Below are 72,089 nucleotides of genomic sequence, written 5' to 3'. Positions count from 1 at the left end.
ATGTATGTTTGTTTTGATCTGAATTCATGTTTGAAAAAATGTTTGAAAGTTTAATAATACTTTAATAATTCCATCGGGTTGTCCGGGGCCACAGACATGTATCAGCTATCTTACCTATTCTTACAGTAACAGGGTTATTCACAAAGGGTGAAGAGTTTGGAGAAGGCCAGAGAAGTGAACAATCTAGGACAACATAGCTGAACTGGAAAGTGAGCTGAATTGGAGAATGTTTCCAAATCAGCTAAGTTGTCCTAAATTGTTCACCTCTGCTGCCTTCTCAAACTCTTCACCCATTTGTGAATAACCCCGTAAATGTTTCTAAATGCAGTAATATACCTGTAAGCAATTATAGATCAATAAGCTGCTAATTTATCAAACAGTGAATTTCAGGTAAAAACTGTGAATCCCCTCTGTTTTTGTTATCACTGAGTTACAGAACATAATTACCGGGATCAGTAACACCAATACTTTAAAGTCATTTTCTAACGGTATAATATTTACTTTACATACTTAATTTAAAGATGAGACTTGAAAATGCAGTAAGCCGTGGTGAGTAGTCAAGATTAGCTTTCACTAACCTGACTGTACAAAACTGAAATCTGATTGGCTGCTAAGACTTCCGAGCTTTGAAATTAAACACTGCGCTTTCCACTACCTTACCGAAAGAGGTGGCATAAAATTATAGTCAACGTTCCATATTCCCATCCATGCCCACTCAATCCTCAATGGATGCAATTGTTTTATAGCAGCCCAAACGCAGAGTGGAATTTTGAGGCTTGGCAGATGTACTAATGAAAATGAAGCATTGTAGCAATAAATCATAAATATATGTACAGTTAAAAAGTCAAATCACTCAAGTGTACATTAATACAGCCATCTCTCTTTTATTAGCTATACAATCAAAATGCAGGCTCTTTAAAATGCAAATACGTTGTTTTATTTGTAGATAGTAATAGAGAAATGAATGTCCATAGTAAATGCCCAGTAGATAGTCAGTACCAGCAGAATGTAAAGAAATGATACATATATAGCCATGAGAAAACGGACTAGTCCTGTCTTATTGTTTTTGTTTATGTATTTTTGATATGCCTCCAAACTGCATCCTAAAGCTAAAAATGGCTCCATTCATAAGTATATCTTTATACTAAAAAAAAAAAAAAAATGAAACAATAATATATATAAGTGAGCCCTGATGAAGTGACGTGTTTTGACGTAACGTACGTAGGGCAGAGCTTCTGATGTCACTGCACTGAGCTGAGCTGGACGAACAGTTTTTTTCATCGCTTTGCTGCCATTTGCCTTGCTGGTTTGTTCCAGCAATACCCAATGCCTGTACTGTTTACACCATTGTGAGTACTCATCTTTTATTTAATAGATTGCATTTTATTGAACGTTACGCACTATGTCCTTGTCCTTTTTCTCTTTCCTCCTGGATTTATGTTGGTACCTGTGATCTGAGGTGACCTTATCGCCATTTCTGTGCATGGGCTTCTCTCCCCCATTAAGAAGGGAAAAAGCGCTTTTGACCTAGCTCTGTGGGTCTACCTCCCCAGGTGAGCACTCACTTCTTGTCATCACTCACTGGGTGGAGGTGAAGGTCTGCCTGCAATGTGTGATTATCCTTACCTGAGAGTTACATGCAGATTGGCTGCAAATCATCTGAGGAATTTTTTTGCACAATCACCATTATTTGCTTTTGTTTTTTCCTGGGACTCTTTTTGTCTATATTGCTTTTTTTGTCTGTGTGTAGATATTTTCTATGCCTCATTTGTTTGAAGGCTCATATATGTGACTCATTTATATATGTTTCAATTTATTTAGGTGCGTATGATTATTAGCTTGGCACAATATTGTTTTTCACATTTTCCAGATATTTAGTTATATCCTTAGTGCTTGATAGCTCTTATTTTCACATTACACTTACTGGCGCTGATCACCTTATTGTTTATTTTTAATAATATATATAAACAGTACACACACATAATATATACTGTATATTAGTATGTACATCGATTTTTTATTTATGGATAAAGTAAGGGAAATTTTACTGCTATCAAAAGCTCTCTTATGGAGATTGTTCCTCATTTACTGTCATGGTGACAATAATTCCACCAAGTAGGAAGTGAGACAAAAATCTGCAACAGGGACAAAAATAATAAAAGCTGACAGTGGTTTTAGTCTATATTTCTAAATAAAAGCATTTTTAAAAAGGATTCTGAGCTTGTAAAATAATTGATGACACCATGAGCAAGAGAAAAAGTTTGTAAATTTGCTTAATTTAGATATATTATTGGCTAATCTTTCATATTGTTAAGCTTAGTTTACTTCTTATATGATACTAGTAGACATATTTAGATATTCACTGAAAAGGTATATCAAATCACAAATGTCCCCAAAAAATCAGCATGATTATGCATGCTTGTCAAAGCTTACAGGAAAATAATGTCAGCTGATTTTCTCCACAGCAGGAGGGGCAAAAAAGTGAACAGGGGATGTAACATCAAATTGCACAGCCATTGTAGTTTGAGTTTATTTTAACAAAGCACAATAAGCACCAATAGCTCATTTATACATATTATATATGTGTGTTTGTGTGTGTTATATTGTATATTGCTTCTGTGTAATAAGATCTGCACAAATTGCTGCTTACTCATGAAACAATATTTTTTTGCATTTAATGTGCCCGCGCATATTACTCCAACACATATTTAATATAGATAATATTTTTTTATGGTGCAGGACATGAGTTGTTGATGGCTAAATCAACCAAGCATGGTTAAAGGGGCCCCAACTGCCAGCTGGTGCCAGTCCATTAAATCATACCCTCTGACCTCAAATTATGAGTGGCGGCGTGTAAATGGAACTATATCACAGTGATGTAAAATCACATTATGCTTATGTGTTCTGTTTATGAAATACATATTGGTACAAGCATTATGAAAATTGTATCCAATTATTTTGGGATTTCTGACAGCATATTTCAAGCATTCTCTAGGGATTTGGTGATTTAAACATAAAAACTGAGTGGCTTCAGGTTTTGTGCCTGCTATGGAGGAAACAAACTTTGTTCTTTTGTCAGATCCTAATAAGTCCTGTTCTGAGCCCTGGAGCTCGGGAGCTTTGTAGGGCTCTATTCCTAGGTCCATAGCTTACCTGGTGGCCAGAACTCATTGTTAGTCTCAACTTTGCACAGGCCTTGTTATATAAGAACTGACTGTTGCTCAGGGCTCTCGGAACACTAAAAGGGAGCTGCCTGTTTGTTTGGCGAATCCATTAGGGAGCAACCTGTTAGTCAGGAACTGTCCTGAGTTTAGTAGTGTGGACGAGCAGATAATTTGTTTTATGCCAAGGATGCAGTGATGCCCAAAGTAGCATTATGAAATCTATATAATATCGTACCTGTAACATGGTTGAGCAAAATATTTTTTTTAGCACTTAAAAAAAAAAAGATCGTAATCCTGAAGATTGTGAATCTTGTGTACTTAGGGATAGGCTTTGGGTGGTATATGCAAGCTTAAATCAAGCAGTTTAGTTTAGTGTATACTGGGGAACATAGAATTATACATGCAACATGGAACATCTATAGCCACATACTCCATAGTTGTAAATTAGTTGTAAATTAAATTGCTAACTAATAATCAGTAGATTTTATTTTGAATGAGCTAGAGTTCTTTTTAAAGTTATCTGGGGAGGTTATTAGTAATTAGTACTTTTTAATTTTTGTATATGGTCCCCTAAGAAAGCCCAGTTTGTACCCTCAAATTCAGATGGATGACTTACAGGATGCACAGTTATTAAAGTAAATGTAACTCAAACAATAAACTTCTACTACTTGCTCCCCTTTGGTCCCTTAGGGGGTCTATTTAAAACCAATTTGCAAAACCATTGGCCCTGAATGTTTGTTCTGTGCAAATAGACCCAAAAACAAGCATTCTTATATATATTTTATTTTCAGGTCAAATGTCTGTAACGTAATACTGCATAGTTATTGGAAATACTTATATCCTATGCTCCACCTGGTGACCAAAATGCATTATTACATTGCATACATTCAACCTGAAAAGACAAAAATCCTCAATTCCATCTAGTAGCCAAAATGCAGTTTTTACATACATTTGACCTGAAAAGTGAATATATCTAAGATTGGTTTGTTTTCACATCTATTCAAAAAGATCAAACATTCAGAACGATTAACAAGGTGAATGGCTCTGCCAATTGGTTATAAGAAGACCTCTCAAATAAACCATTAAACACATTTTGTTATATCTGTGTGATAAGTGCAAAAATATACCTATTGACTGTATCAGAAATTCAGAGCTGTCCTGTTTCCTGTCCATACAACCTGTGGTATCCTCCATCTTGCACTATAGAACAATAAGTCCCCATGCTGTGAAGATCATGAGAATGGGGGGACCCAGTAGTTTAACAACTGGACAGGACTGATATCAAGTCTTGCAATGTATAAGCTTTGAAGAAGGGGGAGGTCTTTGAGCCCTCGAAATGCATTGGCTGTTTTGTGTTGTTGGTTTTATACCAATACTATTAAAAGTTTTTGGACTGTCTGTTTGGTGCTCTCATTAGACTTTATACACATGTATAATAGACATGTCATGGAATATTCTTGCAGTCTTTTAGAAATGGTTCTTACTAAAAATGATTTCAAACTAATATTTTGCAACCTTACAGGACATTGTTAAAAGTGCCACACCCTGAAAAACCCGGCACATTTAGTGCATCTTTAAAAACAAAACAAAGACAATTTTTCTAGTAAGTTAAAAAAATTGTGTAAACTAAAATAATTATATGTATTTCAGTAAAAAAAAATAACACAATAAATATTATGCAAAATGTAAATGTTGCCAAATTTTCTTCCTGCATGGGACTTTAGAAACGTCTTGTAGAAAACATTGTCTGACAAGACACAAGCAAACAGGACCACCTCTAAAAACATTCTCAAAGTGCAACTCCGATAACAAGGGTGAACTTATTCAGTAACCCTGATCTACAAATCAATTGTGATACCCAAGTACAAGATTATTTTGCAGCTTCTAGCCTACTAAAAAAAGATCAGCTATGTACCAAATGTAATAAATACATCCCCCATTGTATATATAAAGGCTGGAAGAATTAACTCTTCAGTTTAGGAATTAATAAATGAGCAGGTTAAGAGAGCCCGTGGAACACAATTTAATCAGCTTGTTCCACTGCGCTCTTTCCCTCAGGCATCATACGGGATTACTCCCTTGCTGAATGAATTTAAAAATGTAAATGGCAGTGATACATACATGAATCACTAATAAAGATGTGATGTCCAGGGATGACACCTGCCACCGACTGCATTGCTGTCTAGATCACAGTTTAAAAATATAAGTATGAAAAAAAACCACGTGGAATTAAATATTAAAATGTTGATTCCCTCTTTTTCTGGGTAAAATATTGCAGCTGGTCATGTTAATGAGTCTCCTCCCTGGCAGAATGAATGACATAATTAGTAATGAATCTCTTCATTCATACTTATTAACTGCCTCCATTTATACCATTCAGTGTTAACTTTCTGATTAAGCAGCAATTAATTACCCATACTAATTCAATACTTAGCAACACTAATATAATTTCATGCAAAATGAAAAGTAATGTCTGCATAACTTATTCAGCAGATTGCTCTTCGATACCCAACTAATAGCAGAGAATAAAACTTGCTTCAGAAATGCTTCTGAGGTTGTTGGATTAAAATGCAATATTGTGATGGATAGATGGATACATTGATTTATTAATAGACTGATAGATAGATAGATAGATAGATAGATAGATAGATAGATAGATAGATAGATAGATAGATAGATAGATAGATATAGGAAAAGATTTAGGGCTAGAAAGAGTAAAAAGACAAATATAAGAACTAAATATAGACAAAGATATTGAGAAGGAAATACAAGAGATGGGTTGATGTAGAGATGGTGAGATATAGAAATAAGAAAATAGAACAGATAGATAGATAGATAGATAGATAGATAGATAGATAGATAGATAGATAGATAGATATGCCAGTTTTGCAGACTGCAGCTGCACAAAGGCTCTCTAAGACTTAAGGGTCGTTTTACACTGGAAGTAGGTTGCTGAAACCTACACCTTTTGTTACCTGAACCTGGGCACTACTCACTTACAGGGCAGCCATCAGAAATGTTTCTATAGTGGGCTCTGAAGGGGTTCTAAGGTGGGCTGGTCAGGGCTGCATCCCCTCCCTCCCTCCTTCCTAGCTCCTCTTACCTGCACACCAGGCCTCCTCTGCCGCCGGACTGGCCGGAAGTGACATCACGAGCAGCGTCGCTGATGGGGCCCCAGCTTGTCTCGAAGCCGCTGGAGCGGCAATGCTGGGGCCCTGCGCTGCTAGGGCCAGGCTTCCGCTGCAGGGGACCGTCCGCCTCCTCGTTCTTCACCGTCTGCCGATACTCATGTAAGGGTCCTGGGTGGGCCTCCAGGCTGCCCGGGCCCCTTACATGAGTATCGGCCGTACCCCCCCTGATGGCTGCCCTGCTCACTTATAGCACTGGTGCAAAATGGGTAGTATTACTCTGGTGCCCTAACTTTCCAGCGCTAAGGCATGCAGTAAGTTCTACTCTTAAGAACTCTTGACATTCTTGGAGTGTATGCTGTCTCAGCTGCATATTATGAAACAAGAGAGAGTTCAGGGTATTACAAAGACTAATCTATCTATCTATCTATCTATATGTCAAAGGAGCCGAATATTTTTGAATGATATTTAGCTATTAGGAGAGCTATTGAGATAGAGAGAGATTCTAGAAGAAAAGATAGCTGGGTGGATAGACAGACACACATAGCTTTTTACTTCTTACAACTTATACTGGCCATAAACAAAACTAGTTTTGATTGATGTTGATCAAAAAATCATTAAACTAAACACATTTTGCAGCATTGTTGGTACAAATACTGACCACCAATACAAATGGGGGTATAAGTTGGTTTTGTAATTTGACGGAAGAGCATTTTCAACAATTAGTGTATTTTTTTTTCTTCTTTTAATTTACCAACTTGCTCGTAATCTTCCTTTACTCCAAGGCAACACCCTCACAACGAAAATGTATCCAACAGGTTTCACTAATTATAAAGCTAAAACATGTACATAATATGGCAAACACACCTTAAACAAGCACTGCCCTTTAAATGTAATTTTGATTGATCATACATTGACCTCATAGTTCTATATTCTAGATTTAAAGATCAAATAAGAAAAGAGCATGGACTGATCTCTCAGCCACTTACGGGTCTCTGTCAGTTAACAAAATGACAATGGACATAGATGTACTTTGCCAAGGATTCTGGGGGTATGGGTCAAGCAACCTAGTCAGTTAATAAGGTGTCCTTTTACTTTCTGTTAGCCTGGACCCACTCCTTGATTAGTTCAGCAATTGTGGAAGATTTGCAGTCACAACAATCAAGTCTACATGAGACATTAACGACCACATAATTGGCAGGATCTGTTCATGGGTTTTCAGTGTTATGTGGAGTCAAGGGTTGAGCTTTCTGTAAAATGGCTGCTAATACTGAGGCCTAGAGCGCGTCATAGTTAATGTTAAACTGTTTATCTCCACTTATCAAACGTTTAGTAAAATGTGAGGACTGTGTACTTTGCTATTTAAAATAACCTATGAAACTTCAGACTCCAATCCTTTTGATCACCCAACAAAGTATTACTTTCTGTTACTCATATACCCTTTATCTTTCTTCAGTAAAGTTTGCAGATAACCTACAAACCGAAGCTGTGTTGGAAAAAAGAATATACTACAAAGAAAGTAGACAGAGAAAATGGGCAAGTAGTTTTTTTGTAATTACTATAATAAAAGGATATTTTCAAAGGGTGGTGTTAGACCTATGCCAGTGAAACACCACCACTGTATCACTAAAGTAAACATCTGCTTCCTCTCAGTCTCTATTGATACTTACTTTCACTTTGCTTCCCGCCACCCAAATTACCCACTAAAGTTAAGAATACCATCCAACATATCTCCTTTACTCTGGTTGGAGTTTACACAAGGCTTAGGACTCTCAAAATGCCCCTTTGTGGCAGCGCGGAGGCCTGCTGCATAGGCACCCAGCACTGTATTGGAGAGAGTCATATGCTTCCCCATATGTGAAAGCATTTGGTATATGTCTTTGCCTTGGTGAAGATAAAGCAAAATGAAAGTGAGTATGAACAAGCACAGTCTGCCTTTTAAGTAGTAGTAAAGCCTTGCTATTTTCTACCTAAGACACTTTCCTGTAGATTAATGTAGCACAGGCCAATCAACCAAATGGCAAGAAAGTCTCACATTATCACTTTAATCACTTATCACTTATACGTATTTATTCTTGCTGCTTACATAGACTTATGGCCAGAGAGCACTCTCTCTACATGTAACCTGATCCATTATCCGGGACTGCCAGTCCCATCAGTTAGTGTGCTGCTGAGCATGTGTCCCCCATCATTAACTAAATTTGCCCACATGCGGACGCTGTCAATCACTCGTAAGGCGTTTTTGGCTTTCATGGACTTATGGCTCTCTACATGTAACCTGAACACAGTATCTGGGGCTACCAGTCCCATCAGCTATTGTGCTGCTGAGCATAAGTCCCCCATCATTAATGACATTTTCCAGACGTGAGGACGCTGTCAGCCACTCGGGGGGCGTGTCTTCTGTTTTTATCTCCAACTGTCTGTGCATGTGGGCGCAGGCAGCATGCACACATCAGCATGTAGCCAAGTAAGGATGGCTCCATAGAATCCTACAAGGGAAAGGAGCCACCCTAAAACCAGAAAGGGAGGGCAGTGATGGGATGACCACATAAAACTGGAGGAAAGGTAAAGAATGAAACATCAAGAAGAGGCACACTAGGGAAATAGTTACATGAAAACAGCTGGAATTGTGAAAAAAATTTCAGGGTTTATTACCACTTGAGGTCTTTACTCCTTTCCCATATGGCCATGGTAAAGTGGTTAGGTGATATAAGAGTCTTGTAGTGTAGTGATGTACTAGAATGCTAAATAGCAATGGTTCCAAATCACTTTCCTCTCAATTTCCACAACCTGTCTTTACTAGTAATAATAAAACAGTATAGAGGCGCACAGAAAAGTAAAGCATCTGGCTCCTTGACCCTCCTCCATTATATGATCATGTCCATTATTAAGGCATAGGTGCTCTTTATTAGGTATGCGCTGCTGTTTGAACTACTCTATACATACATCTAGCAGATTTTGCTGATCGGTGGTGGGTGCTATCAGGGCTGAATTGCTTAAAATTGAGTCTGTAAGAACTCACTGGCACCCAAGTTAACACTCTTAAGTTAGGATCATCTCCTTTGCACAGAACAAGTTGTTGTTTTTTTGCACCTACATTTCCTTAAAATACCACAACAGTATATACAGTATATAAATAGCTTTATGTAACTAATGTACTTCCACTGAAATTGGGTAAAATTTGTGGTAGGAAAAAGTCACCCCTTTGTCTCTGCTTCAGGTAATATTAGGTAGAACTGTTAACCTGTCAACCTGGACATCTAGTGGTGGACTGGAATTACTTTGAGAGACATTATGTTAAAGGAAACATGTCATAGCAAAAACATGGAGCCTGCCATTGACCTCTTGAAAATGCTAGTTGCCAGTTGTCTTGCTGATCTTCTTGCCTCATTAACCAGGAATAAGAATGCCAATAAGGAATTATGACTTTGACTTTGGGAGCAATACAGACAGAGCAATGTGTGAGTACTTTAGGGGAATTCATAATTAAAAGGAAAGTATACTCGTTTTGAATAAAGGTTCATTATTTATTATGTTCAGGACTAAAAATATTTTTTCAATCAATTTTTTTAGCTAAAAATTTTTTTTACATATTAAATTTAGACTCCATTTTTCACTTTCCAAGCTAACCTCATCTGCTTCGCTGAACTATTTCAAATCACAGATTTTCCTTGGACGTTATTGAGTATTCTTTCCAAAGTGATATTTCAGGCTAAGGGAAACTTTCCCTGCAAAGTCCAAAAAGTGAACAGCCTATTTCCCTTTAGTAAATCAACTCCAGAGAGTCTGAATGTAAGCAGCCTCTTTGTGCTCTTTATAGAAAATTTCCTGTGGCATGGGTACAAAATGAAAGATTTTATATAAATAATAAAAAAAGGAAAAAATGCATATTAAAAGTTTAAAAGTATATAAACGTACACAATTCTAATTAATTTGCCCCAAAACCATTCAAAAATTTCAAATGAAATTGACTCAGAATCGTTATATTTTCACTTTAGGGAATCGCCAATACTTAAGGGTTGCAGGGGGTCAGAGAATGGATCCGTGGCACTCAGTGGGGGCACAGGCATCTGATCACTCCCATAAGGTATTTTATTGCAGGGACCTTTCATCTGTTTGGTTTTTTTTGGTAACCTGACAAGGTTGTTTTATGTATTTACTAAACATTATAAATGACTTCTATAAAACCTTTTTACAAAATATTATATAATATGCATTAATTATTGTATTAATTAAATAAATATCAAATTGTGCACTAGGAAAGTACAGACATGGTCTGTTTTTTTGTTTGCCCCCACTTGTTTTATAATAGTTCTTATTATATATTTTACTCACTTACACAGCCCTGATATACAGCCATACAGTGAACAATGAACTGAGCTAAACTCTGTTGGAGTTATAGCCCAATGTCTTGGGCATGGTTATACCGACGTGCACATATTAGGGTCATTTTTGAATGGAAGTCAATTAACCAACCCATTCACTTTTGCAGGAAGAAACCAGAGCACCTGGAGGAAACTTTTGTGTTATTTCATTGGAAATTCCAAATACTTAAACATTTTACATCAAAACTGGAAATTCTGAATTAATCCTGCAGGAAAAATTTTAACCAAAATTATCTTTTATTTTTTTGCTTCTCTGTGAAATGTATTCTATTACTTTTCATATATTTGCCAGTTTATTTCATTACTTTTCTAGTATCTTTTTTTGTGAGAAATACTTTAATTTTAGGCGATAAAAAGCCGGCACTCTTGCTTACTACAGTTACCTTCACATCTGGTCGCCAAAGAGTCACTCCGTCATCTTGCAGCCTGCTAATGAGGTCCCTCATTTAATTAATACCATAAGAATTTTAATTCTGACTGAATCAATTTAATGTGATGTGATTTTGTCAGCTCTATTCCCCAAGTAAAAAGTGAGCCTGATGCTTATTACATACATCATTTCATGGGCTCTGCATTCCCTGCTGACTTAAACAAATTCTAATTAAGACTAATTAAAGCATCATTTATGAAAGCGCTTGTGATAGCTATGCAAACATTCTGGTTGGGTGTGCTGTGCATAGTAATTACCCTAGTTAATATTAAGGCTGGGTCCTTAGCAATTAGGTCTTCCAAAAGGAGGGTTATGCAGAATTTAGCCTTTTTCAGGGATAATAATTAATACAAAAAGAATGTTTTAAATACATATTAGCGCCCTGAATAATGAAACTCATATAGGAAATTTAGGAATGTTTGAATATTTGAAAAAAAAAGTCCAGTTGCTTAATTTATGACAAATGATTAAGATACAGCTTTGGGAGCATTTACCATCCCAAACAATATTTTTAAGGCAATATGATAAATGATATACATAGTATATATATTTATTTATGGTAGTGTTTACTACAAGCATGTGTTTTATTTTCCTACCTAGCCCCTGTTCATCCTTTACACATTTTCTGTTACATATTTGCTTTTCATTCTTTAGCTTTTTAATTATTTAAAAATAGTTTTAATTTAATCATTTAATGCATCTTCAATTTCTGGTGTCATTCATGCTCCTCCCATTTTGTTTTTAACTCTTTGCAATGGTAAATCTGCATAGAGGAGCTCACAGTAGTCTTAAGATTTTACAGTGCATGCGGGCAATCTGAAAACTTAGTCCAGTCACAGAATTGATGAAAACTGTATATTTAGAACATGTTTGATATTTACCTTTCAGGAGGGCAACTACTGATATATTTGCATGTCTTGCAAGCTCCAGGTGCCACTTCTATCTGTTACATTCAGTTGTGTTCTCATGCCATCTAGCTCACTACAGGATACATTAATGATGTTAGTGACTAGCGTGAGCAAGTAACAAAACTGAGTGACAGGGTTACTTTGAGGAACACATAAAACTGTGAGGTCACTTAAATAAAGAGTACAGTCCCCGGGTTACGAACAAGATAGGGACTGTAGGTTTGTTCTTAAGTTGAATTTGTATGTAAGTTGGAACAGGTACACTTGTTAAGTGTAATTTCAGCGAAAACAATGTTTTTGTTTGTTTTGGATAGCATATGGAAGGGTTTACCCCCTGTAAAGTTTGTTTTGCTGTGTGTGCCCCTCTTCAGAAGATTTGACAACACTTTCTGTCCCTGTGACAATTCGAGTTTGAAAATTTTGGGTTGTGGAAACAAGGATTGGTGATAAAGCTACAATGGAGACATCTTTTTCCCATGATCACTCTTGGGGTGGGGGGTTCACACAGGAGTGAATTTCCCTTCCTAGGGGTGGATTTCCTTTCACTTCCTGTTGTCTCAAGGAGAGGAAGTGAGATTAAATCTTTCTAATGAGGATACAGAAAGCAGTAAAAAACCTCACAGTGACCCGGAAGAAGAGGCGGGCACCCCTCACCTGCTCGCCCAACAAGAGCCAACTTCCTGTAATGTATGTTCTACAAACCAGGCCTAAAAAGGTGGGCACTCCTTGTTGGCACGAGCGCGGTAGCATTACAACTACCCCTGCTGTACAGTAATAGCCTTCGCTTGTAAGTAGGAGTCGTATGTAAGTTGGCTGTATGTAACTCGGGGACTGCTTGTATAGGCTTGATTCACTAACTGTAATGCCGTTTTCATAAAATGAAGACGTTACCACACAATAACCTAATAAGGAAATACCCAAAAAGACATCCTCTTTTTTTTTCTCTTTCCTTCTTCTTTGTTTTGGAAGGGTCTTCTGTCTATTTTAGTTTAATGGACGACTGGATATGGGCTTCCCAAGCATTAACATCCCAATAAATACTTCTATTATATTGATCGCTGTCGTTTTGCTATAGTTAAGATTCACATATCACTAGTGTTTTTTGGGGGGTTGGAAATAAAGAGAATATGTCAGTTTTCCATTTCTCTTATCTTTGCCAAATTGTAATCCATGTTTTTCATCCAATGAGCATTTCTTGTATTAAAACAGGTTACCTTTATGCACAAATGAACTTTAAAGACCAATTCCATCCACCCTCCCCCACCCCTCAATTCTCTTCCCCAGATACCCTCCACCACCACCAGCATTTTCTTTTTTTTTTTTATATATCTACCTTTTTTCAGATGTCTTCTGACAGGTCAAGCTATGTGTAGTTCCTCTTCCATATTGCCCCTTTTTTGGTGTTGCGCAGTCTTCAACCAACATGACAAATCAATGTACTGTGAGTGCAGTGAGACATGGGGATACCCATCCCTGCAAAGGCCAAGCCAATGACACTCAATGTGCAGCAACTGGGATGAATGACACTAGATGCCATTCAAACTGCAAGAGGAGCGGTGATGGACTTTGTAAGGCAGCCATAGAGAGTATTGCAGCGGGAGATGCATTTTATAATTATAATTGCTGAACTACCTTAAAAAAAACTAAAGTTTTAAATAAAAACTATTAGTAGCTCTAACCCATCTCCACTGTATGCAAAACTAAAGCTGGACCATAAAGTAGTATTAATCACTCAAATGTTTTTTTCAATATTGAATCTAGATCACACATATATACATTGCCCAGCAAAGCATTTCTTTTAATTTTTGACCAAGCGTGCAGTCATCATGTTTCCAAACAGCTCTAACTCTCTCAGCTCATCTACAGTCTTGGGGAAGAAGGAAAGAGGACAGTGCTTGGGAGTGTCATGCCTTCCTGTGTCTGTGTGTTTGTTGGGATACACACAGCATTCTAGCACACACAAGGGGGGCTCCATAGGACTCTGCAAAGGAAAGGAGCCACCATAAAACAGGATATCGTGGCCAATGCTCAGTAGACCAGATGATTCTGCAGAAAACTAAAATTGTTAAACATCAAGGAACAGCATGCGTTAAAAGTGGTTTAGTCAGCATTCAAAATAGATTAATTTTGATCATCATCATTGAATACACCTATGTTCCTTATTCTTCCTGCGATCCTTACCCTCTGAATGGGCCTAAATCTGAGACCAGGTTTTCCTAGCCCACTATGGCCTCATGTACATATAGTCATAGCCAGGTTGCACTGCACAGTACCATGTGACAAGATACTGCTGTTCATATATATTTTCTTTTTTTGTGTGAACTTAAAGAATACTTTTAAAAAGTAATCCTATTTTGTACTGCTTACAGTTGAACTCCGGTTTCTTCTTTTCACCATTATTACATTTTTCAATTTTTGAAATTGTGCCGCTGACAATAAAAAAAAGGAGAGTTAGATTTCAACTAACAGTTATTATGGTGAGAGCCAAAAGAAAGCACCTCAATTAAACAGAAAAAAATTCGAGCAGCTGAGTGATATGGAAATTAAGAGTACTAGTTTAAATTACTACGAATTACCCGGCTTGCCGGTGGGTCAGCGCTTCAAGACCAAAGTGGACCACGGCACCTGCTGAGTTTAATGACATGAAAATGTTGAGCACATTCATGCTTTGAGTGTTCTTTTGATCTGTATAGTAGTCAATGTAAGTAAAAGTTACATTCTTTTATAAATAATATAGCAGTGGTACATGGTGATATAGAAGAAATGGGTCTCTGACTGGGGAAAAAGAGCTAAATCACAGACCAAAACACATTTATCTAAAAAAATACATTTATCCAAGGCTAGAGATCAGAAAAATTACAGCAGTGAGCCCCTGTAATTGTTACTTACTGAAATGCACAATGAAAATTTCTAGATGCGCTCCCACATTGTTGTCAATGGTTTTCAAATATAATGGAACAGTGCTAAAGATAAAGATATCAGCACAGATCAGATACATTTTTATATGTGTGTATATATATCTATCTATATATATATATATGTGTAGGATATATATCTATCTATATATATATATATGTGTAGGATATATATCTATCTATATATATATATATGTGTAGGATATATATCTATCTATATATATATATATGTGTAGGATATATATCTATCTATATATATATATATGTGTAGGATATATATCTATCTATATATATATATATGTGTAGGATATATATCTATCTATATATATATATATGTGTAGGATATATATCTATCTATATATATATATATGTGTAGGATATATATCTATCTATATATATATATATGTGTAGGATATATATCTATCTATATATATATATATGTGTAGGATATATATCTATCTATATATATATATATGTGTAGGATATATATCTATCTATATATATATATATGTGTAGGATATATATCTATCTATATATATATATATGTGTAGGATATATATCTATCTATATATATATATATGTGTGTGTGTATTTAAAACAAATGCTAAACATTTTTACTTTTATATAGTGTTTTTCAAAGATTTTAGTGAGCGAAGTGATTATATTATCAGTTTTAGGCCTTCTGTACAATGTGTCAGAATCTAAGTCAAACAAAATATACCTACATTTATCTACAAGAATTTGTTTATTTAGGTGCATTCAGCAAAGGTTGCTTAATGTTTAAAGGGAACTATAGTCTTTTATTGTTTTCTTTAGATCTACACATGAAAGAGATCAACTTAAACAGAATACTGGTTTGATTGTATTTATTTACCTGTCTACATTTCTGCATCTTCTGTGCTGAGGAGCTCCTTCTCAATCATTTAGGATTTCACAGACGTCTTCTCTCTGCGAATGGCTTCTTCCAGACATCTGCCTGCATGGTATCCAATGTCATGCAACAACTTCTTGTCCAGACTGGCTATCACAAACACACCATTGACTGTAGATGTCATTAGGCAGTAGCAGAGAACATAACTCAGCCACTGGTAACATCCACTGTTGTAAGTCCTGATACGGGCACCTCTTGCGGTAGTCTACCGCAACAACATACATCATTTCATGGGCTCTGCATTCCCTGCTGACTTAAAAAAGTTCTAATTAAGAGGTGCCCATATCAGGACTTACAACAGTGGATGTTACCAGTGGCTGAGTTATGTTCTCTGCTACTGCCTAATGACATCTACAGTCAATGACAGACATCATTAGGAATATTATTATTTTTATTATTATACATTGGATATAGCGCCAACAGTTTGCAAAGCGCTTTACAATATAAGAAAGGCATTATAATCACAGTACAAATCAAGGCAAGATGGTAAGGAGGGCCCTGCCCGTGAGAGCTTACAATCTAAAAGGGAGGGGCAAGTGAAACAAAAGGTAGCTGTGTGGGAATTAATTTGGGTCTCTTCAGTGGCGTAGGAATGGTACACAGCAACTATGGCCTGATAAGGGGAAGATGTGTCAATCATTAGACCTGTACACTCCACCCATGGCCTGATCGGGGAAGTTGGATCACTTGCATCAGCAAAGCTTCAGAGTAATATTTCTGTTATTGTTTAGGGTTTACAAAAATAAAAATGTGGCATTGACCTGGTGCAGGAGGGTATCATGGGCATATTATGCATTTTGAACTGAAGTTCCTCTTTAATGTAAACAATCTTATCAGTGAATGTCGATGTGTTAAAAAAGGTGTCATCAAACTGTGTTTTGCTTCAAGTGGGTGTTGCATCCTATGGTAATGCAAACCCTTCTTGAAGCAGGTAAGCTGTATGTCAGAAGATGTTCAAATGAACGTTAAATGCACCAGTCCTTAAATTCTGAATGATCTCAGAAGTATCTTAAACTGATATCAGACTTTATGATGGCCCAAAGGCCATTAAAACAGGCCTTTATTCAGTGTATAGTTTGTATATGTACATAAGAGGAAGCCCTTTTTGATCCTTGAATCTCACTGCTAATTGAAAACAATACATTTCCGGCAATAATGATTGTACACAAATGATATATAAAAAAGAAAAGTGCAGAAGTATGCACCTATATACAACTTCCAGAAATGTGGCCATTACATATACAGTACAGTACATGCTAATCTGTGTTTTGTCTTCCTACTACTGCAGCACAGTGTATAGCCACCCTTACTGTAACACAAGTAGGTGCAGTTATATGGGAAGAGCCCTTCATTGAAAAAGAGAATGTGGAAATCACATAAAAATCTTTTTGGGTTAACTGTGAGTTCACTCAGAATGTCTGTGACCATGAAATGTGTAATCGTTTCTCCATTATACCTTTATATATTCACGTAGTGTATAAGTCATATAGCACCTTCACCTTGTGTTATATGCCAATGTTAACAATCAATTTTATTTTCAATTCACTCAAAGTTTTATTGCATTGATCTGTTATTAATGTTAGTGTTTTTATCAAGTTTTTGGCTAACATCATCAAGTTCTATCAGGTCATATAAAGTGTAATTTGAATGGGAGCATATCCAATGTGCTTTCTGTGAATTGAAAACAACTAATCAAACCAGTGAAACTGTACAAAAACAAAGTCATATATATTATGCTGAAACTTAAAGTGACACTCAGGAGTTAAACCTTAAAAATGCATTCAACTACCTTCACTATTAAGACGTGTTTTCGTGTTTTCCAATCTGTCAGCGCTTAGCATAGGTCTCACAGATTGACATGGAGGGAATAACCATAAAGCACTTCAATACAATTACACCATAGTGGCTACTGTTCCGTAACCGGTTGGGAAGCCTCAGGACACATGCAAGAGAAAAACAAAAGAACAGCGCCTTCTCTTCGTGAAATACCATTTTATTCATCCATATAAAACTGAGATAAAAATATACTCACAAACATCGTCTGTATCATCAGCTTTCAGAACAACCATATAGTATGGTAAATAACAGTCAGCACCACAATGTCCTTTCTGATGTCAAGACAGTGAGTAGAAGCTATTATCAGAGCCGTGCTAACGCGTTTCAAGGGTTATGCCCTCTTCCTCAGAGCATAAGACACTTATGCTTATGTGCCTTATGCTCTGAGGAAGAGGGCATTTTTGCTAATGTAACGAAAAAAATATATACAATAAAACTTGATAACAAAAGCTAGGTTACAGAAATACAATCCCTATAATTTGGTATAATTTGTGGCCATGAAAAATATATTTAAATGTGCCCGGAGTTCAGCTTTAAATAAATAAATGACCTAAGCATAAGGAACTGCTTGGAATGTACTGATAAGTTACACACTTTTTGGGTTTTGAAATGAATGCATACACACCAGAGAGTACTTGAAAAATATTTGTAATAAAGGGGTACATGATATATTAAATTTGAAAATCATCAACTGACTAATGTAATATTGCGTTGATAGAGGGAAATGACAACGTAGCTGCTACTCTAAGTCCCCCCTTTCTGCTGCCCTGGAACACAGTTTCACTGAGACAACTCCAAATAAAGATCCATTTATTGAATAAAAGTAGATGCATCCTCTAGCATAAAAGAAGATAGTGAAATGTGATGAGACATTGCATATACCTCTACATGGGGCTTACATGCCCTATAAGTAAAAAACAAAACAAATGTGAAACTTTTTAATTATTTTTAACATTACCAAGGCTGGTTGGCTCTGTCTTATCAGTTAAACAGTAACTTAGCCTAGATACTTCTTGCATGGTGAAAGCACTCTTATGACCTGGCCAGGCATAGGCCTAATGGCATGCAGCTGGACTGGTCTTGGAGACTTTGGTAGCTAAGTCTATGAAAATCTTTAAGAGCATATTAGGTGTAAGGATAGTGGTGGGTTGGGGGCTTAAAATAACATGGGCATGTCCCCAGGCTTTAGATCTGCCTTTAAAGAGGCATGCTGAGTATTTAAACCTGGGAATTTGTGACAAGATCTGGACAAAATGCACTGTTTGTGGTCCATGAGGACCAGTTTGGAAAACATTGGTGATAGGATATTTTATACCTTGAAGCCACCATGGCTATGTTTGAAGAATGGAAGTTTAATTAGTGGATCTAATTTTAAACAAGGCATCTGTGGTCAGGCAGTCCAAGTGGCTGCAAGAAATTTCTGACCTAGCACTAATGAGGCGCTATAACTTGACAGCATGCGCCTTACTGAATCCATATATCTGAAATAAAGATCAGCGCTAACTGGTTTATAAGTGAGTTTAGGTGTTTTTCATATAAAAAAAACTGAGGAAATGGAACTACATAAATAGATAAGAACTGTGAAGTTCTGTGCTTGTGTTTTCCCCCTCTTCCCTTTGGTGTACCCTCGGACCCTTAAAAACATGTAAACTTAGTTTTTCTCCAGCTGTCTTGGGTCCAGTCACATGGCATCATGGGTCCTCTTTACCCCCTTCTTCCTACAGTGATAGGCATATTCTGAATGCTCTGCATTATCCTGTAAATCTAGGTTGGGGGAGGATCCTCTACAACCTGGGCTCACAGCAAGGAGTTGGATGAAACTGGGAGTCATTCAACTCAGAAGATTACCAGCGTTGGATCGGTGAGTTTGTGAATGCAAGTTCCAAATTGAGATTGGCATGGATCTATATTGATGGATGACATGATTGACATTGCATTTACATCGTGGACATTATTTTTTTAAATAACAGACTTTTTCAATGGTTTACCCCCTTGTTGCCCATTCACAAACAAAAAGGTAAACAGTAAATAAAAACATATCATTGAACAAGTCCTATATTAGGTTAAAAAAAACAATGTCCCCAGAAGTAAATCCAAAGTCATCCAGCAATGTAGAACCACGTCAATCACAATGATCATGGCAACCTGCAGCACCGACAATATTAACCAGTTACTACATCCATTGCAGGTGACAGATTCCCATACAGTATTTTCTGTACTTGCTGATAATGTTCTTAACCTGAAAAAAGGAAACTAATGCAGCCACACCACATCTAACAACTGGTATGCTGAAATATATTACATTTTTGTTTTGGGGTTTAGATATACTTTAATGCCCTTTAAAGTGGAACTATAACGTACTCCACTCCAGCAGTGCAACATCCACAAGCTCTCTCATTGGTGCTGATGTCTTCTCTCTGGCTTCTTCTGGGTTCTATGGTCATCTGGATTGGCCAGGCAAAGATGAACTAACTCCCGCACATGTCCATGGAAATTGATTTAATGTACATGCGTGGCTCAGTGTACAGGATAAATAGATTGCAAGAAGGAATATAAGAATCCTTTATTGCAGAAGAGACTTAGGGGTCTATTTATAAACTTTGCACAGAGCCCTTGGCGCTAGGAATATCTATCCGTGTTTGATCTGTGCAGCTACATGCCAAAACAAAATTTCTTATGGTGTTTCTTTATAAGGCTGTGAGGGGAATTTATCAAAACTGGAGCGGACAAAATCTGGGGCAGCTGTGCACGGCAACCAATCAGCGTCTCTCTTTATTTTGTTCAGTTAAGATTTGAAAATAAAAGAGAGAAGCTGATTGGTTGTCATGCACAGCTGCTCCAGATTTTGTAATGCTCCAGTTTTGATAAATTCCCCTCACTGTATTTTCGAATGTTTTTTTAATGTAGTACCCTATTATGGCCACTAAATGGAACTTAGGAACATAGACAATAAATACTTATTTCTTATGCTTCTTTAGCTCCATCTCGTGCCCATAATGTGATATTACATAAAAATATTCAAAAATTCATTATGCTTGTAAAGAAGATAACTATAAAAAGTTTGTTTTGGGTGTAGAAGAATGTGCACAGATATTTGGAGGGAGAACGTTCCTACAAATTGTTAAATACATTGTATAAATACACCCCATAATATGTCTCCTCTGTAATAAAAAAAAATTCCTGCACGCAAATTTTGAATTTTTAACCAAAGTTCGACTTTAAGTAAAACAACACATGGGATGAGATGCTCCCAATTGTTGGTATCTTTTGCAGTTACCGGGTTTTGTATGGCTGTGTATGGCTTGTTTTATTTATAGGACTGAACTGTTCACAAGTTAGTTATTGTTCAGCCAATATGCTTTTGTTATGTTAAAATTAACAGATTTAATGAAGATTTTAAAGTTATAAAAGACTTCTCTTTCAGAGTACTGACATATGAGGTATGTAAGACTTAACATAGTCAGAGCAGCACACAGCAGTGATAATCCAGTGTTAAAATACATTGTTCAAGGAGTTACATCTGCACTCGTGTTGTTTGAGATTGAAGGAGACAAGCGTATCAAACTCGAGAGTGGAAAGAGAATGAATGGAGCGCATAAAAAGATTTTGCTTGAAGGATAAAGCTGAACTCTTTTTTAGGATGTAGAACTTTCATTTCCAGGACAACAGTAAAACAAAAACTGACATGATAAGGGCTCTTGCAAGGAATCGCTGGCCCCCGTACGCTTTAAATGTTGGTATATTCCTGCCACCGCTGGCGTTACTATTGCCACCCTGTGGGCTACAAACTGCACACTAATCACAAATTATGAACTTCTGTGGCAAAACCATTTGAGGTCTTCCACTAATCTATGTAAGCAGCAGTACTGACGCAAACTTGGCAATAAATAAGTCGGGCTTTTGCTTCAGATGAGTTTTACATTCTGATATAAGTCTATGGTAATGCAAAACCCAATTGAAGCAGGTGAAGTGGAGGTCAGAAGGAGATCAACTGCAGATCAAATGGCCTGTCAATTCATTCTGAATGCGTCTCAAACTAATGCCATCTACAGAAGCCCACAACATGTTAACACAAGACCTAACTTTATTTGGGGTTTCTTAAAAGTAAAGTGACACATTAGAGATTCAAGTTATGTATTGAAGAGTTACTGGCACACTGGTGCCTCAAAGGGTCCCTTCATCGGCAAACAAATATCACATTGTATGAAGGGACCCTTTGTGACCCAAAACACTGTTTGCTAGACATGTGGGATTAATTTCGCTATGGTTCATAATTAAGATAAAATTATATTATTTGGAGATTCAGATCTATCCTAATCTCCAAAATAACAATAGTAAGGAATTTCAACAAATCCGAAAGAAATTATACCGAAAATTCTGGGTCAACCGTTTCATTCGGATGTTGAGATTCCTTTTTTGAATGTGGTTGGAAAAAATTGTACCATCCGAGTCTTCGCATCATCCGAATCCCAAATCGAATAAAATCTTGGACAACTTGTCTACTATCTATTAATAACCAGTCTGCTGAAATAATGAATTGTATGAATTATTTGCTTGACGAATAGAAACAAAACAATTCTTTTTGTGCCGGCGCACATGCCTATTGTTTGCTTTGTGATATGTTTGACTTGTGTCAATAAAGTACAAAGTGATGTAACAGTAGGTGTTCCGGTGACTCTTCTATACATAACTTGTGATTGTGGTGCCATCCTCTCTTTACTGCATCACCCACCACAAACATTGGGATCTACCGGTCAGCAGTGCGATGGGACATGTGCATTAAATCACAGATTCAGATTCATACAAGGCAGCAGAAGATCTCTTGTATGATCATCAAACACAGTAAAATAAGTAAATGGCAGACAGCTTGATCAGTTAATAACCAGCAAAAGAGGGACAATAAACAGAATGTGCACAACCCCAAATCCTTCATGACACATGATATTTTTAAAGTTCAATTGAAGTCACAGAAATAGAAACACAGTAAGACAAACTTTGTACTAACAACCCTAATGTCTTACCTCTACTTACCTGTTACAGCAGCATTGCAGGGAGTCTAATTATGACTTTTCACTTTAATACGCACCAGAATTAATCTGGGCATACATGGATCATATTTTGGCTTTTTCCTGAAATTCATTCCATGGGTGGCCCTGACGTCACCTCTCGGCTTGACAAAAGGCAATTTTTCAATCAACTTTTGTCAAAGGTGAAGGTGGAAAATTGTTTGAATGAACAGTGGCCACAGCCAACTAGCTGTAGTTACTGTTCAGGAATTCTGATAGTGGCTGGTGCACAATAGTTGGTAGGGGAGATTGTTTCATGCACACTCTTTAGCTTGGATAGGGGATGCAGTGATTTTTCTTGGACAATTAGAAAAATCTTAGGCTGTATGGCCAACTTTAGATCCATTGCACACTTGTGTAATGTATCAGACCTGGACAGACACACCCCAATCCAGTCTCTGCAATACAAGCTTGTTTGAGAAGCTTGTGCTGAGGGGTGTGGCTGTTATTCAGCTATTCCAGCATAGAGTACTACAGTGTGAAGGCAGGAAGCAATGTTTTAACTGGAAGAAAATTGTATTTTGATGCATTTCTTACCAAAAATCAGTCACAAATCATAACACGGGGGGAAAGGAGGTACAGGGATCTAAAGAGATAAAAAGGTGAGAGACTTCAATTTAACTTAAGTTCCTGCTGGCTAGGTTAAAACTAGGTAACATAGATAAGACACTCGCGGTTGTCTACTCTATCCGTTGTGCCCACTTATTGACCATACCTGTCACACACACAGATGTTGGGTACCTTATATTATGGATACCTTTTTTTTTTTATAAAAACAATTTATGCTAATGCCACTGGATTAGTTTCCTCAGCCTTCGCTGATATTAGCTTCCTAGGTTTGTCGGATATGATTTTCTGGTATTGTCAGAATGACAGGCAGCTGGTGTAATAATAAACCTCCTATTCCCCCATCTACCACAGGCTCAGGGAGGGTCGGCTCCGCGCTCAATATCCATCCATTCACCACTTAACATGTACCATTTCTGAGCGAACATGCAGATGGCACGGCAAACCCAGACTTGATTTGAGTTAATCTAATCCCTCCACTGCTCCCACTAGAAAGGAGGGCATTAGCTGCCATATGTCAACCAGATTTGTCAGATTATTCATTACAATTAATTGCTGTTCTCACTTAAGGCCTTTAAGGCGGTGAATTGCTCTGAATTCTATTGCAAACACAAAATTATGAGTAAAAGACTTTAGCCCTGTCATTCAAATTTTATGCTGACCTTTATAAGCTTTTGGCTTTTTTTTCATGGGTGCTAGCCTGAAAGCCTTCTAATTGGTACTCAATTTTTCTTTCACTACAGGTAAGCTGTCTGTCTAGGCAGTAGATTTGACCAGAAGAGGAGAGCTTGGAAAAGAAAATACAATCCCAATAGACGATATTTAAGTGCTAGCTTACAATACACTTAAAACTAATTAAATGCGTTAGGTGTCATAATGACCCTCTATACTCATTAAACCTTTTATTATTACTAAACCATTTTTGTCTTGGGAAAAAAAAAATAGAGGCCCGTGTTATGAAATTATTTCCATCTTTTGCTATTTTTTTCCATTGTTCACTCATTCTTTTTTTACGTTCTAAATTATTACTACAAATTAAACAAAGTAACGTTCTGCCACCCTTTAAAAAAAATTACACAAATTATCCCGATTTCTGTTAAACCTCTTACAGTCTCATTAAAAATATGTGAACAATGCAGACGTGTTGCTTCGCTAAACAGTGTAAGAAAAGCAGGAAAGTATTACAGATCTTGAATGCCGAACTGGTGGGGAGATATTAACTGTGAGGGTGTCGCGAGAGGTTTCTTCATTGTCAGGAAGAACCTGTAATTGAGATTAGATAGCCACACCAGGCTGACTTGATTAATACTTTGTTTGCTATTTCAGGCCAGTAATTTTGACAGATGTTGAATAGAAGATGACATAAAGGTTTTATTAACAAAAAAAATTCTAAAAAAAAAAATAGCTTGACAGAGGCTTGCTCATTATTAATGCAGCCTTTCTGTTTGTGTTGTTAACGAAGTGTCAGTGTGAATTTTAAGAATCTAGTGAGTGACTGCAGTCAACACCGGTGCAATGTGATTGAAAACACTTGCCTATTGGACAGCGCTGAAGCTGCCCCATTGAGAACACAAAATTATGGGAAAAGGAATTGCATTCTCATTTTTCTACTCCTTATTGCTTTAGAGATATCATAAAGAATTAGAGCATTATCAAACAAAGTGCACTTATTTTTTTTGCCTCACCTTGCTCTTAGCTAACCTAGATCACATTTCTCCCTCCCCAGGTGCATACTTACCTCGCAAACCTGCTATCGTCTTCAGTTATTTAAATCGCAGCCAGCCAATCCCCAGTGTGCTGCCTAAGCTGCATTATCTTCGGATAGGGTTCTCTGGAGTTGCTCCCTGAGCTGGAGATGATCAGGACGGAGTCTTCCCCACGAGACTGAAAAAAAGCTTTGGTTGGAGCTTGACTTGGGGCATGCACTTTTAAAGAAAGCCATCAATAGAAGATCCATAGACAGTATCTATTCTGACACTTAACAGGAAAAAAATATTGACATCATAGATATCCAAGCTAGTGTAGGGACAGTACAAAAAAACAATGAAAATGTATAAAGCTTTTAGATTGTAAGCTCTCACTGGCAGGGCCCTCCTTACCATCTTGTCTTGAATTGTATTGTGATTGTAATGTCTTCCTTATATTGTAAAGCGCTGCGCAAACTGTTGGCGCTATATAAATCTTGTATTATTATAATAATAATAATAAAGTGCATTAGTCCATAGAAACCAGAAAAGGGTTCAATTCTGGAAAAAGCTGCTTGTGGTTGATTATACTTTTATGTTGATTAAAAAGTAAATGTATTACAATGTAGAATAACTGTATAACTGTAAAATGCAGAGCCTTGTTCAATGCAGACCAAATTAATAACATATAGTGTAAAATCATATTACCCGATGACAGTGCATCTACCATGTGAATGCTGTTACGTAGCAGTAGTAACTAAATAGTACACAGTGGTGCCAGACATTTTATTGGCTGATCAGATATTCAGCCTATTGAATAAGATCATTGTTTTATTTCAAAGGTTTGTTCTGTATGTAGAACTCACCCATGTATAAGCGGTTGGATTTTTTAATAGGCTGCCCTGTCTTCCTACTGGAGAACCGCCCTGTATCCAAAGGGGTACAAAGTATTGTGCAAAATACCCCAAAGAACAAAAATGATTTGACACAAAGGATATTTGTCAAATCTTGGCCCAAACAGTCAAGCAGTGACAGGTACTCTTTGGTATTTAAAAGCAAAATCAAATCACATTATTAGTAGCAACCAATTACTAACTAAAAAGCTTTGAGTCAATCACTTTACACTTCAAGTTCAATACAAATGTGGTACTTCTCTAGTTGTAGACATGTTGTCAAATGTGTCACCCGCAAAAAACAGAAACAACAAGGCAACAAACAAATTGTGAAGCACTGTTCTTGCAAGAATGACACTCCAATGTGTTTCACTTTCAAGCAATAACAATTCTAGTTATTTCTTAAAAGTCCATCCCTGTATGGTACATAGTCACCACCTAGTGGTGAAAAATGTATCACGTAATATAGAGTTCTTTTATGCAATTCTTGTAGATTTTGTAGAAATGGTGTACCAGGTGTAGTTAATCAGTTCCGGGAAAATAGCACACCTTAACTAAATACAAATTATACATTTACTAACAAAGTCCCCGTCCATACAAAATGTTCACCTGATCGCATCCTAAGGTGACCAAGGGCTCTTACCATAAACTTCCTGCAAACATCTTCAACAGTTCTCACCACTGACAGTCCAGAAAACAAAGGCCTGCATCCAACAACACACTCACCCATAAACAGGGACAGACTGCAGTACTTTTCAACCTCTTTTTGCAATTTTGTTTGCTCATTTGTGTTTGGAAAACAGGGTTCGAGGTAAAGGATACCCCATAAAAGCAGCCAAAAAGTTCCCCACATAGAAAACTGCAACTGCTACTTTCAGCTATTTTACAGTTTCCTAGACCTCTGCCACAAACAAGCTTAGATTCTGTAGGTTCTTTTGTGTTCTGCCACAGGTCAGCTTTAGTTTTTTTAGGCATCTGCCGCAGGCCAGCTGATGATTTTTTAGGCCTCTGCCATGGGTCAGCTTGGATTCTTCAGGCCCAGAGGGGCAGCTAAGAGAACAAACCCTCCTTCCTTCTGGCTTACTTCCCCATGTAAAGGTCTGGGAGGCAAAGACTGGATTTTCCTACACAAATCCTCACCAAGGACCCTTCGGATGCAACTTGAGTCGTCTGTATATTATGAGAACTGTGATTTGAAAGTAGCACCGCCTTTCCCTTCTTACATTGCCAGCATGGTGAAGTTGAATGTTTCTGAGAATATTTTAAGAATGCCTTTGTACTATTTAAATATCTTTGGATTTACTTACCATCTCTTTGGACTTGTAAAATATAACTTTGGGCATTCTTGTGTTATTGCTAAGAAGTTCAGTAAGCACATTAGAAAAATGGAAATGGACTTTGTCTCTGTTTTCTTTGCTATTTAAAGCCCATTTACACATATGCAGAGATATTTAAAAAATATATATGCTAGCAATGTACACTGAGTGTACATGAAGCAGGCATATGCAATTGCTGTATATGAACACAGAAACTTACTTTTGTTGTTAGCTTTCCTCTTCATATCCTCATGGAAATGTCCGCCTCTGTGATCTGCAAGCAATTTGTGTATATTACAAGTGAGCTCTCCACCCCCCCACCCCCTACTCATTAGTATTCATAGTGGCAACTTCCCCCCCTCCCCGGACAATGTATTGTGTGCAAAGGCTGCTTTACACCCAACCCCAGTGTCAGACTGAGTTTCCTGTGGAGAAAAATGTCTAATTTCTAGGATTCAGGCCTAATAAAAACTGAAGAAAGCCTGCAATGCGAGTCATTAAAATGTGCACATATATACATCATCACTGCACATCTACATTACCACAATAAATGCTAATCACTTACAAACGTGGAAATGGATTTTAAGCAAATTGGCTTATACCTGGAGAAGTAAAGATATTAAAATGAGTGGTGGCCTTGCACTTGCTTGGTGGTGGTAGGAAAGGTTCCCATGGGTGTACGCGACTCGCAGCCTGGGCTTCCATGTCCAATGGGCCCTGGGTTTTCAACGGGACCCCCCCCTACGGACTATGCCTGGAACCACTGTAGACAATAAGACCTCTCATTAGCATGTGAATGAGTGCTTGCTGAAATGGCCCTCAGGCTGAATCTAGCTGGAATCTCAAGAATGTAATGAAACAGAAGAATGGTTGCTGGGGTCTCACATCCGCCATTACTGAAAATTCTCATGATAGGCCCTGGCATGTAAACTGGCTTACCGATATGCCATTAGGGGGAGCTACAAAACGCTGCTCACTCTGTGCTCTCCTCTGGTCAACAAGTTCCCTGTCAGCGCATGTGTACTGCAGCAAAGCCTGATTGGCTCCTGGTCTAGGGTTTAACTAAAGTAGTTAAGCCCCTGCTCCAAGTGCTTCCCCTCCCTCTCCTTATCTGGGTGCTGCTTTGCAGGAGATGCCATGAATATTCTCTACTGCTATAGCATCTAAACCACTGACTTTGCTTCTTTTTCTCTCATTGTAAGCTGAACGGGTTGGATCTGGCGTAATAACTGAGATTTATAGAACACAAGTAAAATTGTTGTCAAAAATGTATTGCCGGTAAATGCTGCGCTAATAGCATATTTATTAAAAATACACAATTGTTTAAGAAAAAAAAACCCTGGTGATTGCCTTGGCAGGTGGAGGAAGTCTAGAACTCAGGTGCAAGTGATTCATCCCCAGTATCTTTAAGGGCCTATTCACACTTATGCTTTGCAGTGCATTGTTGTGCCATTCATTTTAAACCAACGTGTTAAAATAGTAGCGGACAACGCACCTGCACTGCAGAGCAACACAATGCACATGCTAGGTTAGAAAAAATAGGTGATGTTCAATTTTAGCTGCATTGTGGTGTGTTGGCAGCCTATATAAAATGAATGGTCTGCTCTGCCTTAATGTGACACAATGGGGTTGATTTACTAACCTTATAAACACACCACGAACGTGTATACACCTCTGCAGTGTGTTCCCTCTCAGCATGATCTATGGGTGGAATCTAAACACCTTTGTAATGTGTACACACCCAGCAGGTGTGTTGTGCAAAGCCCTGAATGAATTCCAAGGTCATGTTGGGTAAATTAGCTCTATGTTGTGTTGCTTGCGTTGATGAATGCAAGGAATGTAAATGCATGAGCTAACCATTTTTGTCTAAACTGTGAAGCAGCATTATATATGCATCATGTGCATGATTTTTCCATATATGGCATTAGTGGAAATATGCTTTTAGAGACTTTTTGGTTGATAAATACGTTTTGCTGTGTGAAAATCACACACACCTGGTGTGTGTGTTTAGGTTAGTAAATCACCCCCAATACGTCTCAAAATTAGTTAATTAGCACAAATTAGTGCTAAAGTGTAAATGGGCCCTAAGGGACAGAAAAAAAAGTTATGTCATTCAACTCATCACCAATCACCATCCACCCAAAATATCATTTAAAAAAAAATTATTAGAAATTTCAAAATTAAAATTTTCCAAACCCTAAAACTCCTCTGCAGGACTTTCTCCAATCCCAGATGGGAACCAGGCAAGCCACATAGACTGTGATAGAACAGCAGTGATCAAACATCTCCTCATTACACTCCGGTATTGTTGCTTCTAAAGGTCACCATTGCTGTACATAATCACACAAAATCAAAACGGCAAACTTTATATATCATAGATGGAGTAAATAGCTTGAAGGTTTATTTTCCACTGCCTGAACAATACTCTGAACCCATTTATTAATTCCTGGCTAGAGTGTGGAATAAACTGGGGAACATTTACAGCCACTAACAAAAGAGTCAACAAAATCAATTCCCTGTGTTAAAGAAAAAAATAAATTATATATTCTGTGTTGTTTATGTGGTTGGCACCAACAATTGCAGCTGTTTGCCTCTCAGCATGTGCTTCTCACTCATCCTGTGACTGTATTGTTGTGCTTATACATTTCTTAGATGTCTTGATGGCTTGGTCGCTTATCTTAATAAAAACAAACTCAACGTTTCATGAAAAATAATTGTAGCTGAGGAAATTCTCTCACATAATGTAATGTGCTCTATTGAAGGTAATTTATAGATCAAATGGCTCAATTATGAGAAAAATGCCTCTGTTGATGTTGTTTCTGGAATTCTGGAGTCTGTTTGTATTCTCGCTTGTTAGCCAAAGAACCTTTTATAGCCTTTTTTTTTCTTTATACAGAATTTACAATGGTTGAAAATGGCTATATATGAATAAGATTTGATGCTGATGGTGACAACCTGCTAATTACTCAACGTATAAACAACAGTTCAAATGTAGCTAAACGCAATAGAAAAATTAATAACAGTATTGCAGCTTTCCAATCCTTAAATATGGTGGCTGCATTTGTTTTTGTTTAGTTTCCCCCCTTTATTTCTACCTGGTGATCTGGCCAGTAAATATGTTATTTTTCAACTTCCTTTAACAGGCCAAGCTGTCCAGCAACTGTGGTAGATAGAATTCTGAGACAAACTGTCTAGCATTGACAATGGTGAGCTTTTGCTGACAATGGTCAGCAATGGACAATGGTCAGCCTTTATTTATTAATGTAAAATTGTTATCCCAAAAGAAAAAAAAATGTGCTAGCTGGTGTTCAGCTTTAATTTATTAGTTACGTCCAACTCAATTTACTAGTGCATCTAATATTGCCCTCTCCGCAGGTTGATAATGCTGTGTGGCTTCATTGCTCCTCCATAGAGTGGAGCTGCCCTAAGACAAAAAACGGAAAATTGTATCATACTTAATTTTAATTTCCTGGTGCCAGTTCCATGGCAGCATACTTATCATTGGTATGCTGCCATGCAGGCATCAGGAAAGTGTGTTACTGACCAAATCACCAGGTGAAAATAAAGGGTAAAAGGGCTAAAAAAAAAGAAAACCAATGCAGCCACCACATTTAAAGTGACACTGAACTCAGGAGTTAAATCTTAAAAATCCATTCAAGTACCCTAACTATTAACAAAACTGCATCTTATTTGTGCATCACTCGGCTGTAGATCCTCAAAACATCTCTGGATTGGTGCTGACACTGTCCTTCCTTCTGGAGTGTGGCTACTTTTGTTCCCCATGGTCCCTGTGTGTGTTGTACAGTAGCCACTGCTCCAAGGTTGCTACCTTGATAGACTCTAACTCCAATACAAGTTAGCTAACTAATCGTAATAGTCCATCCTGGGAGTGAGCTTGTAGCGGTGGCTACTTTACAACACATACAGGGATCATACATAGAGTGGCAGGTACATAATTACATCTACATCATTACAGTGTGATCACAGGATGCAGCAATGATACTTCCTCAGGGAGAAGGTCCATGACATCCTGCCCTCACAGTATGTCCGTATTCTTCTGCTGGGTGTCATTCAGTCTGGAAGACTGAGGACATCTAGAGGTGAAGTGGAATTACTGCAGGGAACATCACCCGTGAGGAAGTGAGTAGTGCAGCCTTAGCTGCATTTTTTTTATGTTACAACACTTTGGGCATCTTTAAAAAATAAATTAGTCTGAAGTTGGGCTTTACATTTAATAACTTGTGCTGTTTATTATATTCCAATAAGTTCTTACTTGCTGCTGAGTTTTTGCTGTCAGTTAAGTTATACATTTCAGGAAGTTATCTATCTTGCTGCTATTGCAGACAAGAGCTAAACATAGTTCTGTGTATAACACGTCTAAGCTCTTAATGGTTATGTTCTGAAATCTCTTTTGTAGTCTGCCTTGTAGCTTCATCTGGCAGCTCGGTACAGGTCCCTCTAGGCGCCTCACTTGACCTTCACAAGTTTCTTCCTATGCTCCAGTCTTAAGCTAGTTGCTGCTTTAGCTTTTCCCGTGCTACTTTCAGCAATTACACACTTCGAATTATATTTTGACAAAGATGTCCACATGTTTTCGTACATTGCAATGCAAGAGTGGCTTTCTGTGCCACAACCTAGAAGATAACTCCATAGCTGAATATACAGGTTCTTGTCTAGTGGAGGAAGAGAGATTAAAAAGACTGTTACTTTCCCTGTTCAAGTTAAAATGACAATGTATCTGAAAGGATTCCCTCCTACTTTACTTACCTTCACTGTGTTCCTCTACTTTTCTTTCCTTCATTGCAGCCACACCAAAATACCCAAAATCTGCTGGTGCTCAAGGGAAGCTGTGAAATCACAATTTTCTGTCATGTGATAGCATTGAATCATGGAAGGGAGTCAAATGTTAGCCCATTCCAGTAAACACCAGGTATTTTGCCTTGTTGACCATGGAGAAAAGAGCAGGGGAACCCTGAAAGGGTGTGAACAAAGAGGTTCACAGATACTGATACTTTGCCCTAAATAGGCAACATTATGGTGCTGACACTGTCCTTCCTTCTGGATGGTGGCTACTTGTGTTCCCCATGGTCCCTGTGTGTGTTGTAAAGTAGTCACTGCTCCAAGCTCACTCCTGTGATAGACTACAATCTCACATTCAGTTTACTAATCTGTATTGAGACTGTAGTCCATTACAGAAGTGAGCCTGGAGTGGTGGCTACATTACAATCACACACACAGGGACCATGCGGAACAAAAGTAGCCCCCCTCCAGAAGGAAGGACAGTGTCAGCACCAATTCAGAGATGATTTGAGGATCTACAGCCGAGTGATACACAAATAAGATACCATTTTGTTATTAGATACTGGAAGATACTTAAATGCATTTTTAATGTTTAACTCCTGAGCATACCTGCAATAGCCATTTTGTGTTAAAGGGAGGAATATGTCAATGGGGGTGCAGGAAAAATGCCACAAACATTTATGCAAATTGCTCCAAATTGATAAAATTGGTGCAAATTGCTATAATAAAATTGGTGCGAAGTACAAAATAGCCCAGGTATGAGCCTCCTGGCAACATTTACGTCACCACAGTAATGCAGTCAAAGGAGTGAGGAGAACTGGAGTGAAGATACAGCCAATACTGTAATCTGTGCCTTACTGTAATCCATGGTAGTTTCCCTTCTCTTTGCTGCTCTTCCTTTCAAATCCTTATCTCTTCTCATGGGGGGGGCTTCCCTTTGCAGCTGAGTGCCTCTTCCTGTAATACTGGCTCAGGTTGCAAACCTTCACACAGACACCATATATCCATTCCAGAGACAAGGCAGTCTGCTGCAAAACAGAAGTTCTCACTAAGCATGAGAAGAGATACGGTTTTAAAAGAAAGGGCAGCAAAGAGAAGGGAAACAACCATGGATTACAGTAAGGCACACATTACAGTATTGGTTTATGTTAAAAAATCTGAGGGTTTAATGTCACTTTAAGAGATAATCTGATGGAGGAATATTCGAATTGTGCAACATTGGAGACCAGCACAGCATTTATATACAGTACATACTGTACATACACATAATTATCTATATAAAAACACATAAAACACATCAATAAAAATACACACAATTTTTATTCACCATAGATTAATGTATCTATTTATTAAAAGCAATAAAGAGCTTCGCAGTCATAGTTTTGCTATGAACAGATCATATACTGTAGACAGAACATACAGCTAAAAAAATAAAAACCTAAACAAGGCTGTTTACAAGCACATTTATCGCGCTGCGATACCACGATTACAAGGTATGTGCGTTTGAATTTGGCACACGGCTGACTTAAACTTTGCATCAAATTGCCTAATTATTGCAAGTTGCGACATTTCACTTTAAAGCGCAGCCGTCGCACCTGCAGAGGAAAAAACTTGTAGAAGCATGATAAATAGGCTACTGCCAGTCTGAGAAAATTTCATGGGCTGCTGGGACAGGTAGTCCAGGAAGCAAAGGTGACATCACCACTAGGATCTACTTGCTTGCTTGTAATACACTCTTGAAGATTGCGTAGCCGTTGTGCTGTACTATACAACCCAAACTTTGAGCATGTGATTAAACCACTAACTACACTTTATAAGCTTTTGAAAAGGTTTAAAGCAGAACTACAACCTCCAATCCTTTAAAGCCAAGGAAGGTGTCACCTTTTTGGACTCTATTTGGATTGCATTTGCCATGATACTGCACATGTGATCAGCTATGAAAGCCTTTCTCAACCAGGGTGCTGTGCTGTGGTGCTTCCTGGCTCTTTCAGGGGTGTTCCAAAAGGGTTGCACAGCACCATGCCTTTCCATGGTGCAGGTAGGCTTCTGACGTGAAGGGGTCTCCCTATCTAAACCTGGAAATGTGGGACTCTGATGCTATGGGTGGTTTCTAATGTGAAGAGGGCTCCTGATATGAACGAAGGGGGCTCTGATATGAATGGGGGCTCCTAGCATGAGATGGGGATTACAATGTCAAAGGAGGGAGCTCTTGATGTAAAGGGGCACTCTAATGTGAAAAGAGGGGGGGGCTCCTGAGGTCAAGGGGGACTCTAATGTTACAAGGGGCTTCTAATTTGAAAGGGGGACTCTGATGTTAAAGGGGGGCTCCCGATTTAAAAGGGGGGGCTCTGGTGTGAAGGGGGGGCTTAAAATGGAGACTCTGATGTGAAGAGGGGCTCCCAAATTGAAAGGGTGACTCTGATACAAAGATTGAAACTCATTATGTTTTGTGTTTTTGCAAGGGGTCCGCCCCTTAAAATCCATACCAGACTGCCATCTGGGATAAGGATCTGGTATAGGTTTTGGAGGGACCACACATTGTTTTTTACATTTAAGACTAGGTGCCTCCAGATTGTGCATTCTTTTATAGGGTGCCATGACTGGAAAAAGGTGAATTACTGTTATGACACCAGCCATTTGAGGGCTTGAAAGTACGGTAGAAAGCTGAAGTAAGCACACTGCCAACCTTAACAGTTATAACCAGAGGCATGCCTTAAACGAAACAGTTATTGGAGACCGATAAATTGGTGGGTCTAGTTCCAGCCAATTTGGTTTTTTTTCTCGTTTTGGATTAGTTACAGTTTGCACAAGTTAATATTGTATTGTGCTGAGTGTACTTTCTGGAGGGTTCATGAAAATAACAGCAGAAATAAGAATTTAGTGGAAGACGCTGGTAAATTTGTCTAGCAGTATTTATTTTTTTATCTCCCACCAATGTAAATCAGACAGCAACTCGGCACTGCATAAATCCCGCATAAAAGTCGATATCCAAACACCACCTGCTTTCTTACATTTAGTGAAAAAGGCTCAAAGGAGTTGAAAAATTCAAGGTTAATTAGATTATCATCATTCATTTCTGATATCTTAATCTGCACCATCAGGCTTTCACTGAGCACATGATTTGATTCATTCCCAAAGTCTTAACTTTTTGCTTCTGTACACCAAATAAACTCAGCGGTGTGCACATGATGGAAGCAACGGATTTTGACAAACTATCAGTTGCAGACCGGGGACAAAAGAATTTTAAAAAACCCAAAAAACAATGTATTGATTTGAGCTGTAATTGTTCATTTTCGCAACATATAGGATTTTTCTAGAATAATCTTAAAATCATTTAGCAGCCTTTCCCTTTTTTTTATTAACCTCCCACCCATGGTGTGCTGCAGGAGGAAGAGTTGGGGATTAAGGCCCCATTCACACAGAATCCGTTAGCATCCATTATAATTTCAATACAAATTAGTAAGCTAAATGTGAGATTATAGTCCATCATGGGAGTGAGCTTGGAGTGGTGGCTACTTTACAACACACACAGGAACCATGGGGAAAAAAAGTAGCCACCCTACAGAGAGAAGGACAGTGTCAGCACCAATTCAGAGAGGATTTGATGATCTACAGCCAAGTGACACAAATAAGATACATTCTTGTTAATAGTTTAGGCACTTGAATGCATTTTTAAGATTTAACTCCTGAGTTTAGTGCCACTTTAAAACTGAAATGAATCGGATTGGGGGGCTGATGCTGTATATAAGCCAAGCTTAATGTAAAAGAAAAAAAATCTACTTTACATTCAAATATGCACTGCCAGTGTTCTGTAAAATCACATATAGCTTTAACACAATCCCAAGCATTTTATTTAAAGGATTTGTACGTTTCCAATGTTGTCCCCAAAGCTGCATGAAAACACCCTTGTCTTTTTTACCAAAATAGCCAAAAGGTAACAATAAAATAGTTAAGGTTTGTTGAATTTGAAACAGGATTTTGCTGAACCCTCAGCATATTGAACCCATGCAGATTTGTTCATCCCTACCTGTCCACTGCTTAATCTCGTGTTGATAACACGCAGGGCAAGAACTTTCCCCTGCTCCAACTCTCAGAGCATTACTGACAGTAAGAATACATAATTACAGTATATAAGAGTGGAAGAACATACACTATATTGCCAAAAGTATTGGGACGCCGGCCTTTACACGCACATGATTCTTAATGGCATCCCAGTCTTAGTCCGTAGGGTTCATTTTTGAGTTGGCCTACCCTTTGCAGCTATAACAACATCACCTCTACTGGGGAGGTGTCCACAAGGTTTAGGAGTGTGTCTATGGGAATGTTTGACCATTCTTCCAGAAGTGCATTTGTGAGGTCAGGTACTGATGTTGGACGAGAAGGCCGGGCTCACAGTCTCCGCTCTAATTCATCCCAAAGGTGTTCTATCGGGTTGAGGTCAGGACTCTGTGCAGGCCAGTCAAGTTCCTCCACCGCATCCACCGCTCATCCATGTCTTTATGGACCTTGCTTTGTGCACTGGTGCGCAGTCATGTTGGAACAGGAAGGGGCCATCCCCAAACTGTTCCAACAAAGTTGGGAGCATGAAATTGTCCAAACTGTCTTTGTATGCTGATGCCTTAAGAGCTCCCTTCACTTGAACTAAAGGGCCAAGCCAAACCCCTGAAAAACAACCCCACATCATAATCCCCCCTCCACCAAACTTTACACTTGGCACAATGCAGTCAGGCAAGTACCGTTCTCCTGGTAACCGCCAAACCCAGACACGTCCATCGTGTTGCCAGACAGAGATGCGTGATTCGTCAATCCAGAGAACACGTCTCCACTTCTCTAGAGTCCAGTGGCGGCGTGCTTTACACCAGGGGTAGACAACCTCGGCTCTACAGCTGTGCTGAAACTACAAATCCCATAAGGCATTGCAAGCATGACTCCCAGAGGCAGAAGCATGATGGGATTTGTAGATTCAGCACAGCTGGAGAGCCAAGGTTGCCTACACCTTCTTTACACCACTGCATCCGATGATTTGCATTACACTTGGTGATGTAAGGCTTGGATGCAGCTGGAAACCCATGGAAACCCATTCCATGAAGCTCGGTTGTTCTGCCAATCTGAAGGCCACACAAAGTTTGGAGGTCTGTAGCTATTGACTCTGCAGACAGTTGGCGACTTCTGCGCACTGTGTGCTTCAGCATGCGCTGACCCCGCTCTGTCATTTTACGTGGCCCACCACTTCGTGGCTGAGTTGCTGTTGTTCCCAGTTGCTTCCACTTTGTTATAATACCACTAACAGTTGACCAAAGAATATTTAGCCAGGAAATGTCACGGAACACCTGAATCAAGTGATTCGGAGTGGTGTTCCAATACTTTTGGTAATATTTTATAGATAAGCTATTATAATAATTTTAATTCGAATATTTAGATGACACTTAATCTTGCTTTTAGTGCTCACCTTTATAAATAATGCTAATAAGTAACATAATTTTATATGATGTCCACAGCACTAACTGAAAATAAGTAAAATATTATGTAACACACTTGTTTCAGACAATATCCAGGAATTCTATTGTTTACAGATGAGTGATGCTCAATATGAAATCCACTTGACCATTTACTCTAAAGTAAAGTTGGGTACTGTCTGTGATCTATTAATTTGCACTTATAGTTAAGAATTCAGGACAAGCTTCTGCAGCTCTTTCCGCTTCTTCTTGGTCCAAGTAGTACTAAAACACAAAGGTTTAGCAAAATGTTTGAAGAAGTTTGCAATGGTCAAAATCCCTGGGGAAAAACATACAGAGTCACAGAGGTGCTAATAGTCATAAAACTATTTGATAGCGATTTAGAAAGCTGAGATCCACAATCAGTCCATTATCTATTGTGCCAAACAGAATTATCCTTCGTAGTTCAAAGGTTTTCCTTTCCTGAGTATTTTTAATGTTCCATTTGAGAAGCAAAACGTTTATGTCTTCCATAAAATGTTCTGATTGTGAGAGATGATGTTCCACAGGTGTGCAGTAATCATCTTCCTTATGTTCTTTATGGTGTGTCTATGGAGATACATTCTTTTATTGTATTTCTGTCTTGTATCACCAATGTAACATCGCTGGTTGCACTTGTGGCGTTGAATGGGGTACACCACGTTACTGGAGGTGCAGCTGTATGATCCAGTAATACTGAAGGTTCCTTTTGTGTTTGTGACACTTTTTAATGGATTCATGTGGTTATACAGTTTTTAGGGATTATCGCTGCAAGATTTTGTTCCCTTGTTTGTGTCCATGACCCCTAAAAGCTTGTCCTAATAATGTAACTGTTAATGCAAATGAAAAAAAAGTATCACAAACACTCAACTGTGTTCCTGCAAGTGCACAAACACGACTACAATGAATCTATAGTCCAAGGATCCATAATGTGCAAATAATCTATTGTGTAAAAGTAACAAGCAGTATCCTGTTTGCAAACTCCCTTATACAAGGTGTAGTGATGCATAATATGGCAGCAACACCATTTACTCCTGGTTGTATAGCTACAAACAGCTTTAATTACACATTCAGCTTTAATTTTACTGATCAGTCTCAGCACTATAGGTGTCACTAACATTTATAGGCACTTACTCAATAAGACAGAGGCAAAAACAATGTTATTGGTGAGAGTTTACTGGCCTCATGACCCAAGGAATTCCATTGAATTGCTATGGACAACACATGCCAACCTTCTTTTAGATATTCTTATCCATGAGGTCCAAAGTGTTTTATTTGAACTGGCAGATTTTATATCAGTTTTTATAAAAAATAAACCATATTTATGCTGCAGGTATTAACATTAGGATAATTCTTCCCCGTTCCCCTTTATATCAAGGCATCACAGCCTTGAGAAATGAATTTTCCTATCAGCCATATTTCCATTCATCTGTGTGCTGAATTAGAGCAGACAAACAGAACAGGTCATTGATTTGATATACGCATAAATAAGCCATAACAGCAGTACTGTGCCATCCTTCATTCTGCTGTGATTCATAGAGGCAGGGTGCGCATTCTATATTGCTGGTCATAATGGAGGTCTGGCTAGCACTGATAGGGGCTGCTTTACGCAGTATTGTCTGTGTTTGTATACGTAAGTCTGAATCATGTCTAGTTAGGCTACTGCATATCAAATGCAGACTGTTGAACAAAAGCCATAGAGGAGATTAAATGGACACATTTAGTATACGAAACTGAACAGCTAGAATAATTCCAAGTTCCTTGTTTATTTATTCTGCTCTTCTCTGCTGTTCTTAAAGCCTATAAAAAGAAATGTAAAAAAACAACTAATGCAATAAACATATAACATTTCCCCTCACATTACAGAGCATCGAAAGCTAAATATATATGACTTCAGCCTGGGCATAAAGTGGGTCAGTACTTGGGAAAGAAGGGTAATGGAAACATCATCATCAACATCAGATTTAGTTGTTGTCATTCCACCCTCCTTTGAAGCAGTTCTTGTCATTCCATGCTTCACCCTACTATAGATAATCATACCTAAAGTGTAACGTCAGCCAAAACTTTAGTTAGAATAGGGAAGATTAAACATGGTCTGTGTCCCCAGTGATGACATTTGCTCTTGTAGCACCCCTTACCCCAGGGAGGCAGATGGGAACCGCCAGATAGTTTGGCTGGCTAGCATCTCAATCAAATCTCAGGGTGGAATTTATTACTTGGGCGCCAGTCACTTTAGATCATTTAAGAGGGTTTATAAGGGCACTGTAAACTGAGAAGAAAGGGTTGGGGTACAAGAAACCCAAAAAGGGACAAAAATGCCACTCTAGACTGCTACTTACAGTCAATACAGAGATAAGGGCCTTTAAGCTGGAACCGGTGATCTGTATTCTTAAGACTGTTGAGCAGCTTCAGGAAGCACAAATAGCTTTAGAATGAACAGCCAGACCTTCCTGCAATGTCCACTGCAAGATTTTACTCAGATCTGCAGGAAACTCTTCAGCATTAAATAATTTATCAAGATGCTTCACACAGGCAGCCATCTTCCTGCTCCACTCCTTCTGGATGAACCCCCCGACAAATAAAACTTTCAGGCACCTAAAACACAGGCCTACTTTTTTAGCATCACTCTCCCCAGGCAGCAGGTAGGTAAAGACCTCCAACTCAATCTCCTCTCATGGCCACAGCCCAGGAGGGAAGGATCATGCTCTAAGGCCATCCCAAATATGTATATCCTTCCTCCAGTTCAGCCCAACAATTTTAAATTGAAAAGCTATTGCTGCAATACTGATGTCACTCTGCTGCTGTGTTCTGCATAAAGTACACTCTGCCTTGCCACTTTTCAGGGATAAATGATGCCTAGCATCATTGAATACACTTCCTGTGAGCCCAAACCATTCCCACCTCCTGGGAGTAAGTCACCAAGCAGGCCACAGCATGGACAAGAAAAAAGGAAAGCAGAGAGTTGTCTGGAGAGGAAAGGAAGGAGGTAATAGACATGCACTTTTTTTCCATAAAATAACATTGACATTAAATAATTTGAAGTTGACATAAGTACAGGGCACCCACCATTCTTTATTCTAGAGTCCAAATAGCAGACACTTTGCTTTTACGTATGACTTAACATATTCTTATAAATTATAGAACAAATAAAAATGACAAATGGACATAATGAATGGTGCTGCTAATATAATATACTGTATCATAGGACTCTCTTTTCTGGCAATAGGGTTTATGAGATAAATAGGTCGTTCACTTTGGAAGGGGATTTTCCCTTAGCTTAGTAAATATGGTAAAATTTCACTTTGCAAGCAAGGAAAATAAAAAAAAAACACATCACCTCATTTCTACACTTCTCAACTGACCAATTGCTCTAGTTGGCTTAGGTCTGATTGGTTCCTTTTCCCAAATGTGGGTGTGGCTTTTCATAAACCTCCTATAGAATTCAGATAAGGACACATGGGGGGACACTTCTAACTTCCAATGTTTGCTTATTAACAATTCTTGGGTTCTCTTTGGAATCTATATTGATGAGTTGGGTAATTATCCTGCTGACGGACCCATGACCTGCAACAGAGCTTTTTAACACTGGACAAAGCAACCCCATAATATTATGGAGCTTCCTCTATGCTTCACAGTAGGGATAGTGTTCCCTTCTTGAAAAGCATTGTTCCGTCCTCTGACGCTGTTATTTCTTCCCCCAACCCCTAGATCACTACTGTCCTGTAAAGACGTATGGAAGGCCATGGAAGGAACAATGTGCACAGAGGGACCAGGCGTCCGATATTCCAGGAAGTGTGTAGGATGATGAAGACCAAGTGAACAATCTAGGACAACATAGCTGATTTGGAAAACGTCTCCAATTCAGCTCACTTTCCAGTTCAGCTATGTTGTACTAGATTGTTCACTTCTCCCGCCCCCTCCAAATTCTTCACCCTTTTGTGAATAACCCTCAAAATGTTTTAAAGTTATTTCAAATGCTCATTAAATCACTTACAGTGGATGCTGCTGTTTAAACGTTTTAGTTTCTGGCAGAATCATCTGGTCCACCGAACATTGGCCCTGATATCCGGTTTTTGGGTGCTTTCTTTCCATCGCAGGATCCTATGGCACCACCCGGTGTGTATGCTAGTAAGTAAGCTGTGTGTGTCTCTCCACAAACACACAGACACAGCAGGGCATTCCACTCTCTTTCTTCCTCCCTTTTTCCTCTTCCCTTCTCCAAGCTAGTAGATGGACAGCCGCTGGAGATTGTGCTCTGTCCTTGTGATTTTGTACTAGACAGAAAGTTCAGGGAAGCTAAGCTGAGAGAGTTGGAGCGGTTTGGAACCATGATCACTGTACGTGTTCAGGCAAAATGTAAAGAAATATTTTGCTGGGCAATGTATATTTGTGTGATCTGGAGTCATTATTGAAAGAACATTGAGAGTTTAATACTGCTTTAGGGAGAATTTAAATATAAGTTAAGCCTGTGAAGAGAATACACATTCTAAGTTCTGGAGCAAAACTTGCAGCCACAAAATGTAAACATTTCCATCGGTTGTGTGACTTAAAGGCTCATTAAGTTTCACACATTTGACAGCTCTTTAGAATCGCAGGACCCACAACAGTCTGCTTGCAAAATAAACCGTTTTTGCAAAATGTCAAACGTTTTCCTCGTCTCCTTCTTCAGTAAGCAAAATCAAAATCAATTTGTTTCTAAATGGGAATGAGCAATTTTCCTATATTTCATGCTGATCTACTCAGATTACCCCAACCCCCACTACCCAAAATACTAAATGGAAAATACGGTTTGATTAATTAGTGTTTGGCTGTAATATCATTTAAAAGATTAAATGTGTTTTTTTCAATGCAATTGTCAATTCTTATGGATGTATGTGGTAACCACCAAGTGCACAGTGTTAAAGGAAGGGGTTGTTAATAGAATATAATATTAATTTCCATATCGGCATCCAAGGCAAGTGATTGGCAATTTGCATGCTTTCGCTGCTCAGCCCACCTCTTCATATTCGTTTTCATTTTAGTTAAGTAGTATTAAACCCTCAAACTTTTTTTAATAATGAATCCAGAACAAACAAATAGACATCCCCCAGCAAAGGACTTCTTTAAATGTTTGCCCAAACACTTACAGTCATTATGTTCCCAAACCGATCCAACTCTCTCAGTTCAGCTTCCCTGAACTTCCTGTCTAGTACAAGATCACAAGGGACAGAGCAGACTCCAGAAGCTTCACCGGCATTCAGCAGTAAAATCAGTAATATTTTTTTATAAGAGGCCCCAGTAGAGAGGGAACTCAAACTACCTGCACTCTATAACTTCAGTATTTTTTTTAATGACCTATTAACTTGAAACTACTTCTTACAAGAATGTGCATGCTACAGTATAACCTACAGTAGTTACTGGTATCTCTACACCGCCACCTGGAAATGACAACAGTAGAGATTTGGCCTAAAATTCAACCGATCTTCCATTCCTTGCTCCCGTTAGTAGTATTAAATACTTACATTTGTTTTTCAACAATGAATCCAGATAACAAATATACATTGCTCAACAAAGTATTTCTACATATACATTTTTACCCAACCACTTACAGTCATCATGTTACAGAACAGTTGCCTCCAACCCTCTCAGCTCAGCTTCACTGTCCAGTACAAGATCACAAGGCAGATTCCAGCAGCTGTCTATCTACTAGCTTAGAGAAGGGAGGAAGGAGGAGTGGGGGGGTTGTTTTCTTTGCCCTGCTGTGCCTGTGTGTTCGTGGAGACACACAGAGCTTACTAACACACACAAGGGCGGCTCCATATTACCCCGCAAAGGAAAGGAGCCACCCTAAAACAGGATGTCAGGGCCAGTGCTCAGGGGGTCAGCTGATTCTGCAGGAAACTAAAACTTTTAAACATTTTAGTATACCACAGATTGAATAATAGCTTTTTGTGAACACAGCAAGCACACATACTATAATTTACAACCTCCACATTTCCCGAGGAAGTAGACTTTGTCTACAAACACATACAGAATGGAACCTCCCGTCATGAAGTTACTTTTGATTGAAATACATCTTTAAACCAAGGGCTGTACCATTATATGATTGATCTTAACACAGGTGGGCTTAATATATGGAGGTTTATATATATTTTATGGTTTTCCTCCATATAATTTTCTTGGCGATTGCCTGTACCCCAGGGCAGTAGGTGTCTCAGCAGCAGTAATGTTCTTGGTGAAAACAGACAATTCATATGTAACATTTCATATTTATTGTTTTTTTGTGTTTTTTTTGTCCTGGCCATAATAAAAGATACTACACTGCCTGGCCAAAAAAGTCACACACTGTAATGATAGGATGATAGGAGAGTCGGAGCACTGTGTAAAGTCTTCTCCGGCACATCACAAAGATTCTCAATGGGGTTAAGGTCTGGACTCTGTGGTGGTCAGTCCATGTGTGAAAATGATGTATCATGCTCCCTGAAACACTTTTTTACAATCGGAGCCCGATGATTCCTGGCATTGTCATCTCAGAATATGTCTGTGCCATCAGGGAAGAAAAAAACCATTGATGGAAGAATCTGGTCATTCCTTATATTCATGTAGTCAGCTGACCTCATTTCATGGGCACATAACATTGCTGAACCTAGACCTATTATTCAATGGAAGGCTCTGACCTATTTGCTTAGCTAAATCCAGGTGGTGACTTTTTTGGCCTGGTAGTGTATATACAAAACAACAAAACACTAATCATGTGCATAACCGCAACCATTGCTTACATTTTATTTAGAAGCCTTTAGCCTCTGTTTACACCTCTGTGATGTGACATCACAGTGGTGCTTCAGGGTGCATTGTGGTGCACTGTGGGCAAACGAATGGGTTGCCTACCACAGTTGAATTGCAGAACTGCAAGCACCTTTAAAAAAAATTGTAATAGGTCAATATGTGATGTGTTGCTATACAAGGCACATGCGATGGCTAGGTCACACACCCTCCTGCTTCGCAACGATGTGAACAGAGCCTTGAAATGTGTGATTTTTAAACATACAGTTTTCCTTAGAAAAGACTGTTCCCCTTTATAGAACCATCAATTCATAGGAGACATCCTTCATCCAAAGAAATGGACACAAGTCTGGTGAGTGCTGACATACTAGCCAATGAGACCCCTTGTATGAAGAGATCAGTTTAATAAATATCCAATAAATTAAATTTAATACATTAAAGCCATATGCAATATAACATTTAACCCAAACCCAACTGTATTTTAATTTTAAATGTTTTCTGCTTCAATTTACTGTTTGCATGAATACAAAGGCAAAATTATAATCACACAATAACCCAATAAAACTATAAAACACTTGTTTACAGACTTGCAGGAAGGAAATATACACATGTAACAAGCACCCTTATGTATGAATCCTTCTTCACTATGTCAAACAGCAAAGGGCAGCAATACAGCAACCAAACAGAAGTTATCTCTTGCTGACCTGACTGCAGTTAAATGAGATCTGATTGGTTGCTATAGCTCTCTCACTTCACTTCTGATCGGTCATTCACTCGGCTGCCCTCGGCAGCTTTGTGAATAGACCCCTAAGTGTATTGTGCAGATCATCATCATGACTTGTTTCCCTGTTTATGGAGAATCCCAGCTCAGTCAGCAAGCAGCTACATGCTTATGGAATCCCATTGAGCTTTCATAGCAGTTCAGAGTTGTGTATACAAAGGATGGAGAAAAGCTAATAGCCAGTTTTATGCTTCGTGCTTGCGTCTTCAATGCCATTGGCAGTCCATAGGAAGGGGGTTTAAGACTTGCCGATTCTCCCCTATTTGTTTTCATCTTCCTCTCTGTAACAACCAAAAAAAATGGTTAAAGCTGAACTCGAGGAAAGCAAAATACACAACCGAAATACAGATATCAGAAATATTTTATCAGCCAAAAGGATTGTTATCCTGTTTAGCTAGCCTGTGATGCAAACACCCCTGCCAGACAGCACAGCCAGACCTTCAAGTTCCATTACAGTATAAGGAGCAGCAAAGGAGGTGGGGCAAACTTAGACTTTTCCAAGAAGATTTAAGATTTGGGTATAACATTAACTGCCTGGAATTTGACAGGTTTTTATATATATTTATATACACACACACACTATGTTGCCAAAAGTATTTATTTTATTGAAATGATTTATTCAAATGAACACCAGCAGTGTACAGTACATACCTACAGGTGCCTGCTCAGATCGTGAGCCAAGTTCTTAAACACCCTGGGAGTCGAAAACCCAAGGCACTCTGATATGCATATACCAAATACAGTTTAGAAAGTTGAGTTGTGGTCCCCCTTTCCCGCTTCCTACACCTTGCTAGGGCTCTTTTACAGTGGGGTGTGGACACCCTGACCAATAACTTGACAAGGTCACTAGGACCACAAATTTATTTTATGATGATGTTCCTTAAAGTTTAAAAAGGCATTATTTTTATGGTTGTAAGAATGAATTGCTCAACAAGAGCAGAACATCTTTATATATATATATACACACACAGGGGATGGCCAAAAAAATGTATACACATTTTAAGAGATGTTATCTACGTATTACTTTTTGAATCTGAATTGAATTACGGTAGCAATGTGTTCGCTCAATAGATGGCATTAATCAAATAAATACTAGCGTCACCATGCGACAGGCAAGTCAGTAAAAGAAAATGGCGGAAGAGGTATTTGAAATTCGAGGACTTTGTGGAAGTACAACATGGAGTCGTGAGTATGGAGAAGAACCTCCAACACGCCTAACAATTGCACACATGACTGATAAGTTTGAGACGCGTGGTACTGTGTGTGATGTGCACAAGGGAAGACAGGTGGACACTTTGGTCAACGTTGCTGAAGTAGTAACCATAATCAGAAGTGTCTGGACGCTGTTGGTAATCACTTTGAGCACCGCTTGTAATTGCAAAAGTCAAACGTGACTTGTATAAATCTTTTGGTATCGGTATATCCCACCTCAACCTAACCACTGTACCATCATGTTCTCAAACAATTCATCCCCACACAGCTACCTCTCATCTGTCTTGAAATGTCTCTAATAGCAACACCCGGTTAACAGCTCCTAATAGCAGTTAACCGCAGCACCCCGCAGAGCACAAATGGGGGTATTTAACTTGTTTGAAATCGGCCATTTTAAATAATCGTTGCACGGAAGGCTTTTTTTCGCCCATGATAATTTGTTGGCTCTCGAAAAGAAAATTGCACTTTTTACCCCAAGATTATCAGTCATTAAATAGTGAACATGAAAGCCACATGAATAATAAACCCAACATGATGTTCTTATTTTATGGACAGCACACGTTGCCAATCTTATCTTAAAGTGAAACTTAATTTTCAACTTCAAATCTCCTCCAGAACAGCTATATATGTATATTGCAAGGATACTAGCTGACTTTATTGCAGGTTCTTACCTTCCTGCTTTGGTTCTGTGGATTGAGATAGGCCAGTCAACACTGGTTTTTTGTTCTTTCAATTTTAATGTTGAAAAACATGAACAGTGTTTATTATGTTTTTAAACATTAAAGTCGGGGGAAAAACAGCGTGCAGTCCCCCTTCCCCATTCATACTAGACCCTTTAGGTCTGATTGGAATTTTTAGGGGGGGCCCCCCCCCCCCCCCCCCAAAAAAAAAAACCTGGAGTCCCCCCTTAAAACCCCTTGATCTGAGCAGTCCCCACTGCATGCACCATACCAGGTCCTCATGTTGATCAGGACAAGGGACTCTTCCCCACATACCTGGCTCGGTGGTTGTGGGGATCTGCGGACAGGGAGACTTATAGGAATCTGGGTGCCCCCTTTGATAAAGTGATTTAAGTAGATCCCATCGCACTCCAGACCGGATATAACCCAAGATAATGGGTGGGTGCTGAGATGACAGCAGATGTCTCTGCAGAGCGTAGTAGAAAAGTAGTAGAAAAGTCACTCGCACTCCAATATTGGAGTGCGAGTGACTTTTCTACTACCCTTTGATAAAGGGGGCACCCATATCCGCTCCCGAAGTGAATGAGTATGGGGTAGTTGTTACACAAATAGTAAATAAAAACACTGCACAGTTTTTGACTATTCCTTTATTAAAAATAAAACCAAAAAAAGTGTCCCACGATGTCAATCCAGCATCGATCACGTCGTCCAGCGATGTAAATCATCCTGATCCTGGAATCCCGACACCTGCCGACCCCACGAAAAAAAATACCGTTGCTCGCCACCTGTTTTCAGCAGGCAGTGGGCAAGAAATAAACAAAGCCTGCTATTGGACCTGCCCACTGCCTGCTGACAATTCGTAGAGGAGGACCTGAGAGAGGTACGCTCCTCTGTGGGAGTAACAGCCATTCTGATACTGGCTATTTTAAATTGCAATAGCCAATAGCAGGCTGGATATTGCTCCGCCCATTGCCTTCTGTCAATCAGCAGAGGAGCGGACCTGAGACAGAAAGTTATGGTGGCTATTATGACAGTTCTGCTCCTGAGTGCCAACGAAGGGGCGGAACAAGTCCCGTGATGTCATGACTCACTCCACCCCTTTGTCAGTTTGCCAGTTTGCGGCAACAGTTCGTTGGAATTGGTTGTGTCGAGCATCGGTTATTTTTTATCTCAGCGAGTCGGAGGCCATTGTCCATCATGACTTATGAGGATCTACATTGCTGAAAGTCGTCATTGACCTTGGGATTACATTGATGGATATGGTTTGTTTTTTTTAGTCTTGTGTTTTTTTTTTCAATAACAGACTGTTTTTATGGTGTGGTGTGTTTATTTACAATTTTACTGTTTATTTTGTGAATGAGTAGGGGTAACAACTACCCCTTACTCATTTGAAAGGGGGGGTGGCAGCTGGGTGCCCTCTTTATGAAAGGGGGGATTCCTATAAGCCCCCTTGCCCGCAGACACCACAACCACCGGGCCAGGGTTGAGGGGAAGAGGCCCTTGTCCTTATCGACATGGGGACAAGGTGCTTTGCCAGGGGTTTCCCCCTATGTTAAGGGCATGTGGCCTGGTATGGTGCAGAAGGGGGGGGTGCACGCTCTCCCCCCCCCCTTTCCTGCTCTTCCAGGCTGTTGCTTGGATCAGTGGTGTGCTAAGGGATTTTAGGGGGGACCACACAAGTTTTTATGTTTTTTTGGTGTTGGGAAGGGGATTCCATGCTGAGTTTTTTTTATGTTAACGTTTAACAGCATAAATGTATTGAAAAATTCGGATACGTTCGGATTTGTTATTTTTTCATTCGAGACTTGCCCGACTTTCTGTCCCGATGATACTAAAAGTGAGATGAAACCTTCCCATGGGGTACACAGACAACTATTTTTATTAACCCTTGCAGTGGTGCTACCCCCACACTGCAAGGGTTAACTGCTCATTTTTGTCTAGGTTAAAAAAAGTTATACTCACCTGATGCTCTAAACCAGTTTGTTCTTGGACTGGTCCTTCCAGCCTTTCTACCCCTGCTCTGCAGTGGTCTACGGTCCCGCAAATCATCCTGCCTATACACTGTGTATAGAAGTAGGACCCTAAGGAAAATTTCAATGCCGCAGTGGAGGAGGAGACAGGCTGGAGGGAGCGATGTGACAGCCGGCCAGCTCTAAGCTTCAGGTGAGTATAACTTTGTTATTTTTCACACTTAATCCTTGCAGCGCGAGGGTAGCCTCAATGCAAGGGTTAGGAAAAAGTTTTCCTGGAGTTTTTCTTTAACTGTTATATTAAAGTCACTAGCTATGCACTAGTATCAGACAACATTACATACATTTTAATCACTTTTAATTTACAAAGAAATATATTTTTGACGTTTTTGTATAATCTCACCCATTGCTGTAGCAAATTAAAGTAAGTTGCTTTCTTCCTGCTTTAAAAGTAAAACCAACCTTGTATAAAGGGTTATCTCCTTCGTTCCAAGTTTATTTGAATATGCTTCAATTAGATCGCACGTGTAATACCAATATCTTTAGACACTCATTAATTTTTCAGAGGGGTGATTAGCATTTTAAGGCAAACAAGGTGTACATTGTTAGTGGGACATGACCCCGCTGTCATTGAATTATATCCATGATTAATGATCGTTAGCAACGCAAAGCTAAAAGTTTGAGTGATAATGAATAGATTATTAGCCGCATAAGAAAAAAACTGAATTGAGAAGATGGGAAACGCAGCTGGGGCCTAAAAGATCATTTTAGATTGCCCATCATCTCGGAAGAAATGATTTAGGAGCAACATACTTGTAGATACATTGAAATGATATATTTTGTGTAGCAGTATTGCAGTATTATAGTATTGTTAACTTTTAAAATATTTTTTTTCCCAGGGTAAAAAAAATTGTCATGTGCACATTTTGTTGAAAAAAACATTCCCCTAGGGTTCCATGTTGAAAGAATTCACATTTGGCAAATCTGATCCTTTCTGGCTTTTATTTGGCAGCGACAGTGATGAGAATGGGACATTTCGAGGCCAATAATAAACATAATCAGCTGTGATATGGTGTCTCCCTGAGATAAGTGCAGTTGTACATGTGAAGTGGGATACAGACAAGGCTCTGAATGACAGGCAATTGTAAACCAACTGGCATGTGTTGTCAAGATTTGCACATCCAAAGCTTCGGTCTTGCCATCTCTATTCAGCTCTATGCAAGGCTTCATTTTAAAGCTCTATTTAGCAGAGCATATGCCAGAAAGTAGTGGTGGAGCTAGAGTAAAAGAAGACTATGCTGGAGTCATTCAGAAATAATAGTCATGTGTAATACTCTGTAAACCGTATACATTTTGGAGCATAAAAATACCATTCTACACAGCTACTAGCTGTCAAACTCAGCTTATTGACAGCTTCTGTCCCCACTTATGGGAAGAAAATCGGAATGGTCTGATGATGAGATCATGTGATCACTAAAACAACAATGATATGATAATATAAACTAAAGGCTTCATACAGAAAAAAATGTTTTTTAGCTTACAGAAGCCACTGATAGATAATAATGTGCCTCTGTTTAATACTGTAATTGTCTTATACAATTATAGCATTAAACAATGTCAGCCTATAATGGGACAATGCATGGTTGTCTTTTAAATATTGTACCAAACTAAACCATTGAGAACTAAATATTATTCAAGAAGAATTCAGGGCATAATTATTCTTAGCCCTTGCAGTAGGCATACCCCCTCACTGCGAGGGTTAAGTATTCTTTTTCATTTAGGGATGAAAATAAAAAGTTATACTCACAGCTAGCTGGCTGCTAAGCTGGCCATACACCTTACAATTATCTGCAGATGTTCTGTGGTCAGAAGAAAAAGGTGCAACAGATTCCTCCATTTACACTTAACTGTGTGGATGGAGTAATCTCCACCTTGGCCAATCTGTTGCACTTTTTCCATCTGACCACAGAAAATCTGCAGATAATTGTAAGGTGTATGGGCACCTTTAGACTAGTCCTTGCAGTGTCGCTCCCCCTCCACTTCAGCGGTCTAAGATCGTGCCATGTATAGGACGTGAAGATGCCAGGGGACATGCCATCACTGGTGCGGAAGAGGAGACAGGTTCCAAGGTCCTTTCTAAGAGCCAGCTGGCTGTGTAGTTCAGGTGAGTATAACTTTTTACATTTTTACATTTTTATCCTTAAACAAAAACGAGCACTTAACCCTTCCAGTGCGGGGGCTAGCCCCACTGCAAGTGTAAAGAATAGTTCTTCTTTAAGGTTATCAGACTTAAAAACTGAACTCCAAGGCAAATACGCAGATTAAATACAAATATAAGAGCAGTTTACTTGCCAAAATATTCTCTCTATCCATTTCTGAGATTTACGCAGCACAGTCTAGCCTGGCACGGGAGAGAACAGGTCTTCTTTCCACCCCCATTCTGTGACTGGACAGTGAAAGAGAAGCAGCAGACTGATCACACTGTCCTTCTCTCAGCATAGTTCTTGCACTGCAGCTTAATTGACTGGCTCCCTCTGGTCCTTCTCTCTCCCCTGGTCTGAGTACTGCTGTACAAAAGGCTGATACCAAGTAAAAATACATTTAATAGTGCATTGATAATGACAAAGCTGCATTAGGCCTTTCAGGCTAGGTTCACACCTGCACTACACCGCACGACACCCAGGATGCGCGTCCCTGGTGTCGTGCGGTCCTGCTCAATGCAGGCAGCGATTGCCGCGCAAGCCCAATGATTTCAATGGGGTGACATCCGCGCGGCAATCGCAGAAAAAAGGTACAAGTACCCTTTTTTTGCGATACACGACGCGCGGCTAAAACCGTGATCGTGTTCGGAAGCATGGGCGGAATCGCGACGGAAAACCGCACGATCTGCCCGGCGCGACTAGGGTGCCATTAGAAAATAATGGCACCCACAGCGCGATCGCTTCACACCTTGGCGACTCCTGACCGCTCGGCAATCCACACGGAATTGTGCACGATTGCCACGCGGTGAGGTGTCGCCTAGGTGTGAACCTAGCCTGATATCTGCCTGGAGTTAAGCTTTAAATATTTTTCCTTTGTAGCAAGTCACAAGGTAAGAGGCTGCATCAGGGGACTGATCTGTGCAAGACACTAAACAAAGCCAAAAGTGCACCAGCACCAGGATATACAGTACATTATTGTTTAATCTCTGAGCAAGCATCGCAGTCCAGGAAGCAACTGCTGATCGTGAATAATGCCAATAAATGCCAATATTATTAATCATGATTTATATAGCGCCAACAGTTTGCGCAGCGCTTTACAATATAAGGAAGACATTACAGTTACAATACAATTCAAGACGAGATGGTAAGGAGGGCCCTGCCCCTGAGGGCTTACAATCTGAAAAGGAGAGGCAAGTGATACATGAGGAGGTAGCTGTGTGGGGATGAATTGTTTGAGAATGTGATGGTTCAGTGGCTAGGTTGAGGTGGGATAGGCTTCCCTGAAGAGATGAGTCTTTAGGGAACGCCTAAAGGCAGTCAAGGGGGGAGCTAGATGGACAGGTTGGGATAAAGAGTTCCGGAGGATGGGAGAGACTCTAGAGAAGTCCTGAAGGCAAGCATGGGAGGAGTTGACAAGGGAGCTGGAAAGCAAGGAGGTCTTGTGAGGAGCGGAGAGGGCGATTAAGGTTATATTTTGAGACAAGGTTTGAGATATATCCAGGGGCAGAGTTGTGTATGGCTTTATAAGTGATTGTCAATATTTTTAATGTTTACAGAAAGACTGATTCAAACTTCCCCACAAGTACAAGGGAGCTAAAACAATTGTGACACCATTAAATACAATTACATATTTATATCATATAAAATTGTTGTGTTTCTGAAATAATAATGAGGTTTTTGTCTTTTTCCATTTTAAACGGTGTTAAAAAGGGTCGTTCTTAAACAACAGAATAACAGAGGCACGAGAGATTAGGGGTTAGTGGTAAAACAAGATTCTCATCCACTAGTGGCTGAGTGCCCCATAATTCACGAGAGAATAATATGTGAAGGTCATTCACTTATTTATGGAAACAAATTAAATTATACCACAAATAAGTTTCTTCAGAGGAGAATACTGCTAAGTAATTTATTCACAAATGACTGTTATAAAATTCTCACACTCTACAAATCAAATTACACTACATCACACAAAGCTCCGAGCCATGCGCTCAGATGATTAACGTCAAAACAGATGATTTGCAATGAAAGTTGGATCTCCTTAGATTGTTTCAGCCTACAGACATTTCTGCGTTCTCCGGCAGTGGGGGGACGCATGAATTTTTAGTCCCGTTTTAAGTGGCGCCAGGCAGGAACCTGACTCACTGCATTTGAAAATGCAAAATTGCTGAATTTTATTTTGACTTTATTAGCATTACTTGTTACATTTGTAAAACATCAGCAATAACTACAGTATAATCTAACATAAAAGCAGGCTGTTGGTTTATAGTGGGGGTCCCCAAACACTCTGAGCTCTTCATGAAGTTCCGGATTGTTTATAGTCTCCCAAATATGTATTATATGAAATTGATAAATATTACTTTAACTAACAGAACTAGGAATGATAACTATAGTTGATTCAATGCTGATTTTTTTTTAGTAAATGCACATGTGCCTCAGGCGGCATCTCCTTGGGTCATGTGGGGGAACTGCAAGCAAAGCAGCATGGCCGATCTGCTGCACAATGTTTGTGCTGTCCCCCTTTCTGACCAGCGCCCCCCAGGTTGCTAAGAGCCGGGTGGGGAGATGTGTAAGGGACATACACATCTCCCAGCCCACCTTTTAGCTACCTAGGATGCTCTGGCTGCCAGTGATGTCAGCTGGGTAGCAACCTATGATGGTCTGGCTGCCAGTGATGTTAGCTGGGCAAGACACCAGGCAGTGCGATACCTAGCCCCCGCCTCCTGCACCGGCCAGAGAGTCCATCTAGCACAAACCATTTCAGCGCCCTGACCCCCATGACAGCCAGAGCGTCCATCTCTCACATTTCCCCATCTCCCCCCTGTGCCAGCTAGAGTTCCCATCTCACATAACGTCGGTCTCAGGCAGGGACTAAAGGACCTGCTCCCTGATGTAACCAAGCAGGGTCCTTGTTACTGAAGATTATCTCGGGCAAGAGAATTATTCCTAAGTTCCTGTTTCTATGGTAATGTCTTTCAGGGTAACAGCCCCTTTCTCAAGCATTGTCATAGCAACAAGAGCCTAGAAGTAGTATGCACTCTGTACCCCAAGGTACTTTTCAGTAACAAGGATGCCTAGACTATAAATCAGGGTTCCTCAAAGTGGTCAATATAAATCCCCAAGGGTTATTTGGACTATCCAAGAGGTTGATAAACGGCTGGAGTCCAAAAGGGGTCACTGCCCCTTTCTCAAGGGACAGTGACTCCCAAATGCTTATTACAACAGGGAGTGGGTTCAAAGCACACTGTTAAACCAGACCAAAAACAAAGACAACTGATCAGGATAACTCAAGGTTGCTTTTGGTGGTGTATGTCTATCCAACTATGGGTAATTGTCTCACTAATGGCAACCTCAACTTCAACACTACGGACTGGTGTTGAGATCTACAGAGACCTCAAAAGATTAATTGACCCTAAATAACCTTTCATTTACTGACCCTGTTTGACCCCCATACATTTATCATCAACTCTTGGGGGTTGTTATGTACCACTTTGGAGAACTCCAATATATTGCATAGTCTAGTGATAATTAGAACAAAATAAGCTGAAGGTTCATAGTGAGGGCAGCAGAAACCTTTGATAATTACAAGTTTACTTTCTTCATTTGCAAAGGAACAGCAGTTAATTTGCAGTTCAGATTAACTTCAAGTGACCTGATCTAGCTTATGCTCCACTTGCACTGGCCCTGGTTTTACAGACTTAGTTCTTCATCTGATTCGTTTTGGTTTGGCCTCAGTTATTCCTAACAGCAACCTCTGGCTACACTTCCTGACCATACTCATATTCTAATACTTTCTCCAATAAGCTTGCTGTGACCCTTGGCCTCATGCAGATCACAAACCTGCCCAATGACTGGTGCTCCATCTAGCTGAAACCATAGGCTATAATAAAGTGCCTGATGATGGCTTTATGCTTATTGCCCCCTTCTTCATAGAATACTATATCAGTACTGTTCCAAGCTATGAGGAGAGAATGTATGTACATTCTTCCCATACATGATATTGATCTGTGCCTGAATGACCTATCAGCAAGCTCAAACAACGTCAAGTAGGGTGAAGCTTGCCTAAGCCTAAGTCAACTCCAAATTTCAGAATGTATCTGTGTGGGAACTTCTGTAGGACCCAGTGTAGCTGTAAAGAGGTTGCCATGTACGTGTAGGTACCTTCTGGCACCTTATGATGCTTTTTAATCCAAGGGTGAACTTAGTTTAACAGGTTTTTATCAGACTAGAGGCTTAGTTCAAATATATATTTAAACAAATTAGAAAGCTTCAAGCCGAAAGGATGAAGCTGTGTTAGTATTATTTCCCTGGTCGAGTCATGAAAGGAGAAGCAGTTTGAATTATCCCTAAAAGCTTCTGTAGTTTTACAGTTGCAACAATGAGAGCTTCATCTTGAAGGAATAGCCCCCATATGTTATGAATAGCACATAGCATGAAGCAAACTAAAACTCCACAGCTATAAAAAAAAAAAATTGCAATAACAGCAAGTTGGCAAATCATTTACCTTTAAACATAATAGCTATAAAATTATATACCTTTTTTAACAATCCCACAAGAAAATAAAAGATAGAATTGCTGTCCTGGATACTCGACTTCAAAAAAAGGGACGCTTTTTAAAATGTCCTTGTTATGTCTAAGATGACACGTTCAAAAACAGCAAGGGATATACACAGGGATACAAAAACACCCTTTATGAGTCTGAAAAAAACTTTTCACTGTTCTGAGTACATCCTAATTCACAGACAAAACTATAAAACAAATGTGCAGCCCGTAGAGTGAATGGTGACCCATGGATTGCATGGATTAAATGGTAATTCTGATTTATTACGTGTAGTTTTTAAACAAACTCAAATCGCCAAAACCATCACTTGTGTTTATGTTAAAGCTGACATTCAGGAAAACCGATAAACACGCGGCTGAAATATACATACATGGGGTGGTTTTACTTGACAGGGGATTGGTATTTTTGCCTAGTGTTGAGATATATGAAGCTCTGTCACAAAGCAGAGCCAGGCTGGTGACCTGACTTACTTTCTCCAAATAAAGGAGTTGTAAAGTCCAGACATAAACTATCCCCTTATAAGCATTATAATAGCATTGTATTGCATTACAGCATTGTAATAGTATTACATACTAGAGTTGTTTTTGATAATACAATCTAAACTTATTTGGACAAATACTTTTTATGTAGTGAGTGCTGCATTTCCGTCTGTACCATGTACAATTACATGCGGACTGCCACTGAGAGATGCAGCTGCTGACACCTTGTCATTTACTTTAAGGAGTACAGCAGGAGTACAGCCGTCGGCTCTTGCCACAGGAATCCCAAAGCACCCCGGGTGAATGGAGCCTTACACACTTGCTGTCCTAGGGTGAGAACCCAGAACGCAACGCGTTCATGCTATGCTCATCTATAAATACAGTACAGTAAGCCCTCGTTTAGCTGGGCATCTGTGATGAATCACTTTACAGGACGGTAGAGAGGCGGCCGCCCCGGCATGCCTATTTTAAAATTGGATCCCAAGGGGAACCACATGCCAAGCAAGTGTCCTATTCACCACTATGGTCACATTTGACAGGTGGCTGAAGCAACGTATACAGCACTGTCCGGCCACAATGCTAACATTGCAGCTGCCGGCTGAGGAGCAGTAAGATCGTGGATCAGCCGCCTGATTTTTCCTCCCCTCAACCGCCTGTCTAAATGAGGCCGAAGTGAGTGTTGGCCCCCTAGGACAGGATGAGTTACTGACAAGATGGATAAAAACTGACCATTGTAAACACCCCTTTCAGTGTTAACTGGTTTGTCCCAACCCTCTATCGAAATAAAAAAAAAGCACAAAATAAAAAAAAAAAAAATGCTTATCTTTTTTCCAGCAACCTTTGGTCTGGTCCGGTGAGATCACGGGTCTTCACCTTCTTCTTCTTCCAGTGATGGAGGGATCATGACACTACTCCCTGCAGCATTCTCCTGTGAGTTTGGGGAGGGGGTGGTGGTGGTACCCTGGGCATTATTCAACCCAAAGGATGAACAGAGCTGCTTCCTTGGACCTGTGAATCTAAAAGGACACCACCAGAGATCGGGTGATTATACAACCCTATTCCAGGGGTAATTATTGGTTTTATTTTTTGTCCATGCTTGACTTGGGCTTTAATGCTCACAGATTAAAAGAAAACAATACTCGTCTGCCCCATTTAAACAGTTAGTTGCAGATATTGCAATTGACTTTCAGATACATAAAACGTCCTGGTTGCTGAGAGGCAATTATGAAAGCCAGCCCTTTGTGGCTGAGCTAATTTTGTTCGGGTTGACTGCGTGTTCAAGCCTGACTCTAGGTGCCCATCTAATGTACACTGCGGCCACATATCCAGGTGGATTAAGGTAATTACCTATCTCAAGACTTCCCTTGTGATAAATTTCATAATAATGGAATACAAGCTTTTATCCTGCTGCTGCCAAATGGCAAGACTGGTACAAGACAACAGAAGGGCAACAGTGCAGTGTCAGATTCCTCGCATCACCTTTCAGCATCTCATGGAGTCACGAGGCGGCCCAACGAAGTACTGATGGGGTGGTCATAATAATCTGGCCACTCAGTGTATATATATATGTATATATATACTGTATGTATATCTGACCATAAAGTGCTATAGGTTCCCTGCTGATGCTGATGCTGCTATTCCTAAAAGTTTTTTGGACAGAGTGCTGAGGGGTTAGAATATCTGTTGGGGTTTTATTGCTAGAATCTTCCAAAAGGGAAACTTTTCTCTGGTAAGAAGATTCAATCCTTTTTGTCCTTGTTACCAGTGTAACTGGGGCTACAAGTAAAGGAAGAAAAGATAAATAGTTACTCATTAGACATGTGCACCAGCAAAAAAATTGTTTTGCTTCACTTTGATTCGGATTCTCTGTTATTTTGGTTTTCTCTTTTCGGATCCCAAAGTCAATTTGTTTCTGAATTCGGACGAAATCCGAATTTCCGTTCATTTCGGATTTTACGCGCGAATATTCGTTATGATGAAGTGAAAAGAAAAATTACCTTTTTTGGAAAATGGTAGTCACCAGTACTCAATCATGTGAATGAAGGATAAGCACTATTTCTTTTACAGTCTGCAGAAGCATGACTATATAGTTACATAGTATTTGAGGTTGAATAAAGACATATGTCCATCAAGTCCAACCTATTGTGTGTGTGTGTGTGTGTGTGTGTGTGTGTATGGGTCCCTGTGTCATCTCGTTATTAGGAGTACCTGTACCCCTGTATATTACCGTTTCTCAGGAAATCGTCCAAAAGCTTCTTGAACAATTCCACACTATTAGCTGAAATCACTGCTTGTGGCAGTGAGTTCCAGACCCTAACCGCGTGAACTCCCTTCGCCCCTTGTGTTTGAATTTTTTTTCTACCAGTTTCAGGTGGTGGCCTCTAGTCTTTGTTACGGAATTAATCTTGAAGAGTTGTTGCTAATGTCGCTATGACTATGGAACATTTTGATGACTATGGAACATTTTGAGTGGATGAATCAGCGGTGTTAGATCTCTTGACAATCAGCTTATCCCTTCTGTGTCTATGAGACTTGAGTGAGTCACACTGCATTAGTATAAATGCTGCATACATGATACAGTATACACACTGCATAATATACTAGACAACAGTGATGGCACTCTGGTGGAAGACCTCTCCCAACACTCTTGGATTAAAGCATGGAAAAGATTTACCCCATTGCACCCAGAAACAAGTGGCTCATCAATTTTCTTCCTATTCCCCTTCTATCATTTCATTTACAAGTTCTGTTTATGACTCATTTATTCATCCCCTTGTTTTTAATCCTAAGCTTAATGCTTTGACTGAGGTCACATTGGTGGCAGCCACCACCACCCTTTGAAAACCGATCCACAGAGGGGGACCACTTTTCAGGGGACCATGGAGCAGCCGCTGTCCGGTGCTCAGGAGACAATACTGCCATCCCTTGAATGCTTTTTTTTTAATACAAATGGGGATTTTCAATTGCAATATCCATTGATTGCAATTATCACATTTGACAAGCGGCACCACCACCCAAGCACAACAAGCTGTATATTTTTTACCATGCTGCAACCCAAAGGGGGTGATTTACTAACCTAAACACACGCACGCACCAGGTGCGTGTGATTTTTACACAGCAAAGCGTATTTATCAACCAAAAAGTCTCTATAAGCATATTTCCACTAATGCCATATATGGAAAAATCATGCACATGATGCATATATAATGCTGCTTCACAGTTTAGACAAAAATGATTAGCTCATGCATTTACATTCCTGCATTCATCAACGCAAGCAACACAATGTAGAGCTAATTTACACAACATCACCTTGCAATTCAGGGCAGGGCTTTGCACAGCACACCTGCTGGGTGTGTACACACTACAAAGATGTTTAGATTCCACCCATAGATCATGCTGGGGGGGAACACACTACAGAGGTGTATACATGTTCGTGGTGTGTTTATAAGGTTAGTAAATCAACCCTAAAGTCTCATGGCCGCGGCAATGTATACAGCACTGTTGGGCTGCAGTGATGACATTGCAACAGACAACACAGGGAGGGGGGAATAGTAAAACTGCAGATCAACTGCCTGGTTTAGCGCCCCTTTGCCATCCATGGGAACGAGGCCTTACAGAACACATACTGTATATATTTTAATTTAATCACATATATACAGATACTAACAGTACGGGTACCAGTAAAACTACTTTTAAATTAAACATTTAAATTTTCTAAGTTACCTTTAGGCTACATTTCATATGAATGGAAAAAAAACTATATAGTTTATTGCAACACCTAATATACATGCATATTTTACCCATAATTACTATAACCAGTGGGTTTTCCCACCACTCTTAATATTTACAGGAACACTGCAAAGCATCAACAACATGGAGAAGAGTTTGCATCTGACTCATCAGGTTTTGGTAGAGGGCGGTAAAGGGGAAGGAAGTGATATGTAGGTGCAGGATCCATAGGTGGGTAGCTGGATCAAAGTTAGAAACAGGGGTAGAGCAGGAGGTGGAAGAAAGGCTAGTTCTGAATTGATACACCCCAATACATATGCCCGGTTGCTTGATTTTGGGGGTATTAGTGCAGGGATAGCATTGCTGGAGTGGGATGCTTCCCCTGGCTGCCAGGGGGGTGACTACACCAGTAAGGATGGTAGCAGAATGGTTGGAACAGAAGGACTGGTGGTAGGGGGACTCTGTCACCAGGACCGTGATCATGGAACAGTCAGCGGTTTACCAGGTGCTCGGGGTTAACACATTGCGGAAAGGGTGGACAGGTTATTGTGCGGGGCTGGGAAAGGCCCGGCTGTCATGGTCCACATTGGTATTAATAACAAAATGAAAGCAAGATAGAGTGCCCTAAAGAATGATTTTAAGGACTTAGGTGCTAGGTTAAAGAAGAGGAACTCCAAGGTAGTATTTTCTAAAATGCTGCCGGTGCCATGAGCAGGAACTATGTACTAAGAAACAATACAGGGGGCCTATAAGTGCTGACAAGGCGTATACTGATAGGAAGAGAAAGCAAAGTGACATAGAAATTAGCTTATCACTTATCTCCTTCACAGTCCTGTCACAGGCTGGGGGTAATCGATGACAATTTGGGCTCAGAGGAAGTTGGTTGAACCCTCATTCAACCAGAAGAACCAAAAACTAGTATATTGACAGGTGGAAAAGAAGTACTGTTGGGGGCAGCACTGGAAAGCTAGTATTGGTGCAAAAGATTGTATCTTTAATGTGCTATTCATTTTTTTCTTTTTGTTTTATTTTCGACTGAAGTTCTGCTTTAAACCATCAATTAGCACTTCATAGTAAAGGATATGCTCCAAATTATCTTGATATTCAGTCTGAATTTGTGTCTTATAAAAAAAACGTAAATCAAAAATAAACATTTATATTTAAATAAATCAATAAAAATAGGGAATACAATAAATAAGATATAATAAAAAGGCACATTTTAAATATTAAACAATGATAGCTGCAAAGCTAAAGGCAGCCCTTTCTGCAATTTACCTACTAAAATCCTATTTAACACCACCAGAAAACATAATAAATCAGATGAATCTGAAAATAGAAACATACCTTAAATTACAAACCTATTTTACTATTCGGTGTAAGTCCCTATTAAACGCTCTGTATGTTATTGTTGTGAGCTGTCAGCAGACCAAATGAAAAATAGGTTTAATAGTTGCTCCTTGACCTGTTTTATATTTTATGTCAATTATAACCGTGCAGAGCCATGCATAATTATTCTGCAAAGATGTAGGAAAAGGAGAGCATTATTTGTATTCCATAGTCACCATTGTTCAGAAAACAATCCGCCTTTCTTTATTAAAAGCTTTGGCAATGGACATATCAAAATAATCAAATTATCTTATGGTAAAAATGAAGAAAGAACTTAAGTGAACGTCAAATACAAAAATAAATGTAACCTGTACTTTATCTGGACCCTAAAGAGATACACTTTGCCCATTTCGCAGCTCTTTCCTTAGTTGCAGCCCCCCCCCCCGAAAATTCCCTGTGTAAGCTTTGTGATGGATTGTGTTGCAGCTTGCACTGGGTCAGTGTAATAGTGTTCCAATCTGGCCATTGGCGGCTCAAGCATGAGCACTGCATTGGGGGAGGAGGCCACGCGCTCCCGTACCCAGAAGTATCGGGTATTTTGTTATAGCTGCAGCAGAGATGTGAGCAGCAAGGGAGCAATGCAAAGGTAAGGGCCAGGAAATGTGCTAGAAAGAGTCTATAGGGTAAAGTCTTTTTAAAGTACATTTATTTATTTATTACAGATAAACCTCTAACCTCTTCCACCTCCCCTGTTGCCCTGATCTGTTGCTGGTGACCTGTCCCATGAAGCAGCTCCCCTTCTTAGGTTGTGTAGCCGGACATTCAGCATCATCACATACAATGCAGAAACGGTATAGATTTATTATAGTGGAGCCAATAACTCTAAATATATGATATTGGGCTTTTATAAATTATCCTCTTCTCTCTTTTTTCAGTTAACTCTGTCATCTGACTGCATCATTATGTTTGTTTTGTTACCCTGAGGAAGGGAGGTGTGCCTGTCCCCGTAACATGTTGGATGTTTAACACAATTATTAAACATTTTTATGGACACTAACATCTGTTGGAAGTCTGGCGCACTTCTGTTTTTTGTCCCTGAATGGAGAACCAGTGGCTACTCTGCACTTGAACCAATCTATCTTCCAGCTGTGTGATGCACCAAACAAAGGATAGGGCTTACTGTGGCCATGTTGCATAAAATTGAAAGCTTCAGGGAGTCTTTTGACTCTGCTTCTAGAGCTGCCCTCCATTTTGCTGATTTCATCAACACATCTCCAGAGATGGCCAGAATCCTGTTTAAAATTATTCTGGGCAAACAATAACTCATGTTGTATAATCGTTGCATATTAGACATGTATCCCGCAAAAAAATTGTTTTCTTTCGTATCGATTCAGATTTTTATTTCTTTCATTTTTCGGATCCAAAATTCGATTCGGTTTGTTATTCGGATTCTGTATCCGTCCGAATTTTTGTTGCGGAAAGATCCACAACAGGAAGTCACATGACCGTGCCTGTAATGCAACCCCCAACAGCTAGAAAAATCTGATTGACCAGAGAACAGTCATATGTTCAATGTAGTTTTGCTTTGAATGAAATTCAGACAGATCCAAATTTTCGTTAAAGGAACATTTAGATTGGTTCGCACTCGGTTTCAAACTCACATGTTAGAATTCGGAAGCCTTTGAATGTCCAAATTTAACAAAATGCGTACCAATATCCATTTGGAACGAAACAAAATTGACATGTTTACTGCATATTTAGGCCTCATTCACACTGCCGTACAATACGCTGTGTATGGAGCCGTATATTTGCGCTGCGAAAAGATGTGCAAAAAGAGAATGCACCCGAGATGCGTCCGGTCAACATATTTCTGCATATTTTAGGTGCGTACAGTTCATTAACATTTCTATTACGAATGATGCGTTCTGGGATTGCATATAGTGCGCACATATACAATTTTGCTCTTGCGTTGTGTGTGCATAAGGCCTTAATCAACAATAACGGTGTATTCGGCTTCGGCGTGTATACCTTTAAATTGTATTTATGTGCGGAATAATAAGAATTAGAATGTGAACCTACACACATTTCCAACAATGTATTTCTCCAGAATAATAAAACATGTTACATCGAGGTCAGAGCGCAGATCAATTTTCTTTTTTCTTTTTACTGGGTCAAGACAAAGTGTTTATATTTCAGAACTAATTCTATTTTTCATTATTCTAATATGCATATTTATTACAGTATAACAATAAGTGTTCGGAGGTCAGGATTATTTACATACAATATTATTCCATCCTTTATTAAAGGTGTCCTGTTTTATCCATCTTCGCTACATGATGAAAAGAAATCCGGAAAGACAGAGGCATGGCCAAGTTTAAATACGGTTTGAAATGGAATGAAATAAAAAAAAAAAAGAATGGAAATATTCAAATTACACATTAAACCTATAATGTACTGTATGACTCAAAGAGGACCTGAATGGAGGAAGCTGTATCCAAAGAAGGCCAGCAAAGGACAACGGACTAGTCACTAGTCTTACCTCTGGTCTTTTCCCCATTACTAACGTACCATGCCTTGTTCTGCACGGTGTCTTCCTGTGAAGGCGGCTATCTTGGAAGAGGAGCAGGGCTTAGCTTTGTCATGTCAGAGCTGCATCTTTGATGGATGGTGATCTAATGACTGGGGGGGAAATATTTAAAAAGTAGCAGGAGAGGTGGAGAAGGCACAGATCCATAGCATGGATGAAGCAGCAGCAGGGTGATCATTGCACTGCAGGTCCTCAGGTACAGCTTCCTCTCCAGCAAGGAAAACAATGAGCAGAACTGTAGTGACATCACCTAATCTCACTCCAAATCGGATCAGACTAGCAGTCAGATAGCCAGGCAACTTACATTTTGAGAAGGATAGGTCCGCAATTGCAACCTGCATATGATCTCTCTACAAGTTCCATTAAAGAGAACTAGTCACCAGACAATTTAATTCAATAAAAATCGTCTCATTAGATTAAATGAACATTTAGTTGTATGCTATTAAGCCTCCCTTGCGTAGACATCCAAAAGCCCAGAGACTGTTGCTGGGTGCTTCCATCTTCGATGTGAAGTCAGCAATCCCAGCCAACTTAGAGCTTCCACTTTAGAGAAACTCTATACAGTAGTATTCCCTTGACTGGGCCTGCACAGAGAGAATATAGACACTCCTAGAAGAGGAGGGGGCCATGACGTGAAGAGGGAAGGGGGCTGTACTCTCCTGGAGTACTCAGATTTTCTAGCAAGTGCAAAGGCACATTGCAATGAATAAAAAATAATGCATGGAAAATGAAACACTGCAAGTGATCATTCTAAATTCTTGTGCTTTTACCTGAAATTTCAGAAGCTGGTGACAGGATGTCTTGGAGGACTCAAACAAAAAGGACCACTGAGAAGGGTGAAGAGTTTGGAGAAGGCAGGAGAAGTGAACAATCTAGGACAACATAGCTGATTTGGAAAAATTCTCAAGTTCAGCTCACTTTCCAGTTCAGCTATGTTGTCCTAGATTGTTCACTTCTGATGGTTGTGTTATTATGATGGTTGTGGTGTTATTTCCTAACTAATAATTATCACATAATACATACGGGTCTATTCATTAAGCTGCCGAGGGCAGCCGAGTGAATAACCGACCCCAAGTGAAGTGAGCCGAACACTAGCATTGTACCCGCCCTCTGCTGATGGACCTGATGGAGAACTGCAGCAGAGGGCGGGTACAATGCTAGTTTACTATTGGCTATTGCAAATTTAAATAGCCAATAGGAATCTAGCAATGCATTCCAATGGGCAAAAACTTTTTTTTTTTCTATTCTGACACAGCTCCGTGTCAGAATAAAGAAAAAAAAGAAACAGCAGTGTTTCGCTCCTTGGCGGCCAGGAGCAGGAGACTCTCGGAGCGCCAGGGAGAGTTTGCTGTTTGGAGATCAGTGTCCCTGGTTAGCAGGTAACCAGGGACGCTGATCTCTCTGCAAGTGGCTGGAGCCAGCCGTAAGATCACGGCTGGCTCCTCCCAGCTGTCAGAAGCAGCTTCGGCTTTCAGCGCGGCTCAGCCGCGTTCTACTGAACCGAAGGGGTTCCTGGGGCCAAAGCTACGGCTAGATCCTTCGGCAGCTTCGTGAATAGACCATGAATAGATTACGTTTAAGTAACTGGATGTATGTTTTTGTCTTTCACCATCTGGCCAAAACGGGTAGATTTGACTACTCCAGTGCTGAGTAGTCAGGGTTTTACATAAATGGATAACAGCTGATCATTGTAAGCACCCGTCAGTGTCAAATGGTTTGCCTCAACTTTCTATCTGGCACCTGCACTGGTCAGCTTGGTCTGTTAATCTGTAAAAATTACAGATTTACTGGCCAGATTAACAGTGGAAAATAAAGAGAAAAGAAGCCACAAAAAATAAAACTAATGCACACAGGGCCCTCCTTACCATCTTGTCTGGAATTGTATTGTGATTGTAATGTCTTCCTTATATTGTAAAGTGCTGCGCAAACTGTTGGGGCTATATAAATCCTGTATAATAATAATAATAATGTTGTCAGAACTGTGAATCCTTGTGTTAGATACATTGAGGGGAATTTATCAAAACTGGAACAGACAAAATCTGGAGCAGTCACCCGGGGCAAACCAATCAGCTTCTCTCTTTCATTTAGCTTAACTGAACAAATCGAAGAGAGAAGATGATTGGTTAATTAAAAAATTCCCTCTAATGTCCTTTTATTGAAATAACTAATCCAAATATCTTATTTAGAGCGATCCTCTTTTAAATGAATGTCTTGAATATACAAAGCATAAGCCCTGCGAAACCAATATCTTCATTGACAAAGATCCAGGAAATGTTTTGTCCAAATTTTATTTTCTGCTTTATTGAAAAAAATTTGTAAGAACAGTAGGGATGAGCATTTTGTCATTAATGACATTTTGCTAAAGTGGGAACTCTCAACTTCACTTAATGAGCTGCTAAGTTAAAATCTGCTTAAATAAAAAATAATTCATTTTGTTATTTTGATGATTGTGAGGATTTTATTTAGGGATGTAAGGTAGTAGTTTATTTTAAGGTGTTCCTACTTTGTATTTTTTTTTGCATGTATTCAACTTGTGTACTGTGCTCTTTTTTTCACTGTCTGCATTTTTCTGTCTGTTAAAAAACAAACACACGTTACTCACACTTTCTCCAATGTTAACAATGTATATTTCCAAACATGGAAAAAATTTGCCAAAATTTCAAGGCAATAACAACTCTCAATTTCATTCATCTCTAGTGAACAGAGATAGGTCAACATAGGCAGTGATGGGTGGTAGCCCCAAAATTCAAGCAATGATATTAGTTCTGAATGAACAGATTCCTATATCTAGGGTCAGCTTAAAGTCTAAAGACAAAAATCTTCACGTCATTCAGGAGCACCATGGGCAATTTGACAGCAAATAGCTCCTCAATGAGCCATGCTTGTCCAAGACAGTAGAAAAAAAAAACTTCCAGTTGACTGAGCTTAACTCATGTGCACGGATGAAGCTGAAGGAATTACCTTTTGCGACCGAAGATTTCCCGGGAATGTACGGGGTTAATTTGCAGCATGAGCTCAGAAAGCCCAAGCTTCCATTAGTTAGTTCAGAACAGTCTGAGCAAACCAACATCATCATAACAAGAGTGTTTATGGAAAAATGCTTAAGCACTGAAGCAGAAAGGGCTTAGCACTGATCAGACCTCGCTCCCACCTTTATTCTTTACCGTTCACATTGAAATGCAAATACCAGCGTAGGGTTTCCAGTGCTGTGCCACTCACAAATTGAAAAGCAGTTTTTATCTATGCAAATGTAAGCATGGTAATTGAAGTTAATCAATCAATGCTAGCTCTCACTAAAACCTTGAACATGACTGAATAACGTAATTATCATTCAGCAGAAAATGATGAAGTTGTAGACAGTGTGAACCTTATTAAAGGAGGATTTTGAGTCACAATGGCTTAATTTAGCAAACAGCCGAGCTTTAGCCAAAGCAACACTCAACCCTTGTGGGCTATATGTCTCTTATAGGGGATAAAATAATGTTTTTTTTTTATGGTTAGGGTGTTGTAGGAGTAGGAGTACTTGTTTTAGTAGACGGGGTTTGCTGCAATTAACGTGCTTTTTATTCCAAATAAATTGACCAGGGTAGATTGCTATGACACCCATCTTCCTCGAAACATCAACACAAGCTATTAAAATGATTAAAACCAAGTGAATGTAGTAATAGGAAATGCTAGCATTGAGAAGACATCATTGTAAATTAGAACAGCTCTTTCATTGATGCAGACCCTTTAAAAAGCAGATTAAAAGCAGATGACAATCAGGAAGGCATTTTGCAACATTGGTAAGTGAGAGAGCTACCCCCAAATACTATTTTGGATGGAGCCAGGCAGGGTTCAATCCTTTTTCAGCTTCTTTATTTTGTCTGGCATGCCAACAAGGAGAATTTCCTCCATTTCTACCAAAGATGTGGCAGGACAAGTTGGCTTTTCAGCTGAGGTACTGTTGTCAGTGGCCAAAGTGAGTTCATATTAAAGAAACCACTAGAGCAGGGGTCTTTAAACTTTTGAAGCATCTGGAGCATTTAACTATCCTTGAGAACCTAGGGGGGCTGGACTGTGGCCAGTGGGAGTAGAAAAGACCCTGGCTTCAGTGGTCAGTGGGAGTAAACAATGACCGAGGCTCCTTGGTCAGTGGAATTTAAAAAATTCACCAGGGTGTATGAACAGCGGGATTTAAAAAAAAAAAAAAAGACCTACCACCTGTGGTTAGTGAGAGAAAGAATAATGCCCTAGTGTTGGTGTCAGTGGAGGAAATAGTGGTAGATTGGTATCAGTGGGAGGAATAGGGATAGATTGGTATCAGTGGGAGGAATAGTGCCCCATCTTTGGTGTCAATAGTGGGAATAGTGCCCCATCGTTGGTTTAAATAGTAGGAATAGTGCCCCATCGTTGCTGTCAATAGTGGGAATAGTGCCCCATCGTTGGTTTCAGGGGTGCCCACAATTTTTCATGTTAAGATCTACTTTTCAAATGAAGAGCTACATGAGATCTACCAACGAAAAAAAACCTCCCTCGCTCTCTCTCTCTCCTGGTTGTCTCTCCTCGCTCTCTCACTCCTGGCTGTCTCTCCTGGCTGTCTCTCCTGGCTGTCTCTCCTCGCTCTCTTGGCTGTCTCTCCTTGCTCTCTCCCCCCTCTCTCACCTGGCTCACCTTGCTGTATTTTGCAAACAGTGCAGTGCAACAGGCTGTGTAAACTAATATTCTTTGATGTAATACGTAGCACTTCAACCACCAGTATCCATCAGAAAGGAATCAGGGAGCTTGGCTCAGCAGACTCAGGCTAATAGGTAATCATGTGTGCACAGCTAAATAAATATACCAAAATGGAAGAAAGGGGCCACCATTCACACCCTTCGTGATCTACCAGCATCAGCTTTGAGAGCTACTGGTAGATCACGATCTACCTAATGGGCACTCCTGGTTTAAATAGTAGGAATAGTGCCCCATCATTGGTGTCAATAGTAGAAATAGTGCCCCATTGTTGGTGTCAGTGGGAGGGATAGTGCCCCATCGTTGGTGTCAGTGGGAGGAATAGTGCCCCATCGTTGGTGTCAATAGGAGGAATAGTGCCCCATCGTTGGTGTCAATAGGAGGAATAGTGCCCCATCGTTGGTGTCAATAGTAGGAATAGTGCCCCATCGTTGGTGTCAATAGTAGGAATAGTGCCCCATCGTTGGTGTCAATAGTAGGAATAGTGCCCCATCGTTGGTGTCAATAGTAGGAATAGTGCCCCATCGTTGGTGTCAATAGTAGGAATAGTGCCCCATCGTTGGTGTCAATGGTAGGAATAGTGCCCCATCGTTGGTGTCAATAGTAGGAATAGTGCCCCATCGTTGGTGTTAATAGTAGGAATAGTGCCCCATCGTTGGTGTCAGTGGGAGGAAGAGTGCTCCATCGTTGGTGTCAGTGGGAGGAAGAGCGCTCCATCGTTGGTGTCAGTGGGAGGAATAGTGCCCCATCTTTGGTTTCAATGGTAGGAATAGTGCCCCATCGTTGGTGTCAATAGTAGGAATAGTGCCCCATCGTTGGTGTTAATAGTAGGAATAGTGCCCCATCGTTGGTGTCAGTGGGAGGAATAGTGCTCCATCGTTGGTGTCAGTGGGAGGAGTAGTGCCCCATCGTTGGTGTCAGTGGGAGTAATAGTGCTCCATCGTTGGTGTCAGTGGGAGGAATAGTACCCCAAGGGCAGGTTAAAGACAAGCAAAGGACCATGTCAGGCCAGCAAGCCACAGTTTGAGGACCATTGTAGTAGAATTTTCTGGTGTACAAAAATATCGTATTGTGCAGTGTCTAGCAGACTCTGCATAGGAATAAATGAAGAAAGCGTGACACAAGTGCTTAGCTGCAAAGATGAGATCAAAAAATAAGCTTCAGTGTTAACAGTCATGCCAAAAGTGGGAAGAAAACTCCATGACAGGGCCCAGGCAGAAGGACTAGCAGAGCTTTAGGTACTGCCTCACCTAAAGCTTAACTCAAGCTGATTTATTTTCTTCAGTTAAATAGAGTAAGGAAGAGTTAAAGATTTTGGTTTTGTCTCCGTGCCCGTAAGAGCAATTTCTCAATACATCCTCTCATGACATGGGTTATGGCCTAAAGCCCAACTCCATCCTAAATGTTTTAGTTTTGGATAGAGTAGGAAAGGGTTAGAACCCCAGTTAGTTTATTTTTTTTGCTGTATCTGTCTAATTGGGGGGATTGACCCTTCATTGTGCACATTTGCACAGTGTAGCACAGAAAAATCCACAAAGCCAGCACTCTATCTAAGTGTAAACCTTTATTTGCACATATCAGGTAAAAAAAAGGTATCCTCTGCTAATGCATTTTAGCTAATCCTGGCCTTAGTCGTAGCCCTACGACTAAGGCCAGGATGAGCTGAAACGCGCTAGAAGGGGACACTTAATTGTACAAATAAAGGTTTTATAAGTGGATGTAGAGCTGGTTTTGTGGATTTTTCTGTCCTACATTGTGCACTTTGGGAAGAGTGCTGCTGAGCACCGCTTGTGTCTGTGGAGTTTAGTTGTCCCCAGTACTTTAATCTCTGCATATTTACCTATTTGTTCTACTATGTGTTAGAGCTTTATCAAAAAAACTTTATAATAAAAAGTCTTTGGAAGGCTTCAGAATGTGAATTAGTTGCCACAGGAACGGGAGGTGACGGGAAATCTTCCAATTCAGAACTTTGTTCTGGTGACAGCAGTCTACGAGGGGATATCACCTCACTTTGGAGAGGTCTCCTCTTATTTCCTGATGTGTCCCCAAGACAGGAAGAGAAGGGAAATCTCACAGACAGAAAAAAAATTGTTTTACATACACTTTAAATGCTGCATGCATCCTGTCAGGTAGGCCTTTGCAATACATAGCTGTTGGTAGAGCTAAGGAGTTTGTTAGTATCAGTAGGTTGTGAGGCCCATTTTGGAAATATGTTGTCACTTTTTCCTTTAAGAAGGTAATGCCATTCTTATTATCTCTTAAACCTCTTAACAGGAATAAGACAATGAGACATCACTGCATGTTTTATGGTGTTTAGGGCTATGCTAGGGGGTTATAATGAGTGCTTCCCATTTTGTAAGCACATGTTGCCAATTAATGTCCAACTTGTTCAAAATCGAAAAGATGTTAATTGCATGTATGAGATGGTTCCAGAAATCAAGAGATCTGTATTAACCACTTGCCGTCCGCCCATTGTAAAAAAACGGACTAACGGCAATGCAGCAATGGCGTACATTCATTTCAGTACAGCGTTGCATGACGGAATAAATGTCAGTCAAAATACCGCAGCGCTGAATACTGAAAAATGGCCTGGATGGGAAGGGGGTTTAACACCGCGGATGTCAACTGGTTAAAACAATGGGAGAGACTTTTACATCCTGGCATAGAAAGGGAGGCAGAGCTGACTACATGCCAGGCTATGAGTGCATCTCATGGAGCTTGTGAGGAGAAAGACAAGGGGACTGCCATTGCTGAACTCTCTTGCCAACAATGCTGGTTGCTTAGCTGTCCTTGGTCAGCCTTTTGCTTCCAACCTTGTGTCACTGACCCAGACAAGTATGCTATAAGTAGTTCTGACTGTCTTGATCCATGTAAGTGTTCCAGGTCAGTAACTAAGAAAGTGCTGAAGCCCGAAGATCAACCTAACAGCCAGATACTAGCATTGTCTCTTTATTTCTCTCAGGACAGGTTTACTCTAACACCTTAAATATTACAAGTATTTGGCCAATTTATTATTGTTTGGGGCATAAGTCAGAATTTCCTTTTACATTTTGCTTGTTTTTGTAAAGATAATAAGAGATGATTAACACTGTGTAGAAACATAATGGAACAAGATGAGAGATAAATGCCTTTTACAGAAATTAATATATTGGCGCTCAATTTTTTTTTTTTTAGTAAGGTGATACTGGACTTAAGAAGGAAGCTGCACGAACAGCAAAAAAGCAGCTATTGCTGGGCTTTCCTACTAAATTATTATGGAAGCAACCAAAATCATTTAAATATAAAACACCAGCTCAAATAAAAATATATGTTATCACGGTATATTATATTTGAATGTTTTTTTTTTTGTGCAAAAAAGGGGTACAGTAATAGAAAAAAGGTACCAATAAAAGTAGTGAGGGAAAAACCTACAGCAGTAAGGCAAGGTAGCATTCTAGTACATATGTAAGATAAACAGGATGTGTATGGTAGTTATTAGGGATGTTCAGATACCAAGTACCATACTCGGTACAAGTACATGTACAGATGCTTTTCCAGCTCAAAGACTAGACTAGAAAAAAAAAAGTTAGGAGGCAGCTGTCATTTTTAAGGAG

This window comes from Nanorana parkeri, unplaced genomic scaffold, assembly GCF_000935625.1.
Source record: "Nanorana parkeri isolate BGI_ZX_2015 unplaced genomic scaffold, ASM93562v1 scaffold112, whole genome shotgun sequence".
NCBI classification, from domain to species: Eukaryota; Metazoa; Chordata; class Amphibia; order Anura; family Dicroglossidae; genus Nanorana; species Nanorana parkeri.
This window is presented reverse-complemented; position numbering follows the sequence as displayed.